This window comes from Nilaparvata lugens, chromosome X (genome assembly GCF_014356525.2).
Source record: "Nilaparvata lugens isolate BPH chromosome X, ASM1435652v1, whole genome shotgun sequence".
Classification (NCBI taxonomy): Eukaryota; Metazoa; Arthropoda; class Insecta; order Hemiptera; family Delphacidae; genus Nilaparvata; species Nilaparvata lugens.
In genome coordinates, this window is record NC_052518.1 from 24171854 (window position 1) to 24232801 (window position 60948).

At 33.9% G+C, this 60948-nt stretch overlaps 1 protein-coding gene across 1 annotated transcript; it reads left to right on the forward strand.

The window, feature by feature from the left end:
• The first annotated feature begins 19666 nt into the window (after positions 1-19666).
• On the forward strand, positions 19667-60513 carry LOC111047163 (U-scoloptoxin(01)-Er1a). Its single transcript, XM_022332838.2, has 5 exons — positions 19667-19730; positions 32129-32176; positions 40926-40966; positions 44642-44865; positions 59576-60513. Exons 2-5 carry the CDS (start codon positions 32140-32142, stop codon positions 59652-59654), a joined length of 381 nt encoding a protein of 126 aa, XP_022188530.1. The 5' UTR covers positions 19667-19730; positions 32129-32139; the 3' UTR covers positions 59655-60513.
• Positions 60514-60948: the final 435 nt, after the last annotated feature.

Below are 60948 nucleotides of genomic sequence, written 5' to 3' on the forward strand. Positions count from 1 at the left end.
ACTATGAAGCTCGAAATTCGTTCTGATAAGCCTATTGACTTTACATCATCTACTTCAATAGGAAAAATGCTTGGTTTTGTTATATGTTTTGTTTATGTTATATTACAACCTAATAAATGGTATTATTCTCAGCATTTAGTTAGCATAACAAATATTGACTCTATTGTAGTTGAGTGCAATATAGCCTGTGGGGCTCTGATGGCAAACAGTAACATATTATATACGAGTTCTCACCTAGAGTACCTAGTGGGTATTTGATAAATGAAATGCCTAATCCGATAATCTATATGCCTTTAAATACACATAGAATTCAAAGCATTAATGTAAAGGTAACCGATCAAGAAGGATCGTTTATTGATTTCCGGGGAGATATAATTACAATTAGACTTCACATTTGTGAAAAAAATAAGAACTTGAAATGGGATTCCTCGTTTTCAAACCTCACACTAGCATTTGCTCACAGAAGCTCATTAGAGACTCGAACGTGATAGAGTCAACACCTAAAAAGCTACGTGCTATATCACCGAAAAGCGTGAGAATATTGGAAAAGTTGGGATTTATAGTAGATTGGCGTCATGTATGGCGCAGCAATTAGTGAAATTCTCGATGTTGAATCTCAACTCGAGTTCTATAATGATATTACTAAATTTCAGTTCCATACTCATTCAGTATATTCGGGTCAAGAAATTAAACCCTCAGATGCAGCTTGCATCCATGTGGCTTCTATGGATCAGTACAGTCTTCCATGCAAATCATTTATATTTATTGAGGGGGAGGTGAAGTGTACAAAACCAGCTGCGAAGGCCGGGGATGATCCGATAGAAGCTAAGTATATATTATCCAGTAACCTCATTGGAAATCTCTTTGATGAAATTCAATATGAATTGGCTGGACAACAAATTTCTAAATCAAGACTAATTGGATTAACATCGACAATTAAAGCTATACTAGTGAAAAATATGTTTGATAAGAACACATATCACTTGGCTAGGTTTGACAGAGCAGGATATACACTAAAAGATAATAAGTTTACATTCTGTGTACCTCTTAAATTAGTTTTACCATTTTTTTAAGACTTTCAAAGAATAATTTTAAACTTGAAACAAGAACTTGTATCATTAAGATCACCAACAGATCTCAATTGCATCGAGTCTACAGAAGCAACAAACGTTAATATAAAAATAACGAAGCTTCAATGGAGAATTCCCTATATAACTTTAGAAGATCATGTGAGGTTGAAATTTTTGAGATTGCTCGATGCTGATACACCGCTGAAGCTGAGCTATCGTCATTGGGAGATTTCAGAATTACCAAATTTACAAAATAGCACTGTTCATTCTTGGGCAGTAAAAACTGCATCCCATCTCGACACACCAATGTATGTTGTTTTAGTGTTTCAAACAGATTGTAAGAATAAAATTAATAAATCAATCTCGGAATTTGATAGTTGTAATCTTCAGAATGCAAAGGTCTACTTGAACTCTGACTATTTTCCTTATGAAAACCTCCTTGGTAAACAAGAATTGATGTACCGTATGTTTTTGGATTTTGCGTCGGCGTACTATAACCATAGTATCAATAGTGAGCTTGGAACAGAGATTGATTTTGACACATTTTGTACTAAAACACCCCTGATTGTAATTGACTGTTCACATAAATCTTCTAATTTGAAATCCTCCACAGATATTAGAATAGATATGGAATTTAAGGAAGCTGTACCTCCAAATACTTCCACTTATTGCATTTTAATCAGTGATCGTATCATGGAGTACACTCCTCTTACTTCCATGGTGAAGGAAGTTCAGTAATTTCTTGATAGAGCACAAGCTATAAAAGTATTGCATTTTTAAAAATTTTACTCATTTGAGGTTTTAGCTTTGATCGGTTAACATCTACAATGTCTTCTAATTCTGAGAAGAAAACACGCTCTATCGGGATACAGTGTGATCTTGATGAGGAGGAAGAAGACAGCATCTACTATGACTCAAGATGTAGTACACCTATAATGTCTTCTAATTCTGAGAAGAAAACACAATCTATTGAGACACAGTGTGATCTTAATGCCGAACAAGACTTCTTCTGCTATCACTCAAGATGTAGTACACCTAAACCACAGGAGGAGGAGGAGAAGGGAGGACAAAGGAGGACAATGGAGGAGGAGGAGAAGGGAGGACAAAGGAGGACAATGGAGGAGGAGGAGAAGGGAGGACAAAGGAGGACAATGGAGGAGGAGAAAACAGCACAACAGAAGGAAGAAACTCTCTCCTGTAAAAAATTCATAACAGTCGATATGCATTGGTTCAAGGGAAATTCTAATCAAATTATCGTGAAAGAAATCGGAATCGTAGATCAGGTAAATAGCTTTGTTGTGTTACATTTCAAGTTGCCATTTGCAAAGTCAGAATTGAATGCTAAATTGTGTAAGCAAGCAACATGGGCAGAAAACAATTATCACAAAATATGTTGGGAAGATGGTCATTTTATTTATACAGACGAATTATTGATATCTTATCTTGAGGGATATGATAAAATCTACACAAAAGGTACAAAGAAAGCTGAGTTTCTTAGAAGGTTACACAAAAACGTATGTTGTTTACCGGATGAAATTGAGAAACCAAATTTTAACTACTTTACAAGTTCTTGGTGTTATAATGCCTGTGAAATTCATCATCGCAATCTGGACGGCCAATGTGCGCTCTTCGCGGCTGTTCATTATAATTCTTTGATAATGAAAAATATGGACTCATCTCCAAATTTCATGTGCGAAAACAATAGAATGCTTAGCATGAAAACATTTCAATTCTATTCAAATACAGAAAAGAAAAACTTTGCAAGATATGGCTTTTTCTATAACGGCCAAGAAATTCAATGTGTTTATTGTATGCAAGCATTGAAATATCATACTGCTCGTGTATGTTGCATTGGAGGGAAGGGGCAGGAACCATTTTATTTCTCTATATTAGTACCGACATATGTATAGTTTCTTCATTCGCTCATCATGGACCTGTGCAAGTGGATGCAAGCTGATAGTGAATTGGAAATGAGGTTAGAACAGTGTATTGATTGGTATGATGCCTGTGAAATTGCAATTAAATATTCAACTCATGAAAATCATCATTTGGTGAAACAACTAAAAGACATTTTCTTAATCACAGTGAATTTGAACGATATAAATGATTATCTATGCTATTACAGACCCCATAAACTGTCTGTTAGTAAACTAATAAAAATTGAAGAGGAAGTGATGAACAATTGTAGTGAATTGTGTAAATAAATTTCTAGTGTATACTCAATTGTTTTCATTTTCCATTGTACCTGCAATGTCTAGGTTTAATTGTTCAGTAATGCTTTGTTAGTTGAGCTGTAAAGATCTCACATGCGTTGAAGCTCAATTCTATTTATAGAAGTGTGTAGTATAGTGTGTAGATACAAGTTCATTCAAATAGTTTCTTATCACGTTTTACCTGTACATACACTCAACTGAAAAATATGGTTGATTGTTATAGCTTTTCAAAGTTCAAGAAACTATCTCGTCTCTTGATGTCAATTTCATTCAATGAATTTGATCTAATTGCAAAGAATATTAAATTTTCAACGGGTGATTAGGTGAGTGATCTTGCATTAACAAAAACAGAAAATCTCGACTTTCCAATTTTATCTGAAATTTTTGAATTACTTGATATACTAGAAACTGGACATTTGCATTATGGTTGTTCAAATAATGATGAATCATTAGCTATTGTTAATAATTCTAATGATCTCTGGAAATGCTTATATGACATTGCCAATAAAAAATGTAAAAGATCATAGATCACTCTCTAGAGAGTTTAAAGTTTCATGTCTACTAATGTGTGTGTATTTGGATATACAAGTTCATTCTATGCATTAGTTATGATTGAGGAAACATTAAAAATATAATGTTCGTTGTGTGTACAACCCAAAATTCTGCATGTGCTTCACATCATTGTCAAGTACATGTTTCAGTTAAATCTGAGAGTAAGATATTCATTTCACTTAAATCTGGCAGAAGTTCGTTTCACTTAAATCTGTCAGTAGATTGCCTTTCTCTCTCACACATATCTCTCTCTCTGCTTCAACATCAAATAGACCATGACTAAATGTAATTGAGCATGATTGAATGTAATTAGGCATGACTATATTAACTGGAGCATGACTAGAGAGAGAAAGAGAGAGAGAGAGAGAGAGAGAGAGAGAGAGAGAGGAGAGAGAGAGAGAGAGTATCATCGTTATCATCTTCTTCTTCTTCTTCTCCTTCTTCTTCCACCTCTCCTTCTTCACCCCAGCCCACATTGCTAGTTCAACATTAAAGCTTCCCGATCAGAGGCTTTTTCGAATAGTCAAGCTTGTTAGAGATATCTTGATATACGGTAATCCGAACTATTTTAAAGATGATTTCAAATTTGTCTCTGAAGGTAGGAGGATAGATGCTTCACATACTAGAACCGGAGAAAGTACTTTAAGGATACCCAATCATCGAACCACTATTTTCACAAAATCCTTCTTAGTCAGTGCCTGTCGTGCATGGAATGCACTTCCTGTTTCTATCAGGTCCATCGAGAGCCAAGCGAGCTCCATCCTAACTTTAAAAAAACATCTTTTGGAACAAATGACTGAAACTGTCCGGCCCTAGAACGATCACATGACATCCATCCCCCACCCATCCCACAAATACAAACCTTTAAACCATGTTATAGAACGAATTGTATATATATATATATATATATATATTATATATATATATATATATATATATATATATATTATATAAACTCATGTTATTTCAATTATCCACTGCATAATGCTGTATATTACTGAAAGTTGATAACCCTGATCTACTTTCAGCCTACTTCATTTTATTAATCAATTATTTGATCTTATCTACCTATATAATTATTTTACTCTATCAATTTTCTAGTTTTTCATCTTATGGGTATGGAAAAACACACCAAATATCATGCAAGGTTTCCTTTAGAGGGAGCTGTACAACACATTTATTAAGGTTCAGCGCGTGAAGACGTATCATTTTGGAGCTGAGAAAACAATATAAAATTCATAGATCCTACATTCTCCTGTATATCTGTTGCAAAAAAAACTTATAATAAGAATAAATTTGAGAAAATGAAAAATAATAGGTTTTGTAGGGTATCGGAAGGTTATAACTGATGAAGTATCGAAGTATGTGTTTTGGAGAAAATATTTATACAGAATTACTTGAAGAAGAAATTTTCCGAATATTTTGGTTCAAAGAAGAGTGAAATTTCATGTACGGTTATCAAAATATATTATGCAATATAACAAAACCCTGAAAATTTTGTCGGTCATCATGTTTTCGAGGTTTGTCTGTGATTCCGACTTTTCATCATCATTGTAGTCCTCATTATTATAGTCTCAACAAATAAATTGAGACATCCTCCACGGTTGCAATAAATTATCTTTGCTGAATCATTTGTCTGATATTTATATGTGAGCAGATATTTTCTATCGTGATGGACATATCCATCACTTTTTAATTTCTGATATTGTATAATTATTATTATTAATAATTTTGTCTTGTACATTATAAAATTGTATATTGATGTTGAGCAGTTGCTTTATTCTCTAATAATAATCATTGTTGATCAGTGAAGTTACTGAATCATAGTTGATATTGTTTGAATCAAGATGAATTCCAAAAAATGTTCCTATTCGTTTTGAATTATTTAGTTAAGTTTGCAATATTGAACTCATTGTAGCTAATGTCTTCGATGAAATTGAACTTTATTTTAGTTTTCTCATTATCTTCTCTGTTTCCTTTCCAAATTGAAGCACACTCTGAGACTCTGTAGTAACCAAGCACTATGTACAGTGTTTACTCTCTATTATTTTCAACTGTTGGGTAGCAGGCCTGCAATCTGCCGGGTTAGCTCTGTTGTAATTAGATCCTTGAGAATTTGAGCTCTTCAAGTTTTCAAAGTTTATTTCTTCAGTTTCTTTATGTTAGAGATCTGCTATGGAGAGAAAATGTTTGATGGTAAGGTGAACAATGTTCCATAAGGTGTTGTAGTTAGTTGAAAGGCTTTTAAATCATGCCAAAGATGCGCCTAAAATATGCGTTTCACCAGCTTTTATCCGCTTTTCCTCAGCTTTATCAAGAGCAAATAAACAGACAATGTTCAAATTTGTTACTGATTTTCAGCTAGGTTCTAGAAATTCCGTGTTGTAAGGGCTTCGAAATTTCACCTATTCGGCGTTTCTCTGCAGTGTGTATTGACTATTGAATTGTGTATTGATTGATTGATTGATTGATTGATTGAGTACTTTATTTATGTAGATTACAATATATACTGGCTTATACACTTATATACAATAGCTTACAATACAGCAAAGGTATAGATGAATTTACATAATATAGACTAAGAAAATAACTATTGAACTGTATATGATATGAAAAAGCAATTTGTAATATAATAACTATAGATAATAATCATATTGTTATGCATCTACATAAATTGGCGGAGCTTTGGACATATCAATGTCCATTCTTTGGGAAGAATATTAAAAATATCCTCCCCACTAACTCTCTACCAAAACGTTAATTTCGTTATTTAAACTAAGGATTTATTTATTAATGGAAATATTGTAAAAGTTTTAATCAATATGAATATTGAAGAGAAAAGAAAAAAAAAACAGAAAATTGATAAAGTAAAATAATTATATAGGTAGATAAGATCAAATAATTGATTAATAAAATGAAGTAGGTTGAAAGTAGATCAGGGTTATCAAATTTCATTAATATACAGCAGTATGCAGTGGATAATTGAAATAACATGAGTTTATATAATAATAATATATATATATACAATTCGTTCTATAACATGGTTTAAAGGTTTATATTGGTGGAATGGGTGAGGGATGGTTGTCATGTGATCGTTCTAGGGCCGGACAGTTTCAGTCATTTGTTCCAAAATATGTTTTTTTAAAGTCAGGTTGAAGCTCGCTCGGCTCTCGATAGACCTGATAGAAACAGGAATGCACGACAGGCACTGACTAAGAAGGATTTTGTGAAAATAGTAGTTCGATGATTGGGTATCCTTAAAGTACTTTCTCCGGTTCTAGTATGTGAAGCATCTATCCTCCTACCTTCAGAGACAAATTTGAAATCATCTTTAAAATAGTTCGGATTACCGTATTTCAAGATATCTCTAACAAGCTTGACTATTCGAAAAAGCCTCTGATCGGGAAGCTTCAATGTTGAACTAGCAATGTGGGCTGGGGTGATATGATCATGGCGTTGGAGAAAAGTAGACGAAACGTAGACAATAATTTTGGCAACACTGTAGTTTATCATTCAGAGTGACTTGCATATCATTAAGAACAGAATTACAATACATTAAATGTGGGAAGATGAGAGATTGAACCAATAATAATTTAATGTTTCTAGGGAGGATATCGTGCATTTTCTTCAATGCATGCTTGGCTGAGAATACCTTTTTACAAGTTTTGTTCACTTGTTCTGACCAGTCAAGAGTATTATTCATAATAATGCCTAAATTTTTAACTGAGCTACAGTAAGGAATGTCATTACCGTCTACACTAATTTTGTGAATCGATTCAAGGTCAATATTGTTTATAAGACGAGAATATCCAATTATAATGGGTTGTGTTTTGATGGGATTAAGCTTAAGGCCATTTTTCTTTGTCCATTCCACTATCGAATTGATATCCTGATTCATTATTCCAACTGTTTCATTAATTTTTGTTATGGGACAGCTTAAATAGATTTGAAGGTCGTCTGCATAAGTATGGAAACTGGAGAATTTGATAATGGAAGAAAGGTCATTAGCATACAAAGTGAAGAGGAGAGGGCCTAAAATTGAACCTTGTGGTACTCATGCATAACGTCTTTCCAAGTGACTTTTTGTCACCGACAGATACACATTGTTTCCTACCTAATAGATAGGATTTAAACCAAACTAACGAGTTGCGACTGAAACCAAGAATAGCCAACTTATTCAGAAGGACTGTATGATCAACAGTATCGAATGCTTTAGAAAAATCAAATAGGGTGAGGATGGTGCATTTTCTTTGGTCCATAGCTAACCTTATATCATCAGTGACACGAAGCAGAGCTGTCTCAGTTGAATGGAATTTTCTAAAGCCTGATTGAAAGTTATAAAGCTTACTATTGTTGTCTAGAAATTTTACAACTTGAGCATGAATGAGTCTTTCTAGCACTTTGGACAATGCAGGTAAAATACTGATTGGTCTAAAATCCTCAACTTTATTGGGTGATGGAACTTTATTTAGAGGGCGAACCAGAGCAAACTTCCAGTTTTCAGGGAAAATGCCTTCTTCAAGTGACTTGTTGAAAATGTATGTAATGGTTGGTAAAACAGCAAATAACATCTTCTTGATAAATTTAATAGGAATTTTGTCTACACCGTAGCATTACTATGAATACGTTGAATTGCTCTGAAAGTGTCTTCTTCTGAGATTGGATGGAAATGAAATTGATCAGTGATTGGTGAATCTAAGTTTGTAACCTGCTCTTCAAGATCATCTATATGATTAGCAATGACAACTTCGTCGCGTTGGTTAGAGTGTGAAACGAAATGGTCATTTATATTATTCAATGGTAAGTCAATTTGTGGATTCGATTTCTGTTTGCCAAGCCCGAATTCTTTTATTCCCTGCCAAAGTGATTTAGAGTCTTGTCTATTGTTTGTCATAAACGAATTCAAGTACTCAATCTTTGAGTTCCGTAATTCCTGTTTAACCCTATTTCTAAGGCTCCTATACTCTATCAAACTGTCCAAGTCAAATGTCTTTTTAAATTTTCTATGTGCTTTGTCTCTACGTCCCATCATCTTAAGTATGTCTTCAGTCATCCACGGTACTCGTCGTTTTCTATTAATCCTCCTTGTCACATAAGGTGCATGTTTGTCATACAAAGTCAAAGTCCAATTCTCGAAAGTCTTGACCATGTCATCAACTGAGGGTAATGCTTCAATTTGATGCCATGGAGTCTGAGCCACATCAGTCAGGAAGGCGGCTTCATCAAAGTTTTTGAAGTCTCTATAAGTGATAATTTTCTGTTCTGGCTTGGGTATCTTATGGGAAAGTACACAGTAGATCAAATCATGTCTAGAAATAGCTGGGACTGAGATTTGGCCTGCTTGAACAACCTCATTGGGATCACTAACAATGAGAAGGTCAATAAGTGTGTCTGATTCATTAGTATGATGAGTTGGATCGAGGGGTAAAATAGTCATGTTTAGGCATTGGAAAATTGTAGTCAGTTGAAAGTAGTCAAAGTTACGATTCGTCATGTTCAAGTCGGTGTTCATATCCCCCATAACTAGTATACGGTTATAACAAGGCATAAGAGAAAGCAAGGCATTTTCGAAATCTGTGAAATGACCTATTTTTGGTGGGCGATAACAGATACCAACGAATAATTTATCATTACTAGATAAGGATAATTCAAGTAGCATAAACTCTGGTCTGGAATAATACTCTTGTTTAGATGTGATTAAAACTTTTGTTTTGATACCATCTTTCACATAAATTGCTACACCCCCACAAGCTTTATTTAATCTATCATTCCGGAAAAGATTATATCCAGGCAATGCAACAAAATTTGATGAAATACTAGGCTTCAAAAATGATTCGGAAATTCCGATTATATTGAAGTCCTGAAAACGGAAGATTGCTCTGAGTTCATCAATGTGGCAACTGAGGGATTGTACGTTAAGGTGAGCAGCCTTAAAAAGTTTTTTGAAAGAGTGGAGCTTATTTGCTAGAAACATACCTGCGTCATTATTACTATTATTGAAATAATCATACCTACTTGAGGGCGAGCGAGCTGACGTGTCAGTGAGAGGCATCATGGAAGCAGCAGACCAATCGTGAACCGACCTCAGAACGACACATGACGGGGGAAATGGGGATGAAACTGATAAAACTTAACCTAAATGAAAAAGTCTCTTGATTCGAGTGCATTCAGTATGCCTTGACAGTTCGGCTCCCTTCACTATTTAAAGCACTAGTTCAAAAATTCACTAAACACAATAAGATGTAGATGTGTGGAGTTTCGGTGATGAATAATCCTAATGGTGAATAAGATGAAGATTGAGGAGGAACTTGATAGGGGGAAGTAAGTTCAAATGAAGAATGCAGGCAAGTGAAGCGAGCCTGCTGGTATAATTTCTGGATGATTCAGCCGGTGGGTTCAGGGGACAGAGCACCCTGGCTGGACGGTAAAGGCGAGCGAAGTAAACCTGCCTGCTATTATACTATACAAGTACTTTATAACGTAAAGTTTAAAAATTTATCCAATTATATCATTCCATAGGATTCTCATTCATAAAAGTATCCTTTGAAGAACTCTTATTCTTCTCAGGTTAGTAAGGAGAGGAAAGAAACAAATTGAAATGCTATTCATTGTCATTAGCTTATTCAGAACATGTGTTACTGCATGAAGTACATGCCAGCATATGAATGGACTCGGGGAACCACTCCATTCCAATTAATTAGCAATACATGTACCTGCAGACCTATTGTAACATGTCCTTATAGAGTGAGGGGTGTGAGAATCATAGGTGAATCCACCTAATGAATTCAAATTACCCACATCCTCAATAACATATATTTTCGCTTCAACAGAGCATACACAATAATTATTGATGGAGAGAAGTTACCGATTCTCCAATACTGCTTTAATGACTCGTAAACTAATTGTTTGACGAATGATGAGATTGTTTTATGAAGATTTAACCGTAGAGCTCTATCATAGAACTATAGAATATCACACTATAAAATGAGCATTCATTCCAGAATTATTTCTATGGAGAGTTTGGAGATTGGAAGACATGTTACCATGATACAATAGGTACTCAAACTGTTTAATGTTTACTTAAACTGTTACTTAAAATCACACTATAAAATTAGTATTCATTCCAGAATTACTTGTATGAAGAATGATAAAGAATGATGAGATTGTTTTATGAAGATTCAACCGTAGAGCTCTATATCATAGAACTATAATATTGGGAACTATAGAATATCACACTATAAAATGAGTATTCATTCATTCATACAGTTACTTAAACTGTAAGTTTAATGTTTACTTAAACTGTTACTTAAAATGAAGACCATTGACAAACTTTGATTTCTATAAAATACTTTTAGCTAATAGTTTCGTTTTATTTGCAATAAGATCAAGTTTTATTTTATTTGTAATATCGAGTTTTATTTTATTTGCAATATGACGTCAATGTTTTCCTATAGCATGTTCTTACAAAAAATCTTGCTTGCAATAGTCATAAATGCATTTATATTTCTCCACAATTTGAACAAATTTCATATTGAATAATAATAATAATTTATCTTCATTATACTTTGTCTGACACAATTTGCTTGTTGAGCAAGAAAATGATATAAAAAATATTTTCCAATAGATAAGCAGTTAACAAGGTTGAGATGATATCAATCAGGCGTTCAGGCAACGTAGACGACATGTCGCCTTGCAACAAGTTTGTCACGTCCTGAAAGACACATGTCTGCTTTACACAGATGACATCGATGTCAAAATTCACCAGAATGCGATTTAATGGAAAATCAAATTCAAAAGCAAAGTTGCATGTTGCCTCTTGTTGGTTGATTGTTGTGCTAGTGTGCGAGTAGACTATGATTACCCATGCAAAAACAAACAGCTTGAATCACACGTGAAAAACAACTGCTGCATCCTCGGGTGAGAGAAATGTTCCTGTAGCGGTGCACTAATGTTGCTTGTTAAGTTACTTGCTGCTCAGATGTGTGAGTCGTCTAGACAAAGAAGACTTTCGATAGGAATGTACGTGAGGCTGTGAGTAAATTGAATTGCTCAGACTGGCCACTAGCGGTAGAGTATGCATGCATATACACAGTCGACTTACATTGTTGTGTCATCACAGCGAAAAGCTTCGAGCAAAAATTTTTGAGGTTAGTTTCTTCTTGTATTGTCACCTGGTCATATGGGACATAATATATATATGACTCATATATTTGTCTCATATTGATCAGAATTTTAGAGTTTTCAAATTAAAAAGTTCAATGAACAGTGTTTTTGTCTTTGAACAATCTTGTCATCGACAGAAAGATTGTTTATTTCATTTGTTGTCTAAATTTAACGTAGCTTCTCTTTTGTTTCTAATAACAAACGTGCCGCTTGTGCGACAGATAAAAATATGTACTTGAAATGGCTTTCATGTTTGGCATTGACTGAGTTTATATTAATACCCAAAATTTATCTTTTGGGGAGAGAGCTCGTTCGTTAGGACTGTGAGTTAAGTTCGGCTGATCCAGTGAAAAAGGCTAGATTTCGTTTCGTTTTATAATACAATTATTCTGTCACAGATCGGGCAGTTTAAAAATAATTGTATTGTTAAGGGAGACGGGTTCTGAGCCTATTCATTGGTTCAGTTAATATTTGTTCTTTTAAAATACTAAAGTCGCGATTAAACCAGTGGATGCCAAAGGGGGAAGCCATTTCAAGTACATATTTTTATCTGTCGCACAAGCGGCACGTTTGTTATTAGAAACAAAAGAGAAGCTACGTTAAATTTAGACAACAAATGAAATAAACAATCTTTCTGTCGATGACAAGATTGTTCAAAGACAAAAACACTGTTCATTGAACTTTTTAATTTGAAAACTCTAAAATTCTGATCAATATGAGACAAAATTAATATATGATTCATATATATGTCCCATATGACCAGGTGACAGTATCTCCATTTTTTTATTGGTTGTTCTATTCAAGTTTAAGCTATTTTTATTTAATTATAATTTGAAATTTCAAGTGGTTTATTTGTTGTTTATTTCATGTTAGAAGCCTCTCGCTGATTAGAGCTGTGATGACACAACAATGTAAGTCGACTGTGTATGTGCAAGCATGTTCAACCGATAGTGGCCAGCCTAATGCTAAGCAGCGGCGCTGACTTCATTGAATTACATGGTGGGCACCATAGGCCCTAATGACCCGAGGGGGAGTTTTTTGTGAAAAATGTTCATTTTTGTAGTACTTTTCAATAAGGCAGGATATAAATATCATATTCACTAAGTCATATAAAAATGGTATTTATCTTGAGAGAAGTCTTTTTTATTGGTCACATTCGAGATAAACTTATTTTCTACCAAACCCAAATCCAATTTCCTTGCATCTTCCCTGTGAAAGTTAAGAACACTCATCGAATTAGATCTTCATTGCTCTACTATTTTGAAGGAAATTTAGTACTTTGCCGCATTGATTATAGCTTCTTTGCGAAAACATGGGGAGGGAGGAAAATGCATTAACCCACTGAGTGATTATTGGGCGGCAGAAAGTGTCTTAAACCTCAAAGTCGGCGCCACTGATACTGAGTGAGACGTATCAATTGATGTAATCTTCAATTAATTAGAAACGCTAGCAAAGTGAATTTTCTTCAAAAATGTTTGCAGAAATATTCATTGTAGGAAAATTAAAACGTTGATAAGATCTTCCCCAGAAAAAGTGAGTTCGCCCAGTAACAAGATACTGGACTACTCATCAAATGTAACGTTTTCGGAGTCAGTTTGATGCAAGGTAAATCAGACTCATTATATTTGTGATGTTCATTCCATGAGCCGAACATGATTAGAGGTTCTGATTAATGTTTTTGCTGATTAGAGAGCTCCCATATGATTATGTGTATCACTTAGAAGCTTATACAAATAATCTATATAATACAGTATACAGAATGGGTGAAAAGTCCGAGAACGGCTTAATATCTCATACACAGAGGTAATTTGTATGTGTCCTACTCAAATTGAAAATACTACTTTACTATAACTTTAAAAATCTGGTCCGCCATCTTGGATCATATTGAATGCAACTTTATTTTTTTAAATAGAAATATGCGATACATGATTTCGATAAGGAATTTGAAGAAAAAATGAATGGTGGAAGCCGCATATCGATATCTCAAACCGTTTCGGAGATATTCACATTATTAATCAGCGGAAAGGAGAGAAAAAAGTCTGAGAACGGCTTAATATCTAATACACAAAGGTAATTTGATGGTGAGTGTGATTGGGGATCCTCAAATTGAAAATACTACTTTACTATGACATTACTGATCCGCCATATTAATTGCAACTTTATTTTTTTAAATAGGAAGGTTGTCAAACGATACATGATTTCAATACAGAATTTCAAGACAAAATGAATGGCGAAAACCGAATATCGATATCTCAAACTGTTTAGAAGATATTCACATTATTAATACCATGTAAATCAGAAATGAAATACATAAGTGGTATTGATTAATAATATGAATATCTTCTAAACAGTTTGAGATATCGATGTGCGGTTTTCTCCATTCATTTTGTCTTGAAATTCCGTATCGAAATTACGTATCGCATGACCACCTTTTTATCTAGAAAAATAAAGTTGCATTCAAAATGGCGGATCCAAGATGGTAAACCAGATTTCTAAAGTCATAGTAAAGTAGTATTTTCAATTTGAGTAGGAATCCCAATCACACCTACCTTGGAATCACATTGCTTTATGAGATACTAAGCCGTTCTCGGACTTTTTTCTCTCCTTTCTGCTCTGAATAGTATTGATTAATAACGTGAATATCTTCGAAACTGTTTGAGATATCGATATGCGGTTTTCGGCATTCTTTTTTTCTTGAAATTCCGTATCGAAATCATGTATCGCATGACCACCTTCCTATTAAAAAAATTAAAGTTGCATCCAATATGGCGGATCCAAGATGGCAGATCAGATTTCTAAAGTCATGGTAAAGTAGTTTTTTTTTTTAAATTTGAATAGGATCCCCAATCACATCCACCGTCAAATTACCTTTGTGTATGAGATATTAAGCCCGTTCTCGGACTTTTCACCCACTCTGTATAGAAGCGAAATGACATTGCTGATTAGAGAGCTCCCATATGATTATATGTATCACTTAGAAGCATATACAAATAATCTATATAGTACAGTATATATAGAAGCGAAACGACACTAATCTATTCACTTATCAAGAACAGAAATAAAAATCTACTGGACCAAAAACTTTCAAATTTGGCAGAGTTGGCTTTCTAGAGGCGCACTAAGAACGTATTTGAAAAAACATTCCAAAGATACGCCCTAAGTTTATGTATTCCAATGTTTTTCTGAGTTTTATCAGCTTTTTCAAGAATTAATTTATAAAAGTTGGCTTTCTAAAGGCGCACTAAGAACGTATTTGAAAAACATTCCAAAGATACGCCCTAAGTTTATGTTTTCCAATGTTTTTCTGAGTTTTATCAGCTTTTTCAAGAATTAATTTATAAAAACTGTTCAAATTTAGCTCACAGGCTCAGTAGCTAAGGTGTGAAAATTTGTATTAGAAGGATTTTCCAAAGAAGCTGAAGTTACGCTTAATCGACGGCTTTCAAGCGTTTTTTGGAAAAATTTTCTGAGTTTTCTCAGCTTTTTCGAACAAATAAATTACATCTTTTCGAATTTCATACAGATATTCAGCTACGATGTAGAAAGATTTCATTTCTAATGCTTTGAAATGATGCCAACGATACGTCCAAAAATCGGCAGTTTTCGTGCGTTTTCTCAGCTTTTTTAAGAACAATAATGAACAGATTAATCAGATTTCCAAGTGGATTAAAACCTGAAAGGGTTTGATATGATTTTTTTTAAAAAAGTAAATTCTCTACTTGATTTTTATCTCAAATTGCAAAGAAACAGAGTGAAATACAATAATTATCATATTTCAGCAAGGTCTCTATGTGGGAATTACTGAATATACAGAGTGTCCCACCAAGGTTGTAACAGCCGTTGACCATAGATTCTAATCGACACTTCTGACATAAATGTTTTGTAAATTTTTTTCCTATCGATCTTAGTTTTCGAGAAATATCGATTTTTCGATATTTTCAGAATATGCCTACTTCCTGTCATTAAATACTCAATAACTCAAAAACTACTAGTCGAATTTCAATTTCAAGGGTATTATTGAAAAGAGAAAAACATTTCAAACAAGATTTATGTGATTTTATTTGTTGTGAAATATTTTGTAGTTTTTTATTAGGGCTTAAACTTGAAAAAATGCTATTCTTCAAATTCAAAGTGAAATTTCAAACCGTTTTTTCTCTGTTTTTCTCCGGGTGATTATAGTGGTTTCAATATCTCAAAAACATCTCCATTTCAAAAGCTTTCGAATGAGTATGAATTCGAAAAGGTAAGTTCCATGATAAAGTGTTCAAAACTGCTAATATCTGGAATGAACACCTTCAAAATGAGGAAATTCATAAACAGCATGCATCAAGTGGTGATCCTAGGGTGAAATCACCTGATTTCTCTCTGACAATATTCACAAGTTTCAATCAATATTCCAACATTCTACAATGACATGACTTTTCCAATAACTATCATTATTTCCTGTACCATAAATCCTGAATAAAATAACAAGAAGTGTATGCTTCAGCCTATTTTCAGTATAGTTTTCAGTTTGCTTTGCAGTTAATTGGGATGATATGTATAAACTTTGGCTAGTAGAGAAGTGTTCGCGTTCATTTTCCTGACCGAAAACACTCATCTCATAACACGTTTTTAAGATTGAAAGATATCAAGATGGTAAGGGTCTAGGACCAGTTTCAAGGTACGAGAGGCCCGTCTTAATTTCTGAAGCTTTTGAAAATCTTATTCTAAACTTTTTCGAGCAGAATCCTCGATCCAGCATCAGGCGGGCAGCTGGGATGTTGGATGTTTCAAGAATGATAATTCAAAGAATATTGAAGAACAATAACTTTCGACTAGTTCATGATACCCCAGTTCAAGAGTTGAATGAACCTTATATCAATTCAAGGATGCAGTTTTGCCGTTGGATATTAGCACAAGATTGTATTTCAAACATTTTATGGACAGATCACAGATAAAAGTACGTTCACAAGAACTGGAGCTGTGAATTTTCACAATAACGTTTCCACATACATGGACCTTTCATTCTCCCTGCAAGAATAAATGGTGAAGTTTTTATGGACTTTCTGGCCAATGAGCTTCACGAATTGATGGGAGACGTGCCTTTTAATTTCAAGCAGAATATGTGGCTCCAGTTGGATGGCTGCTCCCTCATTATGCTAGAAACGTCTGTGTGTGGCTTGATAATAATATTATGCTAGGCGGTGGATTGGCCGAGGTGGAACCGTGAGTTGGCCACCACGCTCACCTGATCTTACTTCAAAAGACTTCCACTTTTGGGGGGTTGTGAAAAGTATAAAGTTTACAGAGAACCTGTAGAGACCAGGGAGGAACTGATTCTCAGAATTCGATTGGCGTTTAAAGTAATGAAGAGACGGCCCAACAGAGTGAGACGGGCAACTCGAAGCTTGATGAACGGCAGCAGAAGCTGCACAAAGAGAAATTGAGGCTATTTTGAATTCCTGTAAGCAGAGAGCATGACATGTAACTTGATCATCATCTGTTAATGATCTGATTATATTATCTATCATCTGATATATGATATTATATCACATCATCTGATTATCATCTATTAAAATGATGATTGCCATCAGTTTTTTTTTTTAATTCTGACATTCATCTACTTTGAATTATTATTCTATGAATAAATTTTGTTGGATCTTGTAAAAGTGTATGATTAATATTTTATATAGGATTTAGGCTATATGCTACAAGAAATAATGCAATAATCAGGTGATTTCACCCTTAGGATCATCACTTGATACTTGCTGTTTGTGAATTTCCTCATTTTGAAGGTGTTTATTCCAGATATTAGCAGTTTTGAACAGTTTATCATGAAACTTACCTTTTCGAATTTATACTCGAAAAGGTAAAAAATTCGAGAGCTTTTGAAAGCCTTGAAATTGAAATTCGACCAGTAGTTTTTGAGTTATTGAGTATTTAATGACAGGAAGAAGGCATATTCTGAAAATATCGAAAAATCGATATATCTCGAAAACTAAGTCGATAGGAAAAAAGATTACTGAACATTTTTTGTCAGAAGCGTCGAGTTTAATGTATGGTCAACGGCTGTTACAACCTTGGTGGGACACCCTGTATATTCATTCTAATAAATATTAAAAAATTGTAACCCTGTGTAACATAATTCCCATCAACCGGTGCTTGAATTCAGCCTAAAAGTTTCATTTGACTTTTTGACGGAAAGAGTCAAATCTTTCAATTCTGGATGATTCAGTCGGGAGTCCAGGGGATGGATCCCCCGGCTAGACAGATAAGGAGAGCGAAGCGAGCCTGCCGGCTATAGTTATACATAAACAGATTGAGTCTGACTAGAATTATTTGGCAAATTCTAGATAAGTTCAGGCCTTTGTTATGATGATTGATGCTTCTCTTATGTGATCTCTCAATTCTAAATTGTAGAAACAGTCTTGGAATTTCATTCGATGCTTCATATGATCGATCTCAATTCATGGTTATCAACTTCTATAATTGTTGTGAGGGTGGAAATTATGGGTAGGCTCACCCTGCTTAAGTTTATTCGTTATAGTATTTACGGTATCTCGCAAATATTGAACTTTACAAATTAATAAAAACAATATAAAAACCTTGTAGTACCCTTTATTATTAAAAACTTTGAAATAAAAAAACTAAAAGAATTCAACTTTACTTATGAGCTGAAGCTACTTATAGAGCTTTAATAGAATAGTTAGTATCATAGTATGTTATACAATCTGATATTATCTTGAAGTTTTTTGTAGCTTGTAGTGTAAAGAATTCCATTTATTATTATCAGAGAGTTGATTTTCAAATTCAGCTATTTTTGAAGTCGAAAGCCGAAGTTGCAGAATCTGTATTTATTGTTGATTTGGCTAAGCTAGAAGCTTTTGAAAAATTTCAATATTTAGATGCATTAACAGAGATCAGAATCATTGATTGTTCTTGTAAATACTATTTTATCTTCTCATCGCTTGACATTCTATAATAATTATACGTATACTTACTTTCCGTGTCCATGGTACCTATTATGCTATTATTCTATGTACTTCCCTCCCAAAATTTAGCCACCCGAAGGGCTTTGTCATTGCATTTGAGGAGATCGTCATTAGAGCAATTTGTGCCAACTGTCAAGCAACTCGCACTGCAATAAGTGAGTGTAGTTTTGTTCTAAGCCGTAGTCACAGACATTGCCCTGAATGTAACCCCAGCGTAGCAGGATTGATTTACATATAATATATGTACCGTATAATAAATTGTTATAAAGAGAACCATAATTTGATAGAAATAAATTGAATAGATCATGAGTCTGTTAGTGAATGATTGTTCATAGCAAGATATAAATTAAATGAAAATAGTCTTTATGGGAAAAAGCAATAAGTTTAGCTGATATGTCAATTTACTTTTCATTTGTGTAAGGATGTTTTTAGATGCGACATATCAGTACTGGATGTCAATATAACTTTTACTAGATAGCAAATAAATTTTCACGCAACAATATTAATTATCAATGATAAGTAGCAGGAATGTGGTATACACTAGGTAATCAGGGCCACAAACCTTCTCATATTCAGTGGTCGAAATATTGAAAATACCAACTTAACACACTGATAAGGATGAGCATGTACACAGAGTCACACCCACAGCTACAGCAGCTGAGAGATTCTTCTCGTATGAGGAGTGGGAGACTGCTATAAAACGCCCCATGCTGCCAAAGTTGTCTCTCCGTATTTTGCCAGCCGCGGGAGCAACTCTGGTAAGTAGACTACCTAAACTTCAACTACCTAATCTCGTAGCCATACATACACATGTGCTTCCAAGTTGACAATAATTTTGTTTCATCCTTCATGTTACAACTCTACCAAATTCCCAATTGTGTATCCAAGATCTTTAAAATTGAGTCTTTAATGAATCATCCTCTATTTAGATAACATATCAAAAATGCTCTATTTGAATTAAAAACAATGTAATAAGTATGAGAAAAACGATGTAATTGCTTTTGAAATTTTCAATTCAACTTCGACAGAAAACTCTTCAAGTTTGTTTGTACTAACAATACCAACCCCATTCCTCTCCAAATTAATCGATTGTTAAATCTTCACAACTGAACTATTTTGAGAGAATATGTACCACCTCATTATGGATTAACCTTTTTGATTGTTGAATTTTCAACAAATAAGTGGAGAGTTGTTTAATGAGTGGAAAATTCCTAATGTGGAAATTTAAAGACGCGGTTGATAGAACAAACGTGAAAAGGAATAAATTAAAATAATAATTCTCTCTCAAAGTTCTCAACTTACTCTGCTCTGAATTATCAATTGAATGACAAAGTACACTTTTTTTGATAATTATTAATGATCGAAAACTACATACACACATGACAATAACTCAATTGAAAACATTTTTTCTCTTACAACACTATCCACAAGTTATGTTAAGTATATTTTCACTTGTGTGGACACACATCTCCATATTTTTTGTTATTAAAACTTTCAATCTCAACTGATTCAACAAGTGTGTAGGGTTTAATAGATTTTGGGAAATGTAAGGCTTGTCATGATTCCAACTAATATTGAAATAGAAATATATATATTTCTTCATTGAGTAAGATCCACGTTAAAAATCCTTCAAGCTCCAATAAGCATCATAATAAAATTTTCAATAAGCAAATGAATGATAACTTTTTGAAATTAGAAGGTCTGATATTTTTGATTGTGATTCAGGAAATGACTGTTTTATATTGAGTTGTTCATTTCTTGGGAAAATCTAATTCACAATGATTTTCCGGAGACTGTTTCAAGAAATTGATTCAAGTTGGATAAAACGTTATTAAAACACAGTAGCTAATTTAATCAACTAATCACTGGAGACCAACTATACAATAATCAAAGTAGCCACAGTCACTATTTAATATTGTTGTATCACTGTTTTTCAAAAAAAGGTTTTCCCCTGTAAGAATTGTGAGTTATAGTTTCTAAAAAATTGTTGAAAAAGATTGCAAATTATTGTGTAGTCCCCGAAATGATTAAAAGTTTATTGATGATAATATAACGTGACCAGCTCTCTCCTGTGAAAATTATGTTTTTCTACAATACTAACTTTCCATCAATGCTATGATAGGGTAGTTTTCTTAGCGGATCTTTGGAATCTCATTGCATAATCATCTGCTTTGGTCTAATTACTATTCACTCAGCACAGTTGATTGGATCGAGTGAGACACTGCTCATTAATCATTGAGATCTGATAAATACTATGAATAATTATGTGATAAATACTATACTATATCTGATTATTGATATCATTCCAAATACTAGTACTGTTCGGATGTAATAATGTGATTCAAATGTAATAATGCACTGTAGTAAGAAAGGTTTTAGTCACTGTTGAATGCAAGTTAACTACATTTACGAATTCATATCTGAACTATTCTCAATTAATTCAACTGAACTGCTCTACTAAATTGAGATCTTAAGAGCTTCTAAGGCTCTATTAGAGTAGATGGTTTCAAGCTCTATAGAGTACTCTTTCTGGAATGGATCCATCGAGAATTTGTAGGAAAAATAATATTAATAAATGAAAAAATAGAAATTAAATGACGAGTGTAATGGTGACAATTTGAAAGTTAAACTGGAAAATTCAATAATTTAATGATATTGTTCGATAATCTAAAAAATCTAGTTGATATTCACTGAAATCTGTGATGAATCACAGTTCAACATATCATATTGAGAGGAATAATACAGCTTGATATAGAAAATATACTTGAAGAGAATATGTTTTCAACTTTGGTGCCAGTAAATTGAGATGTTATAGCCTACGCTACGTAGTAGATTACGCCTAGATTTCGAAAACCTATTATGATCACTATAATAGTATCTCAATATTTATAACGCTGTCACTTAATATTCTTCCCTTTCAATCTCATACGCCCTAATAGGCCTGAATTAAGCTGTGACTTGTATGAAATATTATACTATAAAAATAACTAGCTCCCTATCATTTCTAGGAGTGACAGCATAAAGGTGTGCTGTGGAATAAGGATAAGTAGGAGAAAATTTGAGAGACCGTGAATCTACTCACTAGCTCTCTCAACAATTCTTCATTGAAAATGTTTTCCTCACTCAACTCTCTCACAATAGGTATCATATGTAATCTCTCACAATAAACTATATTAAAGAGTTGTTCTCTATTAGTGACAAATTGGGAGAAAAAACTCTTGGACAATATCAGTATATGTATGACTATAGCAATTGATTGTGTTTGAAATGAGTTCAATTCATGTGATAATACGCATTATATACAAAATGGAATTGGCATTTTTCACATTGTTTTCTCTTTCCAACACATTAAATCAACGAACCCCTCCTATTTTCCCTGTGAAATGTTTTTTAAACCTACATTTTAGATAATATTTTATTTTTTCTCAGGTTTGTAAGTCTTCGGGAGGGTTTACTGTACTTCTGTGTACAGCCTCTCATTATTCAGTTATTGTCCGAGTAGACGTCTATGCACAATTTCCTACTGTTATAATTAATATTCAGTCCTATCATGTCTTATAATTGGATGAACTACTGTGGCTTAGTTTTCCGGTATAGCAAGGAACTGACTATCTGCTTTGTTGGTCAGTTTCCAATTTATTCTGCGTGGCCGTGAATAAAAAGCAATTTTCCCAAATTTTCCCAATCGATTTGAATTTTCAAATATTATCTGATATTTGATATTATCTGTCCGAAATTTTAAATATAGAAACCTCTCCCTATCTTATTTTTTTTCTTCTCTAAACACGTCCATCAGACTTTTATTCAATTAAATAGTTATAATATTCTATAATTTTCGTGGAAACTAAGCCTTCAGATACAAAGGCAATTCTGCTGATCAAGTTATTCCAACATGAATGACGTGTAATATAGCTCGTGCTACCTTGAATAAGAATATAATAATCACCATCTTCAAGATACAAGACAACAGTAGTCTACCGAACTTTGAGGAGACATGTAAGGGGATGATATCATACTATACTATACTACTATACTATACTATACTATACTATACTATACTATACTATACTATACTATATACTATACTATACTATACTATACTATACTATACTATACTATACTATACTATACTATACTATACTATACTATACTATACTATACTATACTATACTATACTATACTACTACTATACTATACTATACTATACTAACTATACTATACTATATACTATACTATACTATAACTATACTATACTATACTATACTATACTATACTATACTATACTATACTATACTATACTATACTATACTATACTATACTATCATAAACTATCTGTTGTCTCCATTCCTTTAAATAAATAAACTTGATTTTTCTGTTTCTATTCCAATTATAAACTTGGAAAAATCTTCCAAAATTCTGTAGTTAAAAGAAAATACTTTTTATCCGATTTCGTTGAGGATTATGCCTACATGAAATCCGGGTTTTTGCGTGTTATAATGAGGAGGATAATGATGCCAGAAGAATTTCAATGTCATCTGTTGTATAGTAGCCACAACTATTGATGTGTCATCTATATACTATTTAACTTCAGTGTCAGAAGACTCCCCACACACATTTTGGGATGAATCGCAAAGTTCCTAGATGTCTCTAGTCTATGGAGAACATTATTCAACAAACATGATGCATTTCCGTTCAATTTAGTCTTCTACTGTAAATGATTTAGTTCGTCGTTTTGTGATAGTGTTTACCCCCTTTAACCAATGATTAAATTTATCCAAAATCAAGTCATCCACTTTGAGACACTACGTATAGCTTCACTGGATAGTGCTATGTTTGAATCGCATGCCAAAAATAATCCCTTTCATCATCAAATAGAACACTAATAAGGTTAAGAGAACACTATAAGCTTAAGAGAGGAAACACTTCTATCTGGTCTACCATGAATAATCAAATATCATAATCATATCAATCAATATCTCGTGAATAATGTTTTCCTATCTGAAAGACCACCTTAACGTGTAGATAATACTAGTAACCCTATCAGAATTGATACATTTTCAAGAATATAGCATATTTGATTATAATTTGCGAATATTTAAACTGTACCTAAGATTTGACACAGTCATTTTTGGACATCCACATGTTACGCCATGAGCTTAAGCATGCAAGAGATCGATCCTACGATTTTAAGGAGGGTAGAATACCTGGAAATATTTTAATCTCATGAAACGGTTGAGATATTCTTACTGAATAATAGCACAGTAACTAATTTTGAAGCTCATAACTATCGTCACTCAGTAGAGTTGGTTGGATATTCACTCTTTCAGCGGGAGTACACCACAGGTATTCTTATAGATCGCTTGATTCAAATTTCTTCAATGTGAAAGTTACACAATAATAGATTCAACTTGAACACATATTCAACTTTTTCGTTAATCTCACAGATACTTCCCAGCATCCATAAACCTAATTCCTGTCGCAATACCATTTGATAATAAATATTGTTCTCTCATGTATCACTGTGTTTTGCAAGTAATGGAGCAGCTTTAGAAAAAACTTCATCGCGGGAAAGTTCCCACTACAAAACCACTAGAACTTCACTTTGTAATCAATCTCTTGTAATTGATTACCTGTAATTGATTGCCTCCGTGTCTGCTCAACTCTTTGTTTACTCATTACTCATTTCACTTCCAATCATTGCTTGATAGAAAACTTGATATAACATGCGATTTGTCTATCCTTGAAATTTTAATAGCGTGCTATTATTTAGTAAGAATTTCTCAGTAACTTATTGATGATTGAATTTTCATGAGATTTGAGTAGCCTACTTCCAAGTATTTATTTAAACCAATTTCTATTTTATTATTACAATTCGTAAAAATATAATATATAATAGATCATAAATAGAAATACAAATCTCAGTACCCTTTTTAAATTATTTATCACGACAAGTTTTGGACATTCATGCCATTTTCAAGTGAAATGAATAAATACTGCTGGAAGATTCTTATTTTTATGTATTATTTACATAAGTTAGTGTATTCATATGAGTTTATGAACTAGGACTTAAATTTTCAAATCACTTGAAAATGGCATGAATGTCCGAAACATGTTGTGATAAAATAATTTAAAAAGGGTACTGAGATTTATTTGTATTTCTATTTATATTGCGAGTAGCCCTAAACAGAAAAGAGACAATATAACAGATCAGTTTGAGTTCCACACATTCCATGCATTCACATGTCCATAACATTGGTAAAGACATTTTATAATTGATAGAAATAAACTCATTCTCAAACTGAATTTTTTGTTGCTGAGTTCCATTATAAAAATTGTTTTATCAAAAATGAAATTTGACAATTTCTTAGTCTTTTTCATTCAATGTTTTATCAAATCTTCAACTATAATACCTTCTCAAATGGATCATCAGAGAATTGTCACTTGAATGATATTGATTTCATTTTTATAAAGACCATGTAAAAGATTTAATTGGAACATGGTTGATTAATTTATTAATTGGATTAACGAATAATTATTCTCCATATATTCTTATTTTGTTTGTAATTGATGATTAGACTGATAAAAAATGAAAATTCTAGATGATATAGCCTGTTATAGTGAGTAAATTTTAAAACGTAGTTGCGAGATTAGTTTTATCACGTTCAAGGATTAGGCCTATAGAAGCTCAAAATACAGTAAGAAACCAAATTTTCAATTGAAATTTCTATTCCACTTTTCAATTGAGTTTCATTGAGGTATTGAATGATTTCAAGTTTCAAAAACTGAGATTCTGAATTTGATTTTAAAAGTGTATTTCCTTACAATTTTTATGTTGATTTGTGCTCAATTGTTCATTGTTAATAACAATAATATCCAATCCATGTTTTGATTATTTTTGTAATAATATTCCAATATATATCTTATTATATAGATGTCAGACAATACTTCCTACACAAATTCTCATTATGAAAATTACATCTCTTACATTTGATAAAATTAATCGTTTTCAAAAAGGCATTTCCATTATTATAATTATATCAAATCAATCTATTCTCACAATTTACAAATGATACAGTACAGTTACAGTACATTTATATATACCCTTACATTGTGAGAGACTCATAATGTAGGCTTAAGCCTGTGTTTGTGAGGGCCTGGCGTAATTCGCTGAATTCAAAATCGATAAACTAAATTTAAAAAAAACTAATATTATACTAAACTAAATTTGAGAAAAATACAGATTGAAAATATGATATGATATTAAACCAGACAATGAGAGCAAGTTCTGGGCGTGGTCTTAAATTAGCAGCTCAAGCTAGCATGTGATTGGTCGTGTACTATCATGTGATTGGTCGGAATTGTTTGACGTTGTTTGTAGATCTGTCAGCTGACATTGAAATGAGCATTCACCAATAGGATTGTTCCGTGAAGAGACATTTTGCATCTTACATTAATATAGTTTTACTCAGAGTTAATAAGTTGAGTATCATCAACTTCATTCTAATTCATGAACTTGAAACTTTCATGTTCAATCCAAGAATTCATCAAATTGTAACAGGAAGAATTTTGTAAGTGAGGATTGCTACATTGATACAGTATTTGACAAGAGAGAATAAATTGGTAAAGTTTTTAAACGTCCTTTGCATAGATAATAGATCTGTGAGTACTTCGATTATATTCAATAACCTTCAATTACCTGTTCAATTAGGTAAATAATGTTTATAATTTGTAAAAATTATTACCTCACCCTGATGAAAACATAAATTGAAATTGCCAACCACTTTTTCGTGTTTTCATTATGGAAAAGTACCCCATCACTCACAACACAACTGTAAGATTACCTCACCCTTCAACACTGTACGTATTATCTCACTTAAAGTTCAATGTTAGTGAGCGGTATACTTAGAGCTCTTAGTAAAATGAAGCTGAAATACTTCATCAACGCAGACGGTGCATATAATTACAATAACACAGAAGGAAGTGCAGTATAGCATTAGTTGCATAAAAATACGGAAAAAATATATTGCATAAAAATACAGTATAGGGCGTTCAGTGAGCTCGTATCAACTAAAAAAAAAATTAAACTGTGTTCTACCCTACCGTTTCGCCAGAATAAAAGTGCAAATAGTGGCCAAAAACCGAGTACATTATATTAGATTTGATTTAGTTTTCGTTGGAGAATTCAAATGCAGGAATCAAGTCTGTCCTTCTTTTTCTTCTCCTCTTTCTTTTCATCATGATCGTCGTCTTTTTCATCTCTCACTTTGATTCAGAGTTTTTTTTTCATCTCTCTTCTTGATCTTCTATGAAAAAATTTCTTAATAGTCTTGAGCGTTGCAACTTCATTAAACTATCGTTGCACTGGTCATGGGATCAATTCACTATTTCACAGTCATACTATTCTATTCTATCTACATACAGATCATAGAATGGTGAGCATTATTATCAGAAAAATCTTCTACTTCATACTCTCCTACAACATTTTCCTATCCTTCAAATTCTTTCTTCTTCCTCTTCTTCTTCTTCTTCTTCTTCTTCTTCTTCTTCTTCTTCTTCTTCTTCTTCTTCTTCTTCTTCTTCTTCTTCTTCTTCTTCTTCTTCTTCTTCTTCTACTGCTACTACTTCTTATTCTTCTTCTTCTCCTAATTTATTTTTCTTTTTCTTCTTTTCCCCCATCCGACTCTCCTTCCTCTTTAGCCTCCTTCTAAACCATGTTCTTTCTAACATTACCCATCTTCCTCCATTCTTTAAAAAATATTGTAATCATTTTATCCATCATCGAACATGAACAGTTATACCATGAATACAGCAGTTCAACGATTTTAGGTGAATGTTGCCGCAAGCAGTGCTGCAAATAAAACATAAACAAACCTGCAAAAACTGTCTACAAGTCGTCAATGTTAGACTTGCAAAAAATATGAAAAGCTACAATAATTAACTGTCAAGTGAACTGTGTTGCAGCTTCACCCTTTTCTGAATAAATAAATAACATACTTTTCAACCACGAATTTAAATTTGCATCTAAAATATACAGATATTTGATTCTTTCAACAATAACGCTCTTAGTAGGTACTGTTTTCATTATCTAACATACCGGTTTGCGGGGGGCCACCAGATGTGATTTACCGCACATGAACAGAGAAAGTCTGTGACCTTTCTCCACAGCCTGCAACCGGTTGAAGATGAGCTGGTGTCCTGGTGTCGGACTGTTTGGTGTCTCGTGTCTCTTTCCTCTGCTTTGCTCTGCTCTACTCGAACACCTCCAGCAATTTCATGCTCAATCAGAATGAGTTGAAGTCGGGGCAACTTACCATATTCCATTCCGGCCTAGCATCAAGCACACTTCACATGTCAGTGCTTTTGAAAACTGCATTCTGGATGGACCACTCGCATCATTGCATGTACCAAAACTGCAACCTCCCAATTATCTATCTATAAACCTTTGATGATAACAGAGAGTTATTGTGGAGACTACTGTAGATTAACTTTTTATCAGATTCGCGTGTTGGTTCTTCTGAAATAATAATTAACTCCGCTAGTTTTCAAGGCAATGAAATTTTCGTTTTTTTGGAAAACAGTGATTCACTACTTTTTCTATTTTGAAGTAAGAAATGCAAGATTGGTTTCCATTTTTTGCTTTAAATCTCCTTCAGTATCATCATTCTTCTCTCAAAGCACCGCTTCATATATTCGATCTACTTGATCTTCAAAAAAAAGGCCGATGAAAAGCCACACCAAACTGTCCCTTGATGTGCATACATTTTTAATTGTATTGTGAATACACCTGTATCGTGCTTACTCTTTCAAGATCGATGCGAAGGTTCTATGAACCCCAGATACAGTGGCTCTGATTATAAGCGAAACCCTTAATCACTTTGCATGATATGTTGCGAAACTGTCATCCTCCTGCCGTTTTTCCAATACCCAGTCTACAAACTGTCATCTTTTCTGGTGATTTGCCATTTTCAAATGTAGCGACAATTGAATTTTGTAGGAGTGATGTTGGAGATCGTACAGAAAAATTCACCTTAGAACACGGAAGAACATATTAATTCTAATTGTTGGGCACGGTGACAAATTCATTTCCATGGACTAACAGCATCACTGTCACAAACTAACGCAATGTTCTGCTCAGTTCGGTCAGAACGACAATGTCCAGGACTTGTGCACAAGTAAACTTCTCGATGGTTAGAGGGTTGGACACAGACTGCGAGAACGAAACAAATCAATTGGAATGTTCCCAGAAATAGAATCAAAGTCACGTATATGCCAACCCATGAACGAAATTTACTAGTCGTTAAAAAAACCGGGGCTAATTTTGAATCGATAGATGCACCCTTATTTTTGAAGAATGTCTTTCAATTCAAATTCAAATTCAAATTCTTTATTCGAAAAAAAATTGAACAATCAAATGCATTCCAAAAAGCAAATACAATATTGTTTCCTAATTTCTAATAATTATGTGTTCCCTATAGGCTACCCTGTGTGGGGACACTTGAATATATATATAATAAAATATTTATATACAAATTTAAATATTATATCATGAAGAACATAATAATTTTATATGGTATTATATTGAAATAAATCAATATGTCAATTTATAATCATTATTCAATATTCAATAATCAATAATCAATATTGTGAAACTTCATAATAAAAATACAGACACTATTATACATTGAATGTCAATCAATTGTGTTTTCGTAGCTTTGCCAGTCACATTAAGGGTCAAGCTACATGAGGCGTTTTTCGGTTGGGCAGAAAGCTCTCCGATTATCAACTGATTCCCGAACGCTAACCCAATCGGATAGCTTCTTGCTTTGCCAACTCGCCTGAAAAACATCTCATGTGGCTTGGCCCCAACTCCTATCAGTACTGTTGAAAATGTAACTGGTTAAGCCATTCAACCGCGGTCCAGTGCTCAAAGATAGCTTTGACAATATGTATAATTTATTATAATAATGTATGACACTTGTGTTCACTAACTCTGTATTGTCAAGTTGGTTCATTTAGATTTGGAGGTACGAATACTACTTATCATACCTTTTTAACTCTACAGTACCGATCATATCCTATTTGAATAGTAGTAGTGAAGTGGTTGAAACAATCTACAGATCAATCTGCTCGAAGCACACGGTAACACAGATTGTCACACACTGAATTATAACAAAATCATCATCCATTTGACCTTCAGATACGTCGTTGAGAGTCTGTCAGAGTCACTTTTAGCAGTAAAAGAGTTCAAGTATTTTCTATATTCAAAATTGAGAAAATTTAAGATTGAATTTTAAACAACATAAGTGAATTTTCTCATCCTAGTAACAGGAAATAATTCATATTTCGACCCGAATAAAGTTACCTGATGATTATGAAAACACAAATTCAAATTGTCAATAAAAAGTGGTTGACAATTTAAATTTGTGTTTTCACTATGGAAAAGTACCATAACATCACTCACAACACAACTGTAAGGTTTTGATGATTAGTTCTAAGTTATCTGAAGGAATAGTATCAACTATATATGTAAAAAGAAAAGTAAAGTAGAGTAGTAAAGTAGAAAGTAAAGTGAAGTACAGACTTATCCGCCACGAACACGCGCATTTCACATTTTACTAGCTAATGCTATGCTTATTATATCTGTATCTTACTGTCAAATACAGATATAATAAGAATAGCATCAGCTGATAAAAGTAAAATGCGCGTGTTTAAGGAGTATGCACCTTGATAGTTCTCAAAATTAATCAAAGCAAGGACGTTTTTCATCCAAGCTCCATTTGAGAGAAATATCAAAAAATTTACAAGAGTGAAATTCAAAACAATACAGTGTTTCCACATCCCTCGTTTCATCGAATCAATGAGCTGATGTATTCAATTTTAATTGGGTAGATGAAACATAAAATGAAGTTTGGTATGTGGCTCACAGAAGCTTAGTGTTAAATTGGCACGAGTACATACTGTGACCCGCGCTCCGCGTTTACACAACTGAAGATGAATTATTTATGAATCTACAAGACTGGAACGATAAAAACTCTGCCATCTATTATCCTTACCAACAAGTTTGAACTGTGTTACGTAATTTATATTTCTGGAGGACCTGGTAAGTAGCATTTTCGAGGAATGCTTGTTGGAAGATGATCTCTCAGTGGGATTAGTCTGTAGATTCACATAAACATAGTCATGTCTATTATACGCAGAAAGCTTTCGTGGATTGAGAAAAGAATTAGGGTCAATTACAAATACACAACCAAACTGGTTCCTATTTGTTTGCACCAAAACCATGCTTGGTCATCTTCTCATTGTCAATACCCAATAGATAAATATTGGCCAATATAACATCATCTACATTGGTCAATTCCCCAACGAGAAATGTTATGGACATTGACATTCTTCTGTATTATCACTCTATTGAGGCCATCATTGCTTGATCAACACTAGAGTGGGATGAAATAGCTCCAACACAACATTCAAAAAAATGTTCATCCAAATTGGAAATACCGCATTGATAAGAGAATTGATAGAAAAATGATAAGACTGGATGGACATGATTCACGAGTATGAACAACAACAGCTTATTATCTGGATTGAATACGATAGTGTATCCTATTCTCTGTTTCTCTTCTCCAATCCGTACATTCATTTTTTTCAACAGAAATCCAATATTTCATCCACTTCATACGTAGCAAATGTTCCAACTAACTCTTTACTAACTCTTAAAAGTGGACGACATTCAAACTCAAGCTCTGGGTAAAATAAAGAATAATCTAGGTAAGGAGTATAGTCTGAACCCAGAAGTTTAGTACCACACACGATACACCCATACACCTGGTTTGCTATATTATAGTTTCAAGATACAAATCTGAGAGCTGAAACATAATTTTGGTTTAATTTTTCCAAGTAACTCAATTTACTTCCGTTTTACTTTATCATTTCACAAAACCAGAAATTAGACTTCTTAGAGAGAAATTTATATTTTTGAGGTAACAAATTTTTTTAAAATCATAATTATTCTGCTTTTTAGTTTTGAAGCTATACGAACTTTGCATTTTTTTAAGCTCTACACTTTGTTAATCGTGCAATATGAGAGTGTTTGAAAATATCATGTTTTATTGTTATATATTAATATTCCTAACTTTAAAATATATGTTTGTTCCAGGCGTCGACAATATGCTGAGGCTCACAATTGTAGTGTTTGCCTGCCTCGGTGAGTTACATTCTTCCTTTCTATTATTACTTAATTGAAATCCTCCAATACAATACTAGGCTAATAATCTACATTGGTCATCAATAGATGAAAAAATAGAAAAAATAATAGCCCAATAAGAAAAGCTATTTAATACGATAAAAATACAAGGAAATAAAGCTTTATAGGAAAGATATTGCTTAGGCATTTTACCAAACACAAGCATAAAATCAGAGAGAAAGAGTGAGACAGAGAGCGAGCATAGATATGATTGTCATAGCGACAGCTAATTGGAGTTAAATAAGAGATAACTATTCAATAATTTAACCAATATTACAAGCTAACCAATGAGAGAGCAGCGATCACCTTACCTTGGCGACAGCTAATGAGAGTTGAGCAAGAGAGAATTATTCAGTCATATAGAGTGTATACTATCTTAACGTGAGGCTATAATTTATTATTATCATCCTAAGGAATTTGCATTGATACTGAATAGAAAGGTTTCTTGTTGTATAACGGATTTATGATCCCGAATACTAATACTATTCATAAATAGTGTTTCATCCATCATTTATCATATATTGTTATATATAATCTGTGTCATTTTTCATTTATTTTTACTGGCAAAACTACCTATGTATATGTGCTATTTGTTTAAATTATCCGAGTAAGGATATTATTTATCACTACCGTAATCACTTCAGATGAGTGGAACTATTTGCTATCTGCTATCATGCTCGTTCATCATATGATTAAAATGCCAACTCTTAACATCTAAATAATAGTGTCTGTATGCTGAATCGAATACGAATTAGCCTCATCAGATAGCTGAAAGCCATTAGGGAGTCGAAAACGATTTGGGAAATCAGTATTCATGACAAGAACACAGTCTTTGCACGGAGGATGAATATCATTTATCGATCATTAGCCAGACCTCTCAACTACTGGAAACATCGACCCTGTAATTTTATGATTGTTATATTATAATTACGACCATCACTTTATAGAGAGGGCTGAATCTATCTCTGCAATATAGTCGAATGTATTATTATAGTTATAGTCAAATGAGCAAAATAATCAATGACCTAAGGTACAACTTATGTTCCCACACCATCAACTTACTATTTTACTAGCAATTCTAACATACGTTACTTACAACTTAGAATACAATCATACAATGCATTCGATTTTTATCATTATTACTAAATATTATTTTTTATTATGATTTGATCTATTCAAGATATCAATAATTCACTTAAGCAGCAGATTTTATAAAAATAATAGAGCGTTAGATCATCAAGTTTATAAAAAATTGCAACAGTTTATCTAGCAGAATAATAATTATTTATGGCAATCCTGTTTTACAAGTAGTTCTTCAGGATTGTATTTAACCGTTTTACAAGTAGTTCTTCAGGATGGTATTTAACCGTATAGCCTATTGTTTTGAAATTTTATTTCAAAACTCTAATACAAAACTGTAAATTTAAAACTGTAATACTGTGTACTGTATAAGATTATTCTAAAGAACAGATTACACCAAATAAAAAATAACAGTATAGTAGTTAGCATTTAATGCAATACATATCTTCCATCTATTCATAATATTAGATCAAGTATCAGGTTTTATAATGTCTTGCAAATAAATGAGTTTAATCTACAAAATCTATAAACCAACAATCACATATAGACCCACCAGCATTACTCATCTTCCTATAATGTGTATTTTATGTTTATAAAAATGTATTTATTGGAAAATAATATCAACTAATCTAGATGGCTAAGAGACTGCTGACACTTAATACATAAGAAAACGTCTGAGTACCGGTAGCCAACTTTGTTCTCATTCAAGTATTTTGCTGTTGAAGAAGGAGAAACATAATACAGTGATGAATGGAAAGTTATGGAGAATCATAATAAAATTAAAATGTTCATGGTAAGGAAGTGAAGGAGAGGACGTGCAGTGGAGGGATGAGAATAGGGAGAATAATGGTTTGGAGGAGGTTATAAAGAAGAAAGAGATGCTAATCAGAGGAAAAGATCACATGCCAGTCAGTATTCAGTTATAAGATCATGGGTCAAGTCAAGATGGGTCAATTATCATCATTGGGATGGGATCATGAACTTTGAGGATTATGAATCGAAATTAGATATCTAAGTCTTCAACTTTATCTCTAAAGAGAAGAAGCTGCGTTTGCAAGATCGTGTCGGAATCACGGAAATTCCTATGCGAATAAATTAGACAACGTGCAGGATATGCAATATTGCAGCCAAATACCAATAAATGATACAACATGCAAGAATATTAATACTTGAGATGAGAAAGCTTGGAGTAGAAGAATCAAACTTGGAGGCTATTCACTTGCGTGGATATACTGTATTCTTCTGTTATGTGTTATATTATGAATGAGACTGATGAAATGCAATATCAACTCCGTGCGGTATCCAACTTTATAAAATTACTTGACTCTATCATCATTCTATACACACTAATTACTAATAATACTCACAATAATATAATCATGGTATTAATTTTTTATAAGATTCAAGACCGAGTATAGGCTATTTTATGAACTTTACGTAATCACTCTATAGGCTAGAATGTACTAAAAATACTAAACAATAATATTTATAATAAATTCAATCACCATGAATATTGGATGCAAGTCAATAAGTTTGTGATGAAAATGATTGTTTCAAGGTTAAGTGGTGGAGAGGACTAAATAGTCCCAACTCCGCCAAAAAAGAATAATTTCATTGAACCTCAATGATGATATTTAAAATTGACACTTAAAATCTCAATCATAGAACCTATCTTATTGATGTTTACAAGATGCAGTATCTCGATTACAAGATATAAACTAATTTTCAATTCGATTGGCACCTTCAAAAATTTTTACTGTCAATTTTCAATTTTTATTTATAAACAATTTCTCAAGGTTTGTTTGATAGCGACTGTGCTAGAAACAAATCGGAATCTGTAGTTACAAATCAAGTCTGATCCTTACTAAGTTCTTTCCATCTTCTGAATGAGAAGATTTATGTTGGAAGTTCATAGGACAAAAAAGATGCGTAATTATACGTTTTATAGGATAAAGATTTTTTGTAGCAATACTAGAAAGTTTTAAAAAATGGTCGATGTTTTTCATTTATTAATCTAGTCATGTATGCTACAATAATTACACTGATATAAGAGGAGGCACAGCAGGCTTATGTCCAAAACTGTCTCTTTTGAAAGGGTAGTATTGATCTGCAGTGGGTGAGTGGTCCTCCGCAGGTAAGCAAAGCTACTAAAAAAGTACCATTTCCCATTCCCAGGACGGCCAATGTACTTTGAAAACGAAAATAAGTATCATGGACAATAATAATAATAATAATAATAATAATAATAATAATAATAATAATAATTATTCGGTGCTGGTATATTCCGAGTATATATTGTTAATATTCATGACAGGAATCCGACTCATAAAATTTGACTATTCTATTTAATCCGTTGAAGTGTTCTATTAAAATGTTGTATTAAAAACAAACATGGTCGTAGATAAAACTAGAACTTCTCATTGATTAGACAGTATTGGTTAAACGAAGAAGAACAGTAGATAATCACTGAGCTACGTCATGATGCTCCTCATCTGCTGAAAATGCAAGGCTTGCCCTGGGATACTGTTTCAACTCAATATTCAACTGGAGATGATACTGTACGTGAAGAAGCTTGAGTCTTGCAGCGATCTTAGTTCAGAGAGACAAATGACAAATATTGAGTTTTTCACTATGGAGCATCTTAAGATCTCAACATCCCTGAGCTCTGATAGCTTTGGTAATAGTCATTCGTTGTAAATATTGTCCCCACAAGAAGTAGATCTTCAGTGTCGATTTTGGCATTTTGGGGTATTCCCTTCAGAAGATTTTGGGGCGAATTGTACTTCTCTTGAAAGACGCTACAAAGTTTGAAAATTGAAAAACTTTCTTAGTTGAGCTTCAAAAAATTAAGTGACTGGAATTCTAGTGTTTATACTGTATTCTCCTGTTCGAAGCATTTATATAGCACAATTATTAAAGAATTTGAACTGGCCTTGATCTTCATCACATACGATTATCTAGGAATTCTATAGATTTCAGAATCTAGAATTTCTCAAGTTCACTGTTACAAAGGGGTTACAAAGAATCAAGTATTGTTATATCTGAGCAATTGTGTGAAGCAGACTTCTTCTATATCTTACAAAAGAATTATGCACTCTCCATGACATGCGATATAAGATGAGGATATATATGCTTATGATTTTTTCAGGCCCAGTTCAGTAATAAAACACACAAACAACAACATATTGACAAACTAATGAATCAAACGTACATAAAGGGTTTATAATATTCAACATGAATATGTCTCGTCGGGTTTTCTTCATTTTTGGTAGGTCAAATGCCAAGCTCTCCCACAGTCCCCTCCAGCCATGACATGGCACGCTCATCCGCCAGGTGAATACCCCTGAGTCCCCCTTCATAGGAATACAGTGGGCAGTCTTCCACCAAGTGCTGCATCGGCTGCACATCTCCACAGGTGCAGTGGGGTCAGTGGCTATGCCCCAAGTAGTCTGTGCTTGAGCACACCTGCCTGCAGGTTGCAGATGTACAAAAGCGATTCAACCTGCACCAGAGTTTCCTCTTCAAATCCATTCCTGGCAAAGGCACAGATGGGTCTTCCACCAACGTCTTATTCTTAATGTTGACCTGAAACCATTCCTGCCGCCACATTTCTATAATATCTTGTCTCTCAACTTCCGCCAGTCGGAGATAATTCCTAGACCTCAATCTCTTAATGGGTGGATTCAGCATATCCTTCATTAGTGGCAGCTCTTGTCTGGAGGATAAGATGTTCATCAACTGATAAGTCCTTTCTTTTCTTCTCAATGCTGGTGGAACAATGTTGCTTAGGACAGGCAACCACTCAGTTTGAGTGGGTCTTATGGTACCACTCATTTTCCTCATCGTCTCATTCAGGGTGATGTCTATTTTCTTAGTATGAGTGCTGTGCTCCAATACTGATGAACAGTATTCTGCTGCACTATATACTAGTGCCAGGCGAGATGTTTTCAGAGCCTCCATACTGCATCCCCTGCAGTAGCTTGTACCAGCCAACTTACTTATAATGTTGTTCCTAGTCTTCAGTTTGTTCTTGAGACTCTCAAGATGCTGTCGAAAGGTTAGAGTTCTATCCAGCTTCACTTCCAAGTAGCGAGGGGCCTCACAGTGAGTGATAAGATGAGGATGACGTTATTTTTTATAATAACTTAAATGTATGAATCATCTGATAGTTTCTCATGCCTGCACCAATAGGCTATATACATATAGTTCATACCCAAGCTATTTCTCCATTCAGAAGAATAGCTACTCTTGACAGGACATCACAGTAGCAGCCTACAATCAGAATGGAATTGTACAGTTGTCATTTAACAAGTCGCTCAGAACAAGAAGCTAGTGTTTGATTGGTGATCTCCCCTAATGTATTTTAAATTGAAGAGGAAGAGCAAGCATCTCATTCTATTTCAACTCTATGTTAGAAAGCTGGCTCTTTCGGCATCGGCATGTGAAAAACAGAACTTTCTCGTCTCGTTATATTTGGCATAACAATATTGTGATTGATTAGCTACAACAACGCATTATCAACCATTACAATTACATAACTCATCCTGAACACAAGTGTCAAATACAAAAGTTGCGTGAAACTATGCACTACACTATTTGGTCAGATCTATCGTGATATTTCTGGTCTCTACATGAGCAGAAAAAATGAGAATTGTGTTATTGATTAAAAATGAAGTGATTGATTAACTCCACGTTCCCCTATTAGCTGCAATATCGTGTAATACATTCGTGGTTGCGGACTACAAGTATCATGAGCTAATCAAAAGATTAGAGTGCTTATTGAATGAGACTGTGTCGGTGTAGGTGAGTAGGTGTGTGTCAGATGTCAGGGGTTATGTGATGTGATGTGATCGGTGACGCCTGAGTCAAGGTGCATTCTTACTTATCAGTATCAGCGTACGTGTCCGGTACAGTGAAAACATAATTCCCATGATTTCCAATCAGACTATTTCCACTCAGCCCGGCCGAGCGAGTCCCATTATTGAACATTTAGAACTATAGAAATAGTCTCATCAGCTGATAATATAATAAATACAGCTGACCTAGTTACAATAGTTTGTTATTTCCTGTTGGATCTTATTTTATCATACTCCATCACTAGAGATTAGAAACAATTCTTCTAATTAAAGCCTTTATTTCAATATAAAATTCGATATCGGCCTTTTCTATTTCAATTCAATAGGCAAAATTGAAAACTATGAGGTGGAGAAGACCAAAATAGATTGAGACCTTTGGTTGCAAAGTACAACCGAAGATTCTCAAAATACAAATCTTCCATATCATTAAAACCAGAAAAATTGGTTACAAATCCAGACTCAGATACTGCGTTCGTATTACTTATGAGAATGAGATTCTCACTGTACCTGACACATTCACATCCCAAGTGGGATTCCAGCTTAATTAAATTGGCTTTTCTCATCATACTTACATCCTTGCTGTCATGGAATGTTGTCATATTCTCGATTATTCACTCAATTCTTATTCATTTTTTATTTATTAATTTATATTTATGAAACTGCGAAATGGCGTACAGAGGTTCACATAGAGTCTAGACATTTTGTGTAGGGGGAACTTTAAAATTAAAGAATTGAATAGGAAAAAAGGTTTCTTGAACCAAATAAGCCAACTTCAAGAGACTGCTTGACAAGGTACCATGAACAAAACATTTAAATTTGAATACAGAGTGTCCCACGAAAGACGTAACAGTCGATTACCATAGATTACACGTGAAATCGGCAGCGAAAAATGTCTAGTAAAATCTTCTTATATAATATCAACCTTAGTTTTCGAGATCTATTAATTTTTCGATATTAGAAATAGGCTTACTTACCGTCATTTAAACGTCAATAACTAAAAAAAACTATCAGTTGAAATCTAATTCTAGGAATATGGCTGGAAAGAGGAAGACATTTCTAATAAGATTCATATATTTAAGTTCCTTTGTTTGACGTTTTTGCACTTTTTTGCACTCAAAGTTGAAAAACGTATATTCGTCGAGTTCAAAGACACATTTAAAACAGTTTTACCTCAAATTTTCCTATCAGGGTAACAATATATTTCCAATAATGGAAAAACATCGTCATTTTATAAACTTTTGATTGAATATATCTTGTAAGGAAAATTTTACTGGACACTTTTTGTTGCAAATTTCATGTAGAATTCATGTAGTCTTCGGTTGTTACACCTTTCGTGGGACACTCTCTATAAATATCATAACGCCATTTTTACAAGAATTTACTTAACAACTAATTATTATCATGATATCAACTTTATTGCAGGCTCAGCTCTCAAAAAACTCAAAGAGTACTGTGTATTGTCAACCTGGAATTTTTACATGAAGAAAAAATAGAACAAAATTGATTTTACAATAAAACAATCCATTAATTCCATTATGCTATATCAAAAGTATAATTATTGAAGCATAAATGATGTTCTTATTTCTGGATGATTAAGCAGGGTATCCAGGGAGCGGACCCCCCGGACTAAACGGATAACATTAACGAACGAAGCGAGTAATAAGAGTACAATTCGGAAGGAGTCAACTCGTATTTGCCCAAATCACTTGCATATTATTCTGTCTCATACATTGATTGCTTTCTTGTGTTCTCATACGATTCAGACTTCACCAGTCTTTGTCATAGGAATTTTAACTCGCAATATTTTTGTACACAAAAATAGTAGGAAATATTAGCTGTTTCGGGCATTCATGCCTTCTGTTTCCAAACCTGTACTGTTTGAGGAGGAAACAATAAATTATTACTGCCTACAAAAAATTAATATGATTATATAATGAGTAAAATCATTGTTGAATCTATTCTACAAGAGCAGGTGTAACCTACAATGGGTAAAAATCACAAATTACTAAATTACATGGATAATCTTAATTTGAAGTAAAAAATTCGTAGCAAAAAATATTGGAATCACACTAGGAACAGAGATGCTGTGTAATTTCTATTTATTAGAGTGAAATAAAAGAGATGATCCACTTAATCATTATGTGGAACTGACAACATCTCTTTCATTTCACCTTAAAAATATATTGTCTCCGGCTATGATTGAATCGAATTTCCAGAATCACGCACGTTTCCACTGCGCCATTAATGCACTATGCGAATTTTACAATTTGATTAAGGTATTTTCTCTTGCGTACCGTATGCTATGGAATGGTCTGGCAAACTGAATGAATTCCTCTCATCAAAATTAGAACTGATTTATTCATAAAAATGAAAATAGACATAAACTCTCAGCCTCGATTAATCAGCCTCGATAAATTCATAATTTTTATACATTTGCGAAGTTTTAATTTAATCAGTTTGGTAGTTCAGATATGATGATGCTCAGCAGAACATATCCCTATCTTTTCTTACTATAATCAAAGTTAATTTCCAGATATAGGAGGATCATTTAAATCCGGACATTGTTACAATATCTTCTAAGCCGGTAATTATAGAACAGGATCAGCTGATTCAACTGTGAATTTTGTTTTAGATTCTCTCCATTTTACAGGTGAAGCTTCAATTCCAACTTTCAAGGTTGTATAGAATAGGTATAAGATAGACTAAAAATATGATTACTCAATGCATATATGTATGTGTTTACCAGAACTCATCAACCTATTTCCATTTTTCAGCCTATGCGTACGTCTACTCGAAACCAACAGTACACCATAGGGTAAGTAAAAATTTTTCCGCAATTTTCCAGTTCATTTAGAAGAAAATGTTTATGTTCTTACTACGATGTTACATTGTTTGATCAACTCTCGATCCCAACAAGAGCGATGAATTTTTTTTATTATTCTATATATAATCACTATCATGTTCTCATAAGCTGCTTAGCCAAAGCTAAGTTGTGTAGAAACCAATCAATAGAACCTCAAATTAAAATTAAAATGTGTTTCCACATACAATTACAAAGAATAAAATGCACTGAAACATAATTCTTAAAATAACTCAAATAACTACTTGATAGGCCTACTAGGAAACACAGTAACGTAATCTACTCATTTCCAGAACTATTCAACATAAAATTTGAGATTTGAACCGTGTGAACCGAGCATCTTACAAACCGTTCGAAGGAGTGCAACTGATCAATATGGAGAAGACTGAAAAAGGGAAATATTTTTCTAGAATGGATAGGAGCCATAGTAGCCATAGTTGCCGATCATGAAAAAGCACATAAAAATGTAATAAAAATCTGAGTAGTTGAAGGGTGATAATTTATTATAAGGGAGAGATTGGGAAAGCAGCTGGTTCCGTGGTCACTCTAGTCGTGGTATCTACAGGTGGGTTTTCGTTTATTTATTTAATCATTCAGAATTTCACAACTTACAGAAAAGTACCACAGGCTTATAAATAAGCCCAAAACGGTTCCAATTCTAATTCATACAACAGTCCAAATATGGCTAGGTTATGTGTCACTTAACATTCTTCAATTACACACTAAATTTACAATGTTCAAAACACACAAAAATAATTTTCAAATTAAAAAAAATACTTCTAAATTAAATTAAATTAATCACAATTATATCTCATACAACGAAGGCTTGGGAGAGGATTATTGAGAAAAGACTAAGACAAGAGACCAAAATCAGTGAGGAGCAATTTGGATTTATGCCAGGAAGAGGAACAACAGATGCAATATTTGCTCTCCGGCAGCTGGTGGAGAAGACAAGAGAGCTAAGGTCTCAGCTGCACATGGCATTTGTTGACCTGGAAAAGGCCTATGACAGGGTGCCCAGGCAAGAGATTTGGCGAAGTATGAGAGAAAAGGTGTGCCAGAGAAGTATGTTTGATTGGTGCAGGAGATGTACAAGGGAGCCATCACTCGAGTGAGAACCAGTGTGTGAAGGACCCAAGAGTTTCCTGTGCAAGTTGGCCTTCACCAGGGTTCAGCACTTAGCCCATATCTGTTTGATCTGCTCATGGATGTCGTGGGTGCTGCATTCAAGAGGCCAGCACCATGGTGCATGCTATTTGTAGATGACATCGTACTCTGTGAACCTACCAAAGATCAGTTGGAAGGAAGGCTGGAAAGCTGGAGAAAGACTTTGGAGGAAAGGGGACTGAAAATTAGCCGATCAAAAACAGAGTACATGGTATTGGGAAACAATGATGGGCTACCTTTACAGCTTGAAGGAGACCAACTCCTACCAGTTGCAAGTTTCAAGTACCTGGGTTCAAGTGTAAAGAGAGATGGAGGGCTTGATGTAGAAATACAGCATAGAATAAATTGTGGATGGATGAACTGGAGAAAAATGAGTGGTGTTCTTTGTGATAAGAGAGTGAATTGTCAAATAAAGGGAAAAGTGTATAGATCAGTTGTGAGGCCAGCTACGCTGTATGGAACAGAAACATGGCCCATTTCAAAGAAACAGGAATGAAAGATGGAAGTGACTGAGATGAAAATGTTAAGATGGATGTGTGGGGCTACAAGAAGAGATAAAATAAGAAATGAATTGATCAGAGGCACTGTAAAAGTTGGACCACTGAGAAAGAAAATGCAGGAGACAAGGATGAGGTGGTTTGGGCATGTACAGCGACGGGAGGAGGATTATGTTGGACGAAGAGTGCAGGATTTGGTTTTGAATGGTGTGAGAGGACGAGGTAGACCTAGGATGAGGTGGGGAGATAGAATAGCGGCTGACTTGCGGGAGAGTGGTTGGAGGAGAAGGGAAGCATTGGATAGGGCTTTGTGGAGAGGCAGACTAAGAGAATGGAATACCGACCCCATTTAAATGGGATAAGGCACAGCCAAAGAACAAGAAGAAGAAGAAGAAGAAGAAGAAGAAGAAGAAGAAGAAGAAGAAGAAGAAGACAATTAATTTAAAAAATCCAAACTTTTGAAAAAAGAGCTATAAATTTTTGAGACCGATAAGACCAAAACACTATATAGAACTTATCACAGCTTTATTTGTAATAATTCGACATTCGTAGACTGTGAAAGTGTAAACATCCCCATGAGCGTTAAAATTATTCTTCCATAGTCTCTTATCAAAACGACAACCCACCTGGAAGCTCCTATACTAGGTAGCCAGGTCGCGCAGCCAGCCAGTCGCTCACTCCGTCACCGGGAATTGTCGTTTGACTGGGGCAATCAGTTGGGTCACCACATGTTTCAACCATTTATAGCTATTTCCAAGTAGGAACGGAATAAAATGAACAATATTGAATTGGAACTATTTCAGGTACATATATGTTAGTATTCATGGACTATACATATGATTATTTAGTTGGCGTTGGTTAGATGTTGGCGATCTAGGTGCATCTTACTACTGGAGAGACATCACTTTGAGATGCATGGCTTGAAGGGTCGGTGCCTCCTGAACGCATCAGATGGCACAACAATCCCAACACTCTCCACACAGTGTCCCTCAACTCCATGTAAACATTTGTGGAGAAACTTTGCATCAATTTTCCTCCTTCTCCACTATGATATGAGTCATCACTTAAGTTTTCTAATAGAGAGCAAACGTTCTGTTATTGTTAACTCTCTTTTCGATGAAGAGACTCAATTCTAAGAACAATGTTCTGTGACGGAGTGAACGACCGCCCGCCCGTGTGGCGAGCTCTCTCTGTTGGTTCGGAGCCTACCCAAAGCTGTAGGTTATTTAAAAAAAAGGTTCTCTCATTCCTCATCATCATGATGTGGGTAAGGATAGTCGCTTTTTGAGGCGATTGAGGTAGGGGTAGAGGTCCAAATAGAGATGGAGGCGCCTCAATGCAGCACAAATAAATTGCTTGTGGGCGCTCGCATGGTGAGGATGTCGAGGTAAGCCGCGCGGTAAGCCTCTTGATCTTGACTTTCTCACTATTCAGGCGACCCATAACACAGCATGTATTTGTGTTACATTGAGGTACCTCTATCTCGATCCAAGTCTCATATCTCTACCTCCTCATTATTCGCGAACCCTATTAGAGTTCTAAAGGAGACGGAAAGCAGCGCGTTATAACCCTGCTCAATATGCGATACTCCCTCTACCTCTATCTCGACATCGACCTCTCCCTCTACCTTTACCTCTATCTCCTCACTATGCAATAACCCTAAGACTAGTTTCACACACATACAGTTCCATTCGGTCAAGTTTGAAACAAGGCTAACGATCCATTGTAGGTGAGCTTCAGCGTCATTCTCATCTCACGATACCAAAATGTGTATTAGATATGTACCTAAATAATGGCAATCTATACTTTAATAGGTTATAATTCGAATAACTCGATAGGAGCTTCCCTAACATATTACTCTGAATATTTAACTCAGAATGAACAATTAAAAAAGTAAAAATCCTATTCTAATCATAACACAAAATGTTCATATTGAAAATTATTGTCGTTAATTCATCATTTTCAGGTGAAGAGATGGGAAGACTTTCCAAACCTCACATTCACGTTTGATTGTTCGGATAAAGCTGTCGGGTTTTATGCTGACACAGAGCATCACTGTCAAATCTTCCACATGTGTGATGAGGATGGGAGGCGAATTCCTTACATTTGCGCCAACGATACATCGTTCAATCAACAATATCGAGTTTGCGATTGGGACTATAATTTCGATTGTGCAGACGCTCAAAATTGGTAAGAAAGTGTACAAAAGCTGATAGTAGATAGTCTTAGATTTAAATAAAAAAATGAAATTCTCACTATTGGTTCAGCAATTTAATGTAGAACCGGTCTATGATTGGTTATGCATTAAGAGCATTATAAAAGGCTTCATAGAAGTACAGTGGCGAAGGGCTTCATAGAAATACAGTGGCGAAGGGAAACATTTTATTTTGAATGTTACAGTTTACAGGTCAGTAGTTTTTCGTTGAAAGGACACTATTTCAAAATTTCTCGTTTCCCTGCCCCACTCCATTGCCTAAAATCTTGAAGCAATTTGAAGCCCCTGTGGGTGGGAATGAAATTAAAGTTTTTGAATTATTTTTTTGTAGGCCTATGAGATTGAATTTTCATATTTAATTATAGAAATGCATTAGGTAGCAATCAATACATAACGAGATTCAACAAATAAAGAGCAAGACGCCGCTTGATTTGTTCAAAGCTGCCACTGTCTCTCTTGCTCATTTAGTACCTAACCACTTTATCAAAAGTAAAATAAACTACAGTATTCTAAATTCCTCTAAATTGGTCTTGTTCAATCTAATATTTGGATTATCTACGGATTTTAATACCAAAATCTAATTCTAAGGATATTGATGGAATGAAGAAGAAATTTTCGAAACGATTCATATGACTTGTTCCTTTGTTTGACGTCTTTAAACTTTTTATGAACGTTCAAACTGTTTGAAATTTGACAATGAACTCGATGAATGTACTTTTTACATCTTTGAGCGCTCATATGAAAAATTCAAAAAATGAGCAAATTATATGAAACTTATTGGAAATTTCTCCCTTTTCCCAACCATATCCTTAGAATTTAGATTTTGCCTGATATTATCAAAAAAGTTATAAATTAAATAGTTTGGAGCTCTTTATCTTCATTAAGTGCTGAGTTAAAATTATTCAAAAATGAGTCAAATTTTCGACAAACCGAAATTTGGAAGAAACTCCGATATAAATCAACTATAGCCTATCTTCCGACTTCCACAATTCAAAATCCCTCTGAGCGTAATTTTGTGCTCTACAACTTGAGACCAGGTAGACCGTTCTATCCCAACTAAGTTTACATTTCTAGGTACACCCAATAACAAATTGCCTTCCATTTGCCATGCATGGGAAAAACGTACATTGTGCAGATCAACTGGACAATAATTAAGATTATAGGACATCAAGAAAGTATGACTTATGATACACCATTTTGGAGGTCATAAAACGAGCTATAATTTTAATACCAAACCTTATTTTCAAAAAATTGAAGAGTAAACTTTTATTCGGCAAAATATAAAATTATGAGGTGAAAAGTTTCTTATTTTCCGGCTTTGTATGGGAATAACTTCCTGAACAATAAATAAACGAAAAAAATTACTATGACATCAATTGTAGTTCTATTTGTGGCCAATCATATGATTGCCACCTGTGATGTTTTCAACCAGCATAGTTTGTTTATCACTTGTAACATTTTATTTCAATATTTTATCCAGAGTCCAATTTTGTCTTTCCAACATTAAAAATATTTCATCATTCATTTAGTTTCATTTAATCAATTTCAACATAGGAAATAAACAGATTAAATTCCTACATTGGTGACCCCGACGTGATCAGCAGCAAGCATTTTTACAAATATTTCTGGTGAGTGAAGTTACCTAGATACGTTACTCAAGTTATCCACCACGATGGATGAAGAACAAATTTCTGCTCGACGTGAGCCGTTTATATTTCACAATTACAGCATCAATCGGATAACTTCTGCCGAGAATTTAAAATTCTAAAAATAATTTTTTTTAACTTTAATTAGGCTAACCCATGAAAAGTTCCCAAATACCTATTCATGGAATTTTGCATTGAACACTTTCAAGTTTGTTTTTAAACATTTTTTGAAGTTGCATAGCAAGTTTTAATTTTTACAAAAATGAAAATTACATTTCTGAAGCATGAATCAAGTAGTGAACATAATAAAATGATAACACTTTTTGAATACCGCCAATTATCTGGTCTGGGAGAGTGTAATATTTCTTGATGAAGCATGGATGAATGACAGTACTTCAGGAATGGGAAAGGTGAGTACACATTCAAGGATAAAACACTTGGTTTATTTACTGATGCTTTTAACCACTCAGTTGAAGAAGGCTTACAACTAGTTGAAGGCGTATGGCAACCTCTTGCTTTCTTTTCAAAAAAATTATCTTTGAAAGAAAGTTGCTGGCCAGTATACTATGGCAACCTCTTGCTTTCTTTACAAAAAAGTTATCTTTGAAAGAAAGTTGCTGGCCAGTATACTATCGCTAGCTAGGCTACTTGCTGTTTATGTAGCGGTACAGCATTTTCGCCACCTCTTAGAAGGACATCCCTTCACTATCTGCACAGACTACAAGCCTCTAGTCTATGTTTACCAATCAACTCCACAAACTCAACCAAACAACAATCAAACAATCAACTTCCGCCAATTTAACTCAACCAATTATCATTCATCTCTGAGTTTTCGATGGATATACAGTATGTCAAAGGTACCCAAATTCAGAAGATAAAACCAGAGAATTTTGCTCTTTCATTGGAACGTTTACCCATTCCTGGATCACCACTTACAGTGCTCTGTGATGTATCTACAGAGAAACCTTGACCGTTTATTCACAAACTTTTAGACGAAAAGTCTTTGACAGCCTCTACAACCTGAGTCGTTTTCCTCGACGTCAATTACAACGATGTTCTCCTGTGAATTACGAATTAAGTGCCGCAAATGGAAGCCGGTATACATCCTTCAAGACGACTCACCTCAGCCTTCCCACCCTGTTCCAGGAAAAAAGTGAGCTTCAAAATTTTGGATGGCCAAATCGTCTGCCCGGGGGGGGGGGTGATGTGGCGAATCATATGATTGACACCTGTGATGTTTTCAACCGGCATAGTTTGTTTATCACTTGTAACATTTTATTTCAATATTTTATCCAGAGTCCAATTTTGTCATTCCAACATAAAAAATATTTCATCATTCATTTAGTTTCATTTAATCAATTCCAACATAGGAATCAACAAATTAAATTCCTATATTCTCATCCTTAAAACGATGAAATCAAAGTAAGCTAGATACCTTGATTTGGTACCGAGATATATTTGTTTTACGGATCCATTGCTGTTTAAAACTTCGATGTGGTGCAGGGGGGTAATTAAGCTGGGGGAGGATGAGTATTTTGTGATTTCAGGCTACGTACTATATATACTAACATCCTGCGATAACTCATCTTTCCCTTAATTAGTTGCGCAAAATCCAGTTTTTTTGTCTTTGTTTACTGGGCTGATATTAGGGCAATTAAAATCGATGAATTGCTGACAATTACGATCATTCGATTAAGTATGGTTATTGTGAATCAATCTTCTTTGTGAAATATCCGATAAGAGAAATTCGAAATGTGGTCGAGTATATAGAAAATTTTCTCCTTTTTCACTCAAAAAAACGATTCTATTGTTACGATTACAAACAAAAAGTTAAAGCTGAGTAAAAAAGTGAAGAATTTCATTTTTCCTTTTTTTACGATTCTATTAATAATCAACAGCCTCTAAATTGAGACTGGCACATGATAGGAACTTGGTCCTAAAATTGTAAATAATTCTATGCTCTTTATGCTCAGTTGCCTGAAATACATCTTTGACCATTTTTTTTTAATCGAAAAACTATGAAGAACGTAAAATTTGGAAAAATATCTCCATTTTCACGATTTTTCGAAACTATTGAATCAAACTTTCCAAATATAATATTCCTCATGGATTATTCACGTCAAATGAAAAAGAAGATTCTGTTCTACAATTAAAGACCAAGTAAAAATGTTCAACTATTATTAAACGAAAATCCAAATTTTAAAATGTTTTAACATTTTTTGGTTTCCAAAATAAGCAACTTTGAATAAAGATATTAGCCATTTTTTGTATATGAAAATATAGCTTCAGGTTCAGTCGAGGATAAATTCCCCATTTGACCGAATTAAACTAATGATACATGTCTCTTTTCTATTTAGGGCTACTTGTAATATAAATAGAAATACAAATCTTTTGATGATTTAATGATACGTGATTTCGAACCGCTTGGAGAAGCCGAGAAGAATGAGCTGTAGTATAAGGACATCCGATCATTAAGTCAAAAGTTTCAGTTTTTGAAATTTTGATCCTTGAGGTGTCCTTATGCGTGCCCCTCCACTTTAAAATACTAAAAATGTTCATCTAACGGGTGAGTATGATAAAACATGATCTCATAATCATTTATTATTGTACGAATTCTCATTTAGAGGAGGGTTGAAGATGGAGTTGGAGCTAAAAATCGGATGTTTTTCGAAATTCAAGGAATATTATCAGGTGTACCTGGAAAACAATCTGAGATTTACCTAGAACGATCTAACTAGTCTCAGGATGTGGATCACAAAATTACGCCGAGACGGATTTTGAATAATAAATTTTAATATTTGAAATCGGAAGATATACTTGATTAAAAACATAAGTTCCTCCAAATCTCAGTTTTTCCAAAAAAAAAACTTATATTTTAAAATTGTAACTCAACACTCAATAGTAATAGGATTATTTCATTTCATTTAAAATTTTATTATATGAAAAAAGGCAAAAGCGATATTTTCTTTTCAATGACTCGAGTTGGCGTTAATCTCAGCTCACTAAAACTTTTTGAGAGAGTGTTTTGAACAAAATTTTTGACTGCAGCTTTGTTGGGACTAGTTGGGAGGAGAACATATCAAAATATCCTATCCCTACCCCATGTGTTGAGGGTGGTTGAAATGTTGCATTTTTTAGCTTTTTGTTGCCACGCTTATATCTTAGGAAGAATCCGTTCAGCCAACATGATTATTCGAAAATGAAATTTAATAGGTTCTCTACATTTTTTGTTCAGTAGAGTTTTGTGATATTTCCAACAGTTTTAAAGATATCCGCTCTTGAAAGTGTGGAATTGTTGAAATAACAGGTTTTTATCCAATTTTCTGATCTTTCAGGGCTTATAACTCTCCAACCATACATTGTAATTTGTTGCAAATTGATGTTCATTGTAGATTCGTATAACATTAAATTTTCTTCAATTTGATGCATGTTTTCACTATTCAAAGGTTTCCTTTCATTGTTATAGCAGCCTTAATGTGAGGAGTTGAATGTTCAATGCTGCAACAGTTGACCATTTGACAATGAAATTCGAATGGGGTGTCTGGAACACTATATTTTACTTTACAGCTTAATTTGGACTAGTTTGAAGATAAACATAGCAAAAGTGCGCATCTTCATCCCCTCTGTTAAAGGTGTGGAACCGCTGAGTTGACACTTGTTGCAAAAGTTCTATCAGAGAGTTGATTGCGAGCAGACGTTTTTCGTTCCGTTCTCTCTTATCGGCTACCGGTTGATTTATGAATAGTTTTGCTTAGTTTGGTCGGTCATCTTACTAAGCCTGCCGGTTCTTTTCGTTGATATTTTATTCGTTTTAACAGTTTTCAAGCCGAATTATATCTTTATTACAGTACTAAAATGAGTGCATGTGCGGAGTGCAATGTGTTGGTTGGAAGATCTGACAAAGTCAAAGTGGTATGCGCTGAGTGTGGATCGATATTCCATGGAAAATGTATCAGGGGAGAGTCGGACAGAGATCTAAGTGAAGTTGACCTCGAATTCCTGTGGAAGAGTTCTTGGAAGTGCGGAAGCTGTTTGGCGGGTCACCGTAGTCAGCGGGGTACTGAGGCTCAATCGACTCCAGTAAAAACTTCCAGCGCTGGTGCGTCCGTCAATTCATCAGGCTCCGAGGACCCGTATACTGAGGCCTTGAATGATTTCAAGCGGCAAGTTATGAGCAGCTTCGAGAAACTACAAGAGTCCCTCAGTTCGTGTCATGCAAAACTCGACAACAACGCTGAAATTCTTGTTACACAGGGAGAATTGATCGCATCTCAGCAGGAAATAATAAGGACTCTGCAAACTGAAAATGAAGCTCTAAAGCAGAAAATTGCAGACCTGTCGATGCAAGCCGACGATCTGGAGCAGTATGGAAGGCGAAACACTTTGGAAATACACGGTATTCCAGTCGCAGATCAGGAGGTCGTCTCAAAGGTGGTGCTCCAAACTTGCCAAGCTGTAGGTGTGCAGATAGGTGCAGAAGAGATTGACTGCTGTCATCGTCTTAAAAAGCGACCTGATTCACGAAATCCGCCACCAATCATAGTGAAGTTTCTTCGACGCACGATCGCTCACGAGATTATGCAACAGAAGCGCAGTGTCAACAAGCTGTCGACCAGGCACATGGGGATGCAAGGTGAGACCCACCCAGTTTATATAAACTTTTCTTTAACGGCTCCACGAAAAATACTTCTCTCCAAAGCTAGAAAACTTCAAAAGGAATTTGGCTTCAAATATGTTTGGGTGGACAAGACTGGTACAATAAAGATAAGAATTGTTGAGAACGGTAGAATCTATACCGTACGATGTGAGAAGGACTTGAAAGCTGTACCAACTACAGTCAATTGTTAAAGATTTAATTTATTTTCCCTATATTGTAGGTCTCATATAATATATATTGTTTTTCGGAAATGAATTGTGTCAAATCTAGAGTGTATTATTATTCGATTTCACGTATCTGTTTTTATTCATTAATCAATAATCAATCAGAATTTTACAACTGTTAATCCATTATTATCATTGTTTTCTCGGCTATCAACTTAACTACATAGAGTTATAATCAACTCAACCGAATGAATGTTTTCTATGAGTCTTGCTATTGTGATTTAAAATAACTGCTTCTCCTATCTGGAGTCCTGGAAATTGATAAACAATTTATAATTAAATGAATGTTCAATCTTAAAGAAATTGGTAGGGAACCTTTGAATAGAACAGCAAATAATAACGAAATAAATGTACTAGGGATTGTTTTGTTTGTTCCTGGTAATGGATTATAAGACTGTATTATATTAATACAAAAATATTGGAATTCGTTTACTATTAAAAGACTATGCCACGCTTTTTTAAATTATACCACTCTTTGTTAAATTTTGACAAAGCGTGGTATAGTCTTATCAATTCACTAACTGCACTAACTGAGTTATATGCTTTTCTTTCTGCAACTACGTTATATCAACAGAACTATGGAATATTTTTATCTCATTCTCATTATTACAGTATTGCAAGGTCTTCCGATAACATTTCTCGTTCTTGCTTCTAATCTTATTGCAGATTGCAGTCACTCTGTTTTCTTCTACACTGGGTGTTTTCATTATTATAGAATCTTTCTGAGTAGTTGTGGTGGTACTAAGGTGGTTATCCATACTGAAGACCAAATATCTAAATATCTAGTATTCTATTCATTAAAGGTTCTGGTATTTAAAATTTATTTTTTTCCTTTAATTATTATTATTCTTGAAATGTAAAGGGGGGAGAATAGTGGTGATGACCCAAGTTATTTGCTGATTAAGGATGAGAATCTGATTTATGTAATATGAACATTAACCTTAACGTAAGAGAGTAATATTTTTCTTTTTTAATAATAATTCTTATTTAATAATTTACAATGTGGAAAACAGTTTGCTGAGATAACTTTAATAACGGAGGAGAGTAATTCTTTTTTTTTCTTGTTTTTAATATTTTACGATATTGAAAACAGTTTTTTACCGGTGGGCTTAGATGATCGACTTATATTTTATTTTGTTCATTTTTTTCACTTCTTGTCATTTATTTGAATTTATAATATTTTTTTCATTTTTTCTCTTTTTCATATATGTCATTAATTTCTTCTTTGTCTGTGTACTATCAAAATGTTAGAGGATTGCGTACAAAAACCTCGAATCTGTATAAATCTCTTCTAAGTGCAAATTACGATTTGATAGTATTGACTGAGATCGTTGCACAACGGCATAATCAGTTGTGAAATTTTTGATGACCGCTACTCTGTCTATCGGAGTGATAGAGGAGGGGGTGGTGGCGGTCGCAGGGGGGGTGGAGTACTTATCGCAGTGAGAAGATCATTGCAATCGGAGCTCTGTAGTGAGCTATCTGTAAATAATGATTATTATTGTTATGATTCCGTAGGGGTTAAACTTAAATCAAATTCAACCGATTATCATATAAATGCTGTTTATATGCCACCTTCCACTCCTTCAAATGTTTTTCTTGATTACTGTGAATACATTGAATCCTTGAATAGCTTACTCAATGGAAATTTAATGATTATTGGTGATTTCAATTTACCCGAAATTAGCTCTGATACTTATGATCTCTCTTCTGGCTCATGCAAAGCAAAATTTCTTTGTCATTTAATGTCATTCTATGATCTAATTCTTATAATTCAGTACAAAATGAGCTCGGTAGAACACTGGATATTGTTTTGAGCAACTTTCCAGTTGATGTAGTGAAATGCGATGATCCACTCCTCCCGCAAGACTGTTATCACCCTGCATTATGTGTGGAAGCCTCATATGCGGTGAAGGTGTCAGAGCTCGACTCAAATCGTTCACCCGAATATTCGTATGACTATTCCAAGGGGGACTATCTCGGCCTCTATTGCGGACTCCGCGATTCCAGTTGGGACTCTGTTTTTCGTTGCGGTGATGTTGACTCTGCTGTAGATAATTTTTATGAAGTACTTTACAAAAATTTTGATGAATTTATTCCAAGGAGGAGGTTGAATATATCAAATAATAAGTATCCTCCTTGGTTTACATCTGATATCATATCAGATTTGAAAATAAAAAATAAGTGCTCAAGAAAGAGAAAAACTTCGCCTTATCATGATAATAAATTTAAAACTTTACGCGCATCCCTGAAAAACAGAATTACACTATCTTATGAGGCGTATTTGATTAGAGTTCAAAATGGAATACGACATAATGTAAAAGATTTCTGGAAATACGTTAATTCAAAAAGAAAAACTTCTTTTGTGGAGTCAACCATGACACTGGACGGAGAGTCTTACTCTGGGGCTGATATGGTTAATGGTTTCTCTAAATACTTTCAATCTGTGTATGAGGCTGATACACCTGATGTGCCAATGGGGATTCCGGAGGTGTCTGGGTGCTCATTGTTAGATAGGGGGGGGGGGAGTTGGGATGGTTTCTTCCAATGATATTCTGTCTGCTATCAATGGGCTGAGGTCGGACTGCTCCGAGGGTCCTGATGCGATTCCAACCTTTATTGTCAAGGGCTGTGCTGCAGTCCTTCTAGAGCCATTAACATTCATTTTTAACTTGGCTATAAGGTCGGGTAGATTTCCTTCAAAATGGAAGATTGCAAGAGTTACTCCTGTTTTCAAGTCTGGGAATAGGAATGATATTAAAAACTACAGACCAATATCCATTTTGAACTGTTTTTCGAAAGTTTTTGAGAAGCTCCTGCATTCGATTATTTATAAGCAGTGTCAGAGGATTATTGCACCTGAGCAACATGGATTTCTGCCTGGTCGCTCAACTGTGTCCAATCTTATAGTTTTTAGTAGTGAGGTTTCACAAATTTTGGATCATGGAGGTCGTACAGATGTTATCTTTACAGATCTATCAAAAGCGTTTGACACCATAAATCATAGACTTCTGATACGGAAACTCAAAGTGTTAGGATTTTGTGTAACAATGGTTAATCTTCTACAGAGTTATCTGGAGGCAAGAATACAGTATGTCAAGATTCACAATTTCAAATCAGAATGATTTGAGTGTACATCAGGGGTCCCTCAGGGCTTTAACCTTGGTCCACTTCTATTTCTTTTGTTTATTAATGATCTACCATCTACCATCAGAGAATCTTCATGCCTTCTGTATGCAGATGATGTAAAATTATATAAAGAAATCAATTATCAAAGAGATTGCTATGATTTGCAGAGGGATATTGATAGTCTGTCTAGATGGTGTGATGAAAATGGACTAAAACTGAATGTGAATAAATGTAAATTCATGAGTTTCACTCGGCAGTCCTCCACTCATGCAGGTGTATACTTTATAAATGGTATTCCATTGGAAAAGGTGGAGTCGTTCAAGGACCTTGGAGTAGTATTCAGCCCAGACCTTTCTTTCAATTCACATATTGATTACATAGTTAACAGAGCCAACCAACAGATGGGTTTCATTTTGAGGACGTGCTCGCCCTTCACTGATGTGGTACCTCTGCTACTCTTATACAAATCAATTGTGAGGAGTCTATTAGAGTATGCATGCGAAGTATGGAATCCTTATCATAATGAACAGATTCACATTCTAGAACGCTTGCAAAACAAATTTTTGAGATGCATGTATTATAAAAAGCACAGGGTTTTCTGTCCCTTTGATTACCCAACCAACTCCCTCAGAAGTATGTTCAATATTAAATCACTGAAAGTAAGACGTGATGTTAAATTACTTGTTTTTCTGTACAATCTGTTAAATAATAAAATTGATTCTTCCTACCTGCTTTCTAAAATTAACATATATATAAATACCATTGCACGAAGTTCTGGATTTTCATTTCATATTTCTCGCTCCAGAACGGTAAGACATTATAACTTTCCTTTAAGTAGAGCTCAAAGAATTTTCAATACTTATTCAGAGCACTTGGACATCTTCTGGTTCTCCCTCTCCAAATTCCGAAGGATTTCATATGATTTAGTCTTGTAGTATGTGGTCCATCATTTCGTGATTTGCGCTTGCATTTCTTTTATTCAATTATCCTCATAAAGGCTAGTGGTAGTACATTACACAGACACTTTTCCTCTTGTCTATATACTAGTAATGATTATAGTTTACTGAAGTATGTGTGCATTTTTTCTTATTGAATTCAGTTAATGTATTTTTATTATTCTATATACGACTGTATATTTCTTCTATTTTTCGTCTTATTTCATTCTCTTAATTTTATAATTAGCTATTTTTATAATTTATTATTTTCTCTTATTTTCTATCTTCTTTTTATTGAAAATTGTATTATGTTGGAAATTATTGTATAGTGTGGAGGAGGCAAAATGGGTTTTTTACCTGTTGTCTCCATGAATAAATAAATAAATAAATAAATAAAATTGAAAATTTCACCCCTACATTAAAACAATGAAAAAAGAACTTGGAATAGTAAAATAATACATCATATCAAATAGAATTCAATGCTTCACAAATCTAAAATGAGCATAGATTCTTACAATGCAATGTGGGAGAGTTGAAGAGTTGTCACACATTTAAGAGCGAAAACTATGGAAGATGTAGAAAAAGTTGAAAGATGATTATTGTAGAAAATTATGTAAGCTTCAATTTCGTATAGAACAGTCATGTTAGATGCACAATTTTCGAGTTATATGCGAGAGACCAAATAATTGTACTTTTAACTATCCCTACCCACTTAGCACAGGGGGTAGGGATGGGGACTTTTGACATGTTCACCTCCTCACTAACCTGAACAAAACTGCGGGGTCAAAAATTGTCTACCAAACTTTTCCTTCTATACCCTTTCCTGAGCAGTCATTGCCTAGTCTTTGGCTGTTACCATACACCTTTAGTGGAATTTTAATCATTAATTGATACAATACCATACAGGATGGGTGAAAGGTCCGAAAACGGCTTAATATCTCATACACAAAGATAATTTGACGGTGGGTGTGATTGGGGATCCTACTCAAATTGAAAAAATACTTTATTATGACTTTAAAAATCTGGGCCGCCATCTTGGATCCACCTTATTGAATGCAACTTTAATTTTTTTAATAGAGAGGTGGTCGTGCGATACATGATTTCGATAGAGAATTTGAAGAAAAAATGAATGGTGGAAACCGCATATCGATATCTCAAACCGTTTCGGAAATATTCACATTATTAATCAATACTATTCTAAGCAGAAAAGAGAGAAAAAAGTCTGAGAACGGCTTAGTATCTCATAAAAAGAAGTGATTCCAAAGTGGGTGAGATTGGTGATGCTACTCGAATTGAAAATACTTCTTTACTATGACTTTTGAAATCTGGTGCGCCATTTTGAATGCAACTTTTTTTAAATAGGAAGGGTATCATGCGATATATGATTTCGATACGGAATTTCAAGGAAAAATGAATGGCAAAAGCCGCACATCGATATCAAATACCGTTCAGTAGATATTCACATTATCAATCAGTACCATGCAAATCAGAAATGAAATACATGAGTGGTATAATAATAATATAATAATAAATTTGACTTTATTTCTGCACGAAGATATACAAAACAAGTGAAAATTAAAAGTAATAGAAAACTAAGCATGTAGTATTATCATTCTGCTCCACTATAGAAATACAATGAGAAAAAAAGAAAACAAAGAAAAAAACAATACAGTTAATGGCTTACTCTACTAGAGCTACACTGCAAACGAAAAATACATCAAAAAGACTACTCTACTAGAGATACAATAAATTAACAGTGGACAGAAACGCAAGATAGATATTCACAAGTTACAAAGATTATAATACATATACACGATGCAGAAATAAGTCATTACTGTATGCAAATGACCTTAAGAGAGAGGTCACCCGCATACAGCATTGAGTAATAATGTGAATATCTTCTAAACGGTTTGAGATATCGATGTGCGGTTTTCGCCATTCATTTTTTCTCGGAATTCCGTATCGAAATCATGTATCACATCACCACCTTCCTATTTAAAAAAAGTTGCATTCAAAATGGCGGATCCAAGATGGCGGACCAGATTTTAAAAGTCATAGTAATGTAGTATTTTCAATTCGAGTAACATCCCCAATCACACCCACCTTGGAACACTTCTTTTTATGATATACTAAGCCGTTCTCAGTCTTTTTTCTATCTTTTCTGCTTTGGATAGTATTGATGAATAATGTGAATATCTTTGAAACGGTTTGAGATATCGATATGCGGTTTCCGCCATTCATTTATTCTTCAAATTCCCTATCGAAATCATGTATCGCATGACCACCTTCCTATTTAAAAAAAATGAAGTTGCATTCAATCCGCCCTATCCAAGATGGAGGACCAGATTTTTAAAGTCATCATAAAGTAGTTTTTTCAATTTGAGTAGGATCCCCAATCCTACCATCAAATTACCTTTGTGTATGAGATATTAAGCCATTCTCGGACTTTTCATCCACTCTTTATAAATTCAAATAAGCGGATTTTGTTTCAATATAATTATTATTATGAATTCTAATTTGGTTTATGAAGCAATTTGTCAGTACGACAGTTGAGTCTCATATTTTTAAAATAAAGAAGAAAAATCCTGGAATTTTTGAAAATAGTAAGTGCATCAAAAGAAGCAGTTACTATTACAACTTTTGAATTACTGCAAAATGCAGAATCAGCTAGGTATTAGGGATTTTTAATGCAGATGTCATATTCTTCGCCATGTTACATAGCCAATTTTTTTGTGGAAAAACTCCTCCATGGGTGTTTTTTTAATGAAATAAGATCATAGCGAATAAATGAGTTGAAAGATATTGACAGTTAAGCTATAACACACTGCTGGTGTATGCTCCGCCAGCTACCTAAAGAAGAAATTGTTTGTAAGAATAACTCTTGAACTTCCTCATACTTTGATAAAAGTTCTTCATTAGTCAACTACAAATTGACTAGGTTCAAATAATGTTTCAATATTAAGTGTGAGAATATATTTGCTTTTATATTCAATGCAAATCTATGTTTTGTTTTTAACTCGATAATCAGGAAACGATAGCAGCAAAAACTATGAACTGGATGGAAAATCACCTAATTCCACATATAGCCTTCCCACTCGCAGCACACATAGTTTCCCCTGTAGAAAAGTCGACATTAAGGGTGTGCAAAAAATTTCTACTCGTGATATTTTTCAAAGTTTTTCGATCTGTATATCATTAAGCTATCAAAATGAAAAAGTTTTCTCAGGGTAAAATAATAACTTGCGGCAATAATAACTAAGAGTACAGAAAATGAGTTGATATGATCAACTTATAGTGAATATGTTTACTATTTCTGGATTTTATTTCAAGAAAATAATATTGGTTCTGGATCTTGGAAATCTATAAAAGTAAGCCTACCCGTATTCGTTTATTCTCATAACCATCCTATATGAACAGTTGAAATTCTGTTCAATCAACAATCAATGCAATTGATGCAATTAATGTTATTTATTGATCATTCATGTAGGCCTACACTACATGAAATTGATCATATAATTGATTTTCAAATATCTACAAAGTTCTATCTTGCTCAACTATTGTTCTGGCTGAAAATCTAGGTGACTCATTGTTTCTAGAAAGTTTTACAAAAATATCTACAGTTCCACTCTTTGTTAGAACTAAGAGTACAGTGTAAATGAGTTGATATAATATGTTCACTATTTCTGAATTTTATTTCAAGGTAAAAAATATTGATTATGATTCTAGATCTTGAAAATTCATATCAGTCAGCCTATTTCTTTATTCTTATAACCATCCTTTTTGGATAGTTAAATCTTGTTCAATCAACAATTATAATGTTATTTATTATTCATTCATGTATACTGACACAAATTATATAAATTATTTTTAAATAACTTAATATCCACAAAGTTCCCCTCTCCCTTGTTCAACTATTGTGCTGACTGAAAATTTAGGTGACTCATTGTTTCTAGTAGGTTTCATAAAAATATTTACAGTATGAATAATAATAATCACGGAATATATTATTTGATTACAGTACCTACTTATAGCAATCGCATTGAAATTCAATTTGAATCAAAATTAAACATCTCAACAATACTTCGATTTTTCAGGTATTATTTGAATGAGCTCACCTACGTCACTGATCCTCCAAAACCAAAGAGTCCAGGAAGGCCTTTTGAAGACCAATAATAGAGAACTCATCAACCAAGCTCTTTTTTGTTTCCTTCTCTCGGAAGAAGAGCCACTACTCACTTCATCATCACTGAAATATTCTTCCTTCAGTTCTCAACTATCATCCATTTTACATGAATAAGGAAATTTCATGTGAAGAATTGAACTTGCCGAAGTTGTGCTTGGAACCTTGAACCTGTGTAATTATTTGCCACTTTGGTGTTATTACAATATGAATTCATAATTTGCATAAGAATCTAGGTACCTAGAATCTAGGAATCTAGCTAGATTCACATATAAACACATTACTTTAGAGTCTTATTCAGAGAAGATTCTCAATACCTCTTTCAGTCAATCACGCTTTAAGAACCAGTTGGAATCGAGCAACTCAAATCAATCTTATTGGTTTTTGGGCTACCGAAGTGCATATCAATCAGAGTGCACACGAATTGTTTTTCAAACTTTTACATGGTACCGTACATAAACAATACATGCCTACAAGAATGTAAATTAAATTTAGAAATTATGTGAAATAAATGCCTCGTTTTTGTTAAATACACTTATATCTTAAAACATTTCACATTAATCCTTAATCTTTGTTTGAAAGATGAATTATCAAAAATTATTTTTCAAGTGCTTATTTAAGTGTTAGGCTACACTCACTATAAACTACATTTTCTCTATAATATCAAGGTCATTCAAAGTTGTCTGATATTTCATTGTCGGGGTTTCATAATATGGTGTGTACTTGAAGTTTTCTCAAACGTAGTAAGTTAACTACTCATATTCATCATCCTATAGAGATAAATATTTGTATCATATTTTGTAAGTAGACCATAATTTTGTATTAAATGTCAAATAAAAGGTTTATAGTTTAGTGCAGATTTTCACTTTTACATTCCACATTGTTTTTTGTTGTAAGTTGCATGTGAATTACATGTAACATCGCCAAGGGATCATACAATTTGAACTGAACTTTTTTATAAAATGACTCTAGCCCTATCTAACGGCATAGAAAAAAGTAATTTCTGCTTTTATAGGATTTGCCACTCTTTAGTGATTTCTTTGCAGTAACATTCAGATTATTTTATACTAGCAGAAAACCCATGCTCCGCAAGGGTCTATTTTAAAACTTGACAAACTGAAAACTTCACGTAATAAAATCTTAAAGAATTGAAAATAGGCCTAATAGAGCCAGTGTAATAGAGCCTTCTCCTTAACTATCATTGGTTGATAAAGAATTTATATGCAAAATTTCAATTTAATCAGTCCAGGTAGTTCAGACGATGATGCGTCAAACATAATTTTCCTA

What these genes read in the sequence shown, in the direction of transcription:
- LOC111047163 (XM_022332838.2), top strand. Translation starts at nt 32,140, where the DNA reads ATGCTGAGGCTCACAATTGTAGTGTTTGCCTGCCTCG. An exon ending in TGTAGTGTTTGCCTGCCTCG is followed by an intron (nt 32,177 to 40,925) that starts GTGAGTTACATT and finishes TCCATTTTTCAG; the next exon opens with CCTATGCGTACGTCTACTCG. An exon ending in TGTGCAGACGCTCAAAATTG is followed by an intron (nt 44,866 to 59,575) that starts GTAAGAAAGTGT and finishes TCGATTTTTCAG; the next exon opens with GTATTATTTGAATGAGCTCA.